This window comes from Rhinatrema bivittatum, chromosome 2 (genome assembly GCF_901001135.1).
Source record: "Rhinatrema bivittatum chromosome 2, aRhiBiv1.1, whole genome shotgun sequence".
Taxonomy (NCBI): domain Eukaryota; kingdom Metazoa; phylum Chordata; class Amphibia; order Gymnophiona; family Rhinatrematidae; genus Rhinatrema; species Rhinatrema bivittatum.
This window is the reverse complement of record NC_042616.1, coordinates 324,620,196-324,692,284: the sequence shown is the minus strand read 5'-3', so window position 1 is coordinate 324,692,284 and position 72,089 is coordinate 324,620,196.

Here is a 72,089-nt window from a genome sequence, read left to right as displayed (position 1 = left end):
CTTACTTTTCCAGTGTCCCTCTGTTCCTTCATCTGTCCATCTGTCTCCCAGGTAGTACCTGCGGACTGTCTCTCTGGTACTGACCTCAGCCTCTTCCTTGACCTCTCTGTCTGATGCATGCCTCCTGACCTCTGACTGCCTTGTGACCTTGTCTGACCTCCGGAACCTGACCTCTACCTCATTGACTACTCCTCGGATTGACTCCCGGATTCTGACCTCTGTCTCATTGCCATGCCTCCTGATTCTGGCTCTGTCCCTTGCCTTGTCATCGCCTGCGCTGTTCTGGTTGAAACTTGTGAACAAATTGCAAACTTTTTCCAAAAAAAAAATTGAAACCATAACCCAGGAATTCTCTACTCCACCTTATCCTAACTACAAATAGAAAGCAGTGAACTCTGAATGGACGGAGTTTCACTCAACTACACCTGCAGCTATTCAAAAGATCATAAGTAAACAAAAGGTATCAAACTCCCCTATCAACCCTTGTGCGGGCACTTTATTTAAAAATATCGCTGAAAGTTGCCCCGATCATTTATGTCAGATAATTAATCAATCACTAAAATCTGGGAAATTCCCAGCCTTACTAAAACAAACTTCAGTATTGCCCAACTTAAAGAAAAATACTTCTTCATCTATGGATTTTTCTAATCTGAGACCCATCGCTTCACTATCCTCTTTAGCAAAAACTCTGGAATCAGTCGTCTTATTCCAACTAAAAGATTACCTAACTGAGTACTACATATTAAATCCAAACCAACACGGATTCAGAAAGGGGCACTCTATGGAGACCCTCCTTCTATCCTCTTTTGATACTTTTCTTAGAGGTTTTGATTCTTACACTGAATACATTGTGATTTTTCTAGTCATTTCAGCGGCGTTTGATATGCTGGACCATAAAAGTTTGGCATCTGTTCTGCAACACAAAGGAATACATTCTACAGTATTAAGTTGGTTCGAAAGTTTTCTTAGCAATGACTCCTGCCAAATTAATATTGGTTTCTATTTCTCTCAGTTCCACTCTCAATCAACAGGTGTACCCCAAGGTTCTTCACTGTCACCTATATTATTCAATATCTATCTTTTACCGTTCTGTCATCTTCTATCTTCTTTAAATGTACAATACAAAATCTAATCAGATAACATTCAACTATTTGTCCCCTATAAATCATCATAGCCAGAGACTTTCTCTTTGATCCAATTATATATCAATACCATTGATCAATAGATGGCCCATAATCGTTTAAAACTGAACAAGAAAAAAACAGAAATTCTATTTTTCAGTTTTATAGCAAATTCTTGCAATGCTCCCCCTGCTAGTATAACTCTGAGTAAAGATGTTATCCAAATTACTAAAATAGCATGAAATTTGGGAGTTTGGATTGACTCCAATTTATCACTATCTCAGCACATATCCAAAATAGTAAAACATTCATTTTTTAAACTACATGTATTAAAACGACTACGCCCTCTATTGTTTTTTCATGATTATAGATCAGTATTGCAAGCCTTGATTTTTTTCAGGAATAGATTACTGTAATGGATTATATTTGGGTCTACCTGAATCAGCTATTAAACCCCTTCAGCTAATCCAGAATTCAGCAGCGAGACTTCTTATAGCTACTCCCATTAAACAGCACATTTCTCCTGTCTTACAAAAATTACATTGGTTAGCAGTTAAATTCATAATTCGGTATAAAATTATCACAATAATACAATCTCTGTTAAATAACACAGACTCTATCTGGTTATGCTCCACACTACGAGTCTACAAACCCTCAAGGGAACTTAGATCAACCGGAAAAAAACTATTAGAAGTTCGCACAGTTAAAATGGCTGCTCTGAATGTAACAAGGCAAAGAGCCTTTTCAGAAGCCGGCCCCATTCTGTGGAATGCTTCACCAGACCCTTTAAGACAAATACATAACAGAAAGGAATTCAAGAAAGCACTAAAAACTAGGGATGTGAATCGGGTGATCGATCATCTTAACGATTGATTTTGGCTGGGGGGGAGGGAAATCTGATCGTCATGGTTTTTGTTTTTTTTAAATCGTAAAAAATTGTAAATCGGGGAAGGGTGGGATAACCGGCACCCTAAAACCCACCCTGATGCTTTAAAATAAATGCCCCACCCTCCCAAAGCCCCCCAAAATGTTTTAAATTACCTGGGGTCCAGTGGGGGGGTTCCGGGGCAATCTCCCGCTATCGGGACACGGCTGCATTAAAAGAAATGGCGCTGGTGGCCCTTTGCCCTTACCATATGTCAGGGCAAAGGTAGCGCCGGTGCCATTTTGGTTCCTGTCACCCGACGTCATGAGTGCAGGAGATCGCTCCCGGACCCCCGCTGGACCCCCAGGGACTTTTGGCCAGCTTGGGGGGGGCCTCCTGACCCCCACAAGACTTGCCAAAAGTCCAGCGGGGGTCCGGTAGTGACCTCCTACACTCGGGCCATATTGCCAATATTCAAAATGACGCTGGCGCTACTTTTGCCCTCACTATGTCGACATAGTGAGGGCAAAGTAGCGCCGGCGCCATTTTGAATATTGGCAATACAGCCGGTGCTACTTTTGCCCTCACTATGTCGACATAGTGAGGGCAAAAGTAGCGCCGGCGCCATTTTGAATATTGGCAATATGGCCCGCGTGCAGCAGGTCACTCCCGGACACCCGCTGGACTTTTGGCAAGTCTTGTGGGGGTCAGGAGCCCCCCCCCCAAGCTGGCCAAAAGTCCCTGGGGGTCCAGCGAGGGTCAGGGAGCGATCTCCTGCACTCGTGACGTTGGGTGACAGGAACCAAAATGGAGCCGGCGCTACCTTTGCCCTGTCATATGGTAAGGGCAAAGGGCCACCGGCGCCATTTCTTTTAACACAGCCATGGCGCGAGAGCGGGCGATCACGCCGGGACACCCCCCCCCCCACTGGACCCCAGGTAATTTAAAACATTTTGGGGGGCTTCGGGAGGGTGGGGGATTTATTTTAAAGGGTTGGGGTGGGTTTTAGGGTGCTGGTTTTTCCGCCCTCCCCCGATTTACGATTTTTTGATGATAAATCTGGGGAATTATTATTTTATTGAGGCTCTAATAATTTTTGACAATTTAAAATATATCTGACGATTGTTTTAAATCGTCAAAAAACGATTCACATCCCTATTAAAAACATACCTCTTTAAGGAAGCGTTTGGGAACTCTGAGATACTCAGCAGTAGCTAATTTCTGTGAGATAAAGATTGCCAAACTTTGCACCCTAACATTTGGAGGTTTAACTCCTTTTATTTTACTTGTTAGTGTAGATGCTTATTTCCTTCTTTTGCTTTTTGTAATATGATAGTTAATTATGCTATAATATTTTAGATTTATTGTAAATTTAGTTTTATTGATCAAAATGATGATTGTATTTTTATTCCAACCTTATTTTATTTGTTTTATTATTTTCTATTCTATTTAATCAAATTTTTGTTTTTTGATTCATGATTTATTATCACTGTAAACCACTTTGGTCAATTTTGTATTGGTAAAACAGTATATAAATATGTTAAATAAATAAAATTAAATTAAAAGCCCTTGTACGGACATAAGGCCTGGACGGTCAGGCAGGCACAGAATTCGAGGATAGAGGTCAGGCCCTCATAGGGATGTAAAGCCTGGATGAACAGGCACAACATTAGAAGATACAGGTCAAGCCATTGTAGGGACATAAGGCCTGACGAACAGGCACAGCATTAGCGGTCAAACCATTGTAGAGATGTAAATCCCGGACGAACAGGCACAGCATTAATGGTCAATCCCTTGTAGAGACGCAAGACCTGGATGGACAGGCATAGCATTCGAGGATAGAGGTCAAGCCCTCATAGGGATATAAGGCCTGCACGGACATGCACAGCATTTGAGGTCAAACCCTTGTAGAGACGTAAAGCCTTGACAGACAGGCACAGCGTTAATGGTCAAACCCTTATAGAGACATAAGGCCTGGACGTACAATCACAGCATTCGAGGATAGAGGTAAAGCCCTCAAAGGGACATAAGGCCTGGATGGACAGAGACAGCATTTGAGGATAGAGGATAAGCCTTTGTAGGGACATAAGGCCTGGATGGAGAATCACAGCATTCGAGGATAGAGGTCAAGCTCTTGTAGGGATATAAGGCCTGGATGGACAGGCACAGTGTTATTGGTTAAACACTTGTAGAGACGTAAGGCCTGGACGGACAGGCATAGCTTTCACTGATTGAGGTCAAGCCCTTGTAGGGACATAAGGCCTGGTTGGACAGGCAGGCACAACATTCAAGGATAGAGGTCAGGTCTTGTATAGACTAAGACTAATGAAATAATTAAAACTCTTCAAAAAATGCTTAAAAACTTGGCTTTTCGAAAACGCATTTCACAGTAAAGTCACTGAATAACAACAAATAAATACAGCTGAAAGTCACCTATATATATATATAAAAAAGTAGAATTGATTATTTTATTTACTCATAATTAAATACTAAATTAAAAACAGTAAACACATATGATTATCCCAACAATCATATAAATGGTAACCCCAACCCACTTCTCATTTAGAGTATATTATTGAACTATGAAACCATAAATATTGGCACACTATGGATAACTTAGAAACCAAACCTATTTCGTGCCTAAATGTAAACTGTTGTGATGGTACATTACTAAACGACGGTATAGAAAAGTTTTTAAATAAAATATATAACAAAAATAAATAAATAAATCCTGGATGTACAGGCACAGCATTCAAGGTCAAACTCTTGTAGAGATGTAAGGCCTGGATGGACAGGCACAATGTTATTGGTCAAACACTTGTAGAGACGTAAGGCCTGGACGGACAGGCATAGCTTTCGCTGATTGAGGTCAAGCCCTTGTAGGAACATAAGGCCTGGTTGGACAGGCAGGCACAACATTCAAGGATAGAGGTCAGGTCTTCATAAGGACGTAAATCCTGGGCAAACAGGCACGGCATTCAAGGATAGATGTCAAGCCCGCATAGGGACATAAGGCCTGGACGGACATGCACAGCAATTGAGTATAGACGTCAAACCCTCATAGGGACATAAGGCCTGCATGGACAGGCAAAGCATTCGAGGATTTCCTTTGTGCAGGTATGTTGTGGTTTGATCTGTCACTTCTTCCTGAACTGGTTCACTGCCAGAAGAACATGTCATCTTTTTCATTTCTGAAAGATAATTCAACAGAGGACGCTTTTAAAGCAATAGAGACGCCATTTGTGAAGCAAGAACTGAAATCAGCTTTTTATGTTCTTACATTCCAAATGTGGATGGACAGGCACAGCATTAGAGGTCAAGCCTTTTAGGGACATAAGGCCTAGATGGACAGGCACAGCATTAGAGGTCAAGCCATGGTAAATACCCCGAAGCTATTAACTGTACATATGCACTTCAGCTGATGACAAAGGAACATGAAGAGCTCTCAGAAATAAGAAAACCGCTACTCAAGTCCAAAATGTAAAATATCAACCTATGTTGTCTTTGTAGTTTACACAGTGCCTCTGTAAACTATGGGAACACAGAGGATGAACTAGAGTGCAACTACCACCAGTTTTCTATAGTACTAGAAATATTACTGTTGGCACCTAAGAAAGATTTCGGGAACATGGCCCATATTATGAAGGTCAGGAAAACTAGTCATCTAGTCATCTAGTCATCAACAAAGACAAGACGGAATTCCTAATCATCTCTCATGATGCAAATCTCTTTATTAGTGAAACAACCTCTCTCCCAAATGCTCAACCTCAGATTGATAACCACTCTCTTCCTACCTTCCCTTCAACAATACCTGATTATTTCAAAAATTCTTCGTACGTAAGAGATTTAGGCACCCTCTTAGACAACCAGTTCAACTTTAAAACATTTGTTAACAATACAACTAAAGAATGCTTTTTCAAATTACAAGTCCTTAAAAAACTTAAACCCCTTCTACACTTCTATGATTTCCGTTTGGTTCTTCAATCAATCTTACTCACTAAAATCGATTACTGTAACTCTTTGTTGCTCGGACTCCCTGCTGTAACTATAAAGCCACTACAGATGTTACAGAACTCAGCTGCCAGGATTTTGACAAATACAAAAAAGAGGGATCACATCACTCCAATCCTGTACCACCTCCACTGGCTCCCCATCAAATATAGAATTATATACAAAGTACTAACCATCATACACAAAAACTTACATAATCTAGCCCCACTCGATCTCACTTTCCAGATTTGCCCTAAATACTCCACCAGACCTTTGAGAAGAGCTTACCTTGGTACCCTCTTCGTCCCTCAAGCTAAAACATCTCTAAGAAAAAGGGCCTTTTCTACCGCTGGTCCTTCTAACTGGAACACTCTCCCTCCTGACCTCCAACAAGAGATTTGCCCTATCTCCTTTAAGAAAAAACTTAAAACTTGGTTATTCAAGCTTGCCTTTCCAGAACCATCTTGTTAGCTTAAAGCCTTCTCTACATCTCTTACTACACTTCTCTGTTTATTTCTCTCCCTTATATGGTTTGATCTGTTATTAATCTTAGTCTTTTTCATTTAATCTGGTTCCCTCTGAAGAGACCCTTAGTCAGTCTTTTGACTTTCCCTTTTATTTTATTTATTTATTTATTTATTTATTTATTTATTTATTTTATTTTATTTTATTTTATGTTATTATTTTATTATTTTATTCTATTTCATTCCATTTATGTCTTCCGCTTTTCCCCACTCCTTTTTATACATACCTGCTCCCTAACTAAGCTTAGTACTAGAACAACAAATTTTGAATTATACATTTACTGGACTTTTATCACTTATGACCTTCATTACTATGTAATCCAATCCAATTCAATTCTTAGCTACCTTGATTACTATGAAATTTAAATTGTATATTTAGTTTTTCTTCTCATTGACTATTACTTAAAGTTGCTTAAATGTTCATTGTTCCATGTAAGGCCGCCTGGCAAGTTTTTGTTCTTTGTAAACTGGTTTGATTTGCATCTAATGTAGGAAGATCGGTATAAAAAAAACAATAAATAAATAAATAAATAAATAAAAACTAATAGGCATATGAAATATGCAAGCTCCAAACATCTGAAGTCAGCCTTTTATGTTCTTACATTCCAAATGTGGACGGACAGGCACAGCATTAGAGGTCAAGCCCTTTTAGGGACATAATACCTGATGGAAAAGCACAGCAGTGGAGATAAAACCCTTATATGGACGTACGTCCTGGACAGTGAACAGACTAGCACAGTGTTTCTGGTCAGGTACATGTGCTGATATTATCTGGAGCATAGGAGGCAGTTGGAGCTGCTGTAAGGCTTTCAATTGCTTTTATTCATCTTGCCATTCACAGGGAAAATTTGGAAACCCAAGCAAAGGCAAGTTTATTTTCAAAAGCACTAGAATTTCCATGAACTCTGGTGCCAGCCTTTTGCGGTATTGACCAAATATAGCTTAGACCCCTAGTCAATTAGCCCACTCATCTTCCCCTCCTCCCCTTCACAGTTGACCAATCTCAGCTTAGACCACTATTCACCTAGCCCACTCTCTCTCTCCTCCTCCCCTCAGCTACCCTGTCTCTAATTCTCACCTTCTCCTCCTCCCCTCATCTTCCCTGCCTCCTTTCCTTCCCCCCCCCCCAGCTACCCTGCCCTCTTTCCTCCTCCCCTCAGCTACCCCTGCCTCCATCTTTTCCCACCCCTCCATCAATGGTTTTGTACTCCTCCAGTTAACCTGCATATTTATTGTTTTCTAGTTTTTAATATGCATGCTTTACAGTTCCTATCATTTTCTCTCTTTCCCTATCCTTCCTTCTGCTGTCCTCTCTCTTCCTTTCGCCACTGCTCCCCATTCCCCCTCCCTGTTATAATGTATTTTCACTCTTTTTGTTTAAACAGTTGTAATGTGAACCGGCATGATGTTCTGACAAATATTGGTATATAAAATCCACCAATAAATAAATAAAAATAAATAAATAAATGATAACCCCTGTCATTGAAAATACACGTTCACTGGGCACACTGGTTGGTGGACATGACAGATATCGCTGAACCACTTTGGCTAGGTGTGGCCAGACAATGGACTTGTGTGCCCAATATACCAGCGGATCTGTCTGCATGTCCTCTGTGGGCTCTGAGAGATACTGTGTCACTGATGTGCTGATGTCTCCTTTGCTTGGGTGGGCTGAGAGTCATTCATGCCAGCTGCTTTCTCTCTAGTCCATAGCAGAAAGATGATTCTTTATGGGCAACATGCCTTTGGCATAGTGAAGTGGAGGAGGATGAGGAGGTAATAGCTGTCACTGCCAGAGTGCTGCTCCTACTTGGACTAGCACAACTCTCTGAAGTACCTGCTGTTTTCTCCTCTGCTTCATGCCTAATCTGTCTCTGCCTATGGTGCTCCTATTCACAGACTTTTAGTAACAGAAGGTCCTTCACAAATGACTGTAGGGCGAGTTTCCCTTTCACTCGGGGATCACAGAATGTGGCGAGCATGTATGTGTGGTCTTCTGTTAAAAGGCGTTAATCTCTCTTGCACCTACTGCTGCAAAACATTCAGACAATGCAGCACCTCAGTTGTCATTCCTTCTTCTTGTTTAAAGCCCTCCAAATGTTCATCCAGGAAATTAACTAAAGGGATGTCAGCCAAGGTGGCACTTCTGGAACTCAGCTCCTCCGTGACATCCTTGAAGGGCTGCAGGATTTTTACCAGCTGACTCATGACTAACCAATAATGATGCCCTAGGGGATTCTGCACACCTATGTCAATTGAACCAGAAAGTTCATGAAGGGGTATCTGCAGCTCCACTAACCTCTGCAGCATCATAAAGGTGGAATTACACCGGGTGGCAATGTCTTCAATGAGACGCTTGTGAGGTATCTCCAAATCAGTCTGCTTTTGTCTGAGAACCTGCCCTGCCTTCACACTTCTGTGGAAGTGCACTGCTATGTTCCTGCACTTGTATATTAACGTATACAGGTATTCATTCTCTTGGTGATTGGACTCCAACCCCAAAGATGACTTCACTACCAGGTGCAGAGTCTGTGCAAAACATCGGATGTTCTGAAAGCGCCCATCGGTTATTGCCTTTACCATGTTTGCACCATTTTCTGTGACAAAGAACCCTGCCTGAGGATTCCTGTCTCGCTGGTGTAGTTCCCAGCCCACCAGCATATGTCTGATGCATGCTAGAATATTGGCTGAGGTATGGGCCTCGTCCATCAGGTGGGTATGCAGTAAATCCCACCTCCACCCTGATACTTGTTCACTAATAGAGCTGCTGCCTGCCCCTGCCTCAGCCAGGTCCCACCAGTGTGCAGTCAGGGAGAGGTAAGAGTGTGCAGCATTCATGGGGGGTCCATATATCGCAGGTGAAATGCACACTCCCCTCTGCCTTAGCTAGCAGCACTTGGATGCGACTGCGACACTGCTTGTACAGGCTGGGGATGACCTTTCTGCTAAATGTGGTTCTGGAGTGGACTTTGTAATTTGGAACTACTAACTTCAGAAAATGCTTGAAACCCACATTCTCCACTATCTGCAAGGGCAGGTCATCAAGGGCAATCATTTCCCCAAATGCCGTTGGTTACAACTTTTGAGGCTGCCTACCCCATGATAGCTTTACCGCACACTACCCCATTTCCTCCATGGTGGGTTGTCGCTTATGGCACATGGCAGGGGGCTGCTGGCCTGCCACCTGACTGCTAGAAGGGGCTGAGGATGTGGGGTGACTCTTCTCCTTTTCATCCACTTTACGCTGCCTGGAAAAAGGCGTTCTCTGACTGGTACTGCCACCATCCCCAGATGGCAGTACTGTTGTTGGGTGTTGCCTCTTCATATGATGCGTCATGCCAAAATTAGATGTCCCATTTGCTTGCCTCTGCTAATAGCCCTGCCACAGTAATTACACTGAGCAAAACGTGGGTCCTCCATCACTTTAAAGTGGCATTCCCTTTTGAGGTGCCTCCTCTCCCAGTCCCAATCACTCGACTATGTCTAGCTTTCACTGACATTGTGGATTTAATGTCACTGCCTAATAGGGATTTCAATTAAAATAATTATTTCCAAAAGAGGCCCACTGGGGATATAGCTTCAGAGAGAACCACTGTCCTAATATACGTGAGTCTGGAAAACTGGCTGCCCACAGGCACAGTGCCTTGATGTGCACTAATATAATGTATGTGCACACAACAAAGTTGTAACTACAAAAAAGGCCCACTGGGGATTTTGCTTCAGAGACCACCACTGTCCCAATATACATGAGTCTGCAAAACTGGCTGCCCACAGGCACAGTGCCTTGATGTGCACTAATGTAATATATATGCACACAACAAAGTGGTAACTACAAAAGAGGCCCACTGGGGATTTGGATTCAGAGCACTGCTGTCCCAATAATATATATGTGAATCTGCAAAACTGCCCAATACCCACTGACACCCAGTGGGTGCACAGCATGTTTTCTTGGCTTAAAAGAGCTCAAAGAGACAGCCTGAGTTCAATAAAAAAAAAAGCTGCAGTTAAATAAAAAGGATGGCTTGCGTGGCACAGCAGCAAAAAGGAAGAAATATATTTTTCAATGGAAAATTCTATCAAAGTAGCTAGCAATTTAATTATATCTACCACCCACAATACCCAAATCCTGCTTGCAACCTACCCCAAGGGGTAAAATAAGCAGAAAAATACCACTGCTAGCAGTTTCTCTCAGTGGCACAGAGAGACTGTCTCAGATCAATAAAAAAAAGTGCGGTCAAAAAAAGCATGGCATTGGATATGCTAGCTGGCTGGTGGCAGCACTGCAGCCAAATCAAACAAATATGTTTTTCAATGGAAAATTTTATCAAAGTAGCTAGCAACTGAATACAGATTTCAGACACTCAGACTAGCTCTGAGTGCAGCCACCTCCCCGGACCACCTCCCCAGACCATCCCCGCCAAGAAAGTGTGTGGCATGCCGCATGCTTAATGTATCAATAGCGCTGCATCATCAGGAATAGCGTCACAGAGCACTGAGTGAGCGTGGCGATTGGCCGCATTAGAAAAATGCTTAGCTCTGATAGGTTGCATTCTGGTCTCCTTGCCAACCTGTCTGACCAACTCTATGACAGGGCTGTGAGGTCACTTATAACTCACAGGAAAGGGCTGGTTTTTGCTATCTCCTATTTCAAATGGCCGCTAAGAAATCACTGCGAGCCAAAATAATGAAACTAATGATATGTTTGTATTCATGAGGGATCGCGATACGTTTTGGGAACCCATGAATACAACGAATAGGGATGTATACGTTGCGGATTGCCAATGCAATGAAAACAAATGCACATCCCTAATAATTCTAGGCATTACTTAGCTAGATTAGTCTTAATAAGCACTACTTAGTCGGATAAGTAGCTGTTTTTAAGACTTAGACAAATAAGTCAAAACGTATCCGGCTATGTGTCTCTTAAATATGTGTGTAAGTTGTAGGGTAGATTTATGCATATTTTACATCATGCAAGCACATTTGCATAAAAAATATATAGTATAAGAGCATGAGTGTGCATGGCCCAATACACTTGTATTTGAGCATGCGAACACGTGTTTTAAAGTTATCCTCATTATGTTTAATAAAATATCTTGCATTCTAATTTCAAAGTAATTTTGCCATTAAGCAACGAACATTTCTTGCATAAGTACAGATTATGAATTCTTTTAAATAAATAAATAGAAGAAAAAGTTTTACAATAGCAGCAGCCATATATTGTTCTTGTTTCCATAATAAAAAGCTTTTAAATATACCCTTCACTTTTCTCAGATGACTTTTTCCCTGAGTTACGGTTTAATTTTTTCTCAACCACAAATATGATTTCTGTTGACTAGAAAATGAGTCTGGACAAGATCCAGAATCAATTCTTTCACTCCTCTTCATGCTAGAGTATAATATAAGATAAATGACTAGAATCAATTATTGAATAGTAGACTTCACTTGTAAAACTCATGATTAATATAAATATATTTGTGTTCTCTCTACTCAAAGATAGTGAAAAGTCATCTGTACCGCACTCCATCAACATGATTTCCCACATTATATGAACTACATTTTCCCTGTAGTTAATAAATGATTTGTGCCTTGAATTTATCCCAGTGCATGAACACTACAGAAATCCCATGTTCGAAAAGAGATAGGGGATACATTTATCCTCACCACCCCTCAAGGTTTAGAGCTTGGGAAGGTGAATTTGCAACTGAAAATAGTTTTTCACAAACATTCTGTATGATAAAAGAAGTATTTGACTACTATTTTGACATTTCTATAAAGATACTTGTCCTATGTAGGAGCTGGGACCAGTCAATACCTTCACTATAGGGCTTGATTGCAACCTCCCCCCACCCCCTCCACCTCAGGGCCAGTGTAAAGGTATTGGGCACCACAGGCAAACTTACAGCTTTGTGCCTCCAACCTCCCCATCCACAATTAAAAATGATGCATTCATAACAGGTTTTATATGATAAAGCACATTTCATGTTCAGTCTCCTGAGCCAAAAATATTACTTATGTACATTATATTTATATGCACTAATATGTGCCTAATAGAAAACCCTGCAAAAAGCAAGTTGGAAGCCAAATGGTTTTATATCTTTTTTTAGTACTGTCCAAAAATCACTTTGTATATATTCTAAAGCTTAACAGTTTATGGGTAACTCATATGCACATAAAAAGCTTATAAAAAATTATATAAATCAATACCCTTCTTGCGCAGGAGCAAGAGTTGTGCTGGACAAATTTATAATAGCTGTGTTCTTCTGGCTTTTTGATGAATAAATGGATGATGGCCAGACATAGCAACCTGGTTGATTAGCATCTGATGCTATCTGAAAAACTTCTCTAATCGCCTCCCACTGGGGTAGATTTTAAAAAAAAGAACGTTTGCGTACTTTTGTTGGCACACCAGGCGCAAACAAAAGTACGCTAGATTTTATAAGATACACGCGTTGCCACGCGTATCTTATAAAATCCTGGATCGGCGCGCGCAAGGCTGTCGATTTTGGGCAGCCAGCGCGCGCCGTGCCGCACAGCCTGCCTCCGTTCCCTCCGAGGCCGCTCGGAGGGAACGGAGGCCATATTAGAAAATGTCACAGGCCATATTAGAAAATGTCACAGGCCATCCATTGCTCCTTCCATGTGACAGGGGCTGACCAATGGCACCGGTAGCCCCTGTCACATGGTAATGGCAAAGGGTCACCGGCGCCATTTTGATTAGTGGCAGTTAATGGCCCAAGAGGGAGAGATCGCTCCCAGACCCCCGCTGGACCACCAGGGCTTTCAGTAAGTCTTGGGGGGGGGGGGGTGTGTAATTAAGTAAATTTGAAGGGTTGGGGTGGGAGGGGTTTCCAGTTTGCTTCGCCGAAAAAAATAAAAACGACCCGTTGGAAAACGAAGTTTTCCATGAAGCGCCCGATTCGAACACTAAAAACAATGCACATCTCTACAAACTACTATAATCCTGATCTCCAATTAACTTGTATCTGATGTTATGTTGACCTAGAACATGTGTTTGTTGTTGTTGAGATCTATATTATGAATATTGACCTAGAATATGAATATTGTTTTTTGTAAACCATAGTGATCTTCTTTTGGAACAACGGTAGATAAAATGCCTAAATAAAATAAATATTTGCATAAATGCTACTTTATAAACCTCAAACATACATGTGCCAGTAATGATGTGCAAATAAATTTACTTGTATAAAAAAAAAAAGCGGGCAGGGGCATTCCAGGGTAGTGCCAAAATGTATGCTTATATATTGCTATTTTATAACCTACAAAAGTGACTCACTGACAGCTCTTACCTGTGCACATTTATACCTGTTAATTATTTGGTGTAAGTCAGAACAAAATTCTTTATAGCCAAACATTGGGTGAGGAATCTGGGTAAACTGGGGAGAGTTCAGGCTGAAGAACCAAGCAGGTCTTAAAGACCTAGTGATAGACTGGACAAACTGGTGGACTAATTAGTAAAATTGGTAAGTTCCTTCATATGCACTTGTTGCAAATTTTCATGATTTACACATGTAAAAGCTGACAAGTGCTAAGGAAAATATGCAAGTTAAATTTCCTTTTGTAAATGATTACAATTAGGAGCACAAATATACACTCATAGCAGATGTGTGGCTCTTATCCAGATAAATTTTGACTTATCTGGCTAAGTGGTGGCATTACTACCAGTTATCTGGATACTTCTTAGAAAAGCCCTACTTCACCGATAAGTAAGATAGCCAGATAAGGCTTCAAATGCTAGTTATCAGGCTATTTTACTTATTCAGCTCAGTATTGTTTATCTTTTAATTATCTGGTTATCTTAGGGCTAGATTCATTGAGGCTTTTCTCCCATTTTGTGTCCAGGGGAAAAACCCTTAGGGCCAGATTTTAAAATCTACGCCTGATTTTATAACATGCACGTGTAGCCACGCGCATGTTATAAAATCCTGGGTCAGCGCATGCAAGGGGGTGCACAATTGTGCAACTTGCGTGCACCGAGCCGCACAGCCTTCCTCTGTTCTCTCCGAGGTCGCTCTGAAATTGGAGCGGCCACGGAGGGAACTTTTCTTCTGCCCCCCCCCCCCACCTTCCCCTCCCTTCCCCTCCCTAACCCGCCCCTAGCCCTACCTAAAAAAACCCTTACCTTTAATTTTTCAGTTGCACCTGTCTCCGGGCAGGCGTAGGATGTGCGCGCCGGTGACGGCTGGCCCACGATCCGAAGCACAGGGGCAAATGGCAATTGTGCCTGGAGGCTCTGGCCCCGCGCCTGCCCTGCCCCTGGACTTCCACGCCTCGCCCACGCCCTGCCCCCTTTTTCAAGCCCCGGGACATACACGCATCCAGGGGCTTGCGCGCGTCGGTGCGCACAGGGACAGGTTTTCGGGGTTACACGATTATGTTACGCCCGTAACCCTTTGAAAATCTGCCCCTTAGTGAAACAGGTACTTAATTAGCCAGATAAGTCTTAAACAGCGCTACTTAGCCAGATAAGTCAAAACATCCACCTATAGCTGCGTATTTTGGGTGTCCATGCTCTTGTTGTAAAGTTATCCTCATAATTTTTATAAAATGATTAATAATTGAAGAAAATTAAATGTTGTTAATTAAAGCTGGGTAAAGCAATAGAAAGATACAGGTAAGGGCATTTTGTTTTTGAAGATCAATACTATTAATTGACCTTTTTTTTTGCAGGTTTTTCCATTAAAATCAATTACATCTTCTTAATGTTCTCCTTTCTCCTTTCATTTTTCCTTAGTTTTCTGGATATTCATATTTACATTCAGAAAAAAGATATTTGTAAATTTTCTTTATAACGTTTACTACAAATCAACCTAATAAATGAAGCTTGACCGACGTGCCGCAAATGCGCAGTAGAGAGCAGCTCTACTGCGCATGTGCGGGCAAGCACGTCAGTCACAGCAGAGCGTCAGCTGCTTGAAAACATGGCGGCTGCAGCGAGGAGCTGTAGCGGCGGCGGCATCGGCGAGGAGCTGTAGTGGCGGCATCGGCGAGGAGCTGTAGTGGCGGCGGCGGCATCGGTGAGGAGCTGTAGCGGCAGTGGCGAGCAGTAGTGGCGTTGGCGAGAAGCTGCGAACCCGGTGGTGAGGGAGGAGAGAGTGAGAGGGAGGGGAGGTGGCAGAGGGTGAGAGTGAGGGGAGGGGTGAGAGAGGGAGGGAGGGTGAGTGAGGGTAGGGATGAGAGAGGGAGGGAGGGAGAGAGGGAGGGTAGGGATGAGAGAGGAGGGAGGGAGAGAGTGAGGGGAGGAGTGAAAGAGAGTGAGGGGAGGGGTGAGAGAGGGAGGGAGGGTGAGAGGGAGGGGTAAGAGAGGGAGGGAGGGTGAGAGTGAGGGGAGGGAGGGTGAGAGTGAGGGGAGGGGTGAGAGTGGGAGGGGAGGGTGAGAGTGAGGGGAGGGCGGGTGAAGAGTGGGGGAGGAGGTGGAGTGGGAGAGTGGGAGGGAGGGTTGAGAGTGAGGGGTGAGAGAGGGAGGGAGGGGTGAGAGTGAGGGGAGGGGTGAGAGAGGGAGGGAAAGGGTGAGAGAGGGAGGGAGGCGGGAGAGGGAGTGGGTGGTGGGAGGAGGAGGGAGGAGGGAGAGTGAGTGGGGGGTGGGAGAGAGAGGGAGGGGGAGTGAGGGGGGAGAGTGAGGGGGAGTGAGGGGGAGGAAGGGGGAGAGGGTGAGAGTGAGGGAGAGGGAGGAGGAGGGGGAGAGGGTGAGAGGGAGGGGTGAGAGTGAGAGGGAGGGTTGGGAGGGGGAGAGGGTGAGAGTGAGAGTGAGAGGGAGGGGGGAGGGTCAGAGTAGCCCATTGTTACGGGTTGCGAGCGTTAGCTGATATCAACATGGCGGCGACGAGGAGCAGCGGCCAGTAGCGTCAGTGAGGAGCAGTGAACTCGGTGGGGAGGGAGGAGAGAGTGAGAGGAGGGAGGTGAGAGGAGGAGAGAGAGAGGAAGGAGGAGAGAGTGGGAGGGAGGGAGGTGAGTGAGGGGAGAGAGGGGAGGGAGGAGAATGGTGGGAGAGAGAGGAGGGAGGTAGGGGGTGGGAGAGAGGGGAGAGGTGGGGAGGAGTGAGGGGAGAGGGAGAATGAGGGGGGAGAATGAGGGGGAGGTGAGAGACAGAGGGATGTGAGTAAGTGGAAGGGTAAGAAGTTGTGGAGCAGAGAAAAAGAGTGGAGAGGAGGGCTGAGGGAGGGGATGGGATGAGAGAGGGTGGGAGTAACTGAGGGAAGGGGAGGGAGGTGAGAGTGAGGGGGAGGAGGCAGTGGGAGACAGAGGGTGAGTAAGACTAAGTGGAGGGAAGGGGGAGAGTGAGTGACAAGGGGAAGGGTGGGAGTGAGGGAGAAAAAAGTGTAGAAGGGTGCTGTGTTCGAAAATGGACTGAAAAAAAAATTTAATGTAGCCCGTTTTAACAGGCTTAACGGCTTGTATAGCTATAATAGAACACAACTCTTTACTTAAATCTTCTCATGTTTTCTTTACATCAGTTAACTACTATTACATGAAATGGATCCACCAGCTATCTTATTCTACTTTTGTATTTCTTAACTTCTTTGTGTCATCAAATAAAGTAAGAGAACATTTATCTATGATAAAGTTAAGATATCTATAGGAATGTGCATAGAAAAAAATGTTTGGTTCCTTTATTTGGTTGTCTTGATTCATTGATTTGTTTTGTTCAGTTCAGGTCCCCAAAATGTTGTTTGTTCTTCAGTCAATAATTTTTCCTTAAAATCAATGGGGGAAGCAAGTTATGCTACTTTGGCTCAAAATGGTGGTTTTTATCCAATTAAAAAACAAACAAAAAACTTGCAAGATGCAATAAGCAGCAAAGGGAAGGGCACTCCAAGACCCCAACAGTAGTATGAATAGCCCAGGGCACATGACAGGGTCAAAGCAATCAAAACAGACTCATAAACAACCCAAGGCACCATTTATATAAGTATATATATATTTTAAAATTTACACACATACCTCTCTACTATCTCTGGGGAAACCACTTGGTTTGTACAATTAATATACTGCAGAAAGTGTGATTTGTTTGTAGCTGCACTATAGAGATGGATATTTGTTCAAAGGGAAAGAAGCTTAAATATTACAAGATGTTACATTTTAGTATGGAAACATTGAGATAAAAGGGGAACCTTAAAAATATTTTGCCTTTATCAGTGATGGGCCTACATTAGGCTCCTAACATATGTTCCTAAATGTAAGTACTCTGATTTTTTTGAATATCAGCCTCCAAATTTATACTGACTCATAATCTAAAACCTTTTTTAGCTCAAGTATTCATATTGATATAGTCAAATGATTTCAGTAGAATGTCAGAACAAAAGCTGTCACTAGATAGATCATAGGTAAAAGTTTAAATGATATAAGGTAATTATGTTAATTCAGCTGTATTTCTTTTATAATTATTTCTCTATTGTGCAGGACATTAATTAATTTAGGGAATTGTGAAGAGAAGATTACTGGATGAATTTAATTTAGCTATTAGATGTGATTCTCCTGGTACTCATTAATTCCAATGCAAGAAAGTTGTCTTTAGAGGATTCTCTTTTATATCCACTAATCTAACTCATTAATGTAATTGACAAACACTTGATAGAGAGTCATTAGTTAAAGATCATTTGCTTATCCATATTCAGTTTCAATGATGTTAAAGTACCTAATACCTATGCATAAATAATGCCCCTTCTTCCAATCTTTCAGGAGTTAGTTATCATACTCTTATTCTATAAATACAGTTCTTTTATTTTATGGCAAACACTCTGTAATGTTTTATGTGCAGTATTCTGGGGAACAATCAAATACATAACAACAAAATAACATACATACAGCAATGCTCCCTCTAAGGACTGGGTTGCTGTGAGCAAACATGTTTCTTCATGTGGAAATATTTGATGTTACATTACCCTGTGAACTCTTTGGGCTAAAGTGGGTTGGGGTCTGCCATGGCCCTACTAGGCTTCCTCTCTCTTTGGACCAAGAATCCTTGTACAAAAATTATTGAAGGTGACCCTCTCTCAACTGAATCTTGCTGCTTGGGGTCAAAGGGTAAGGAAGTTAGATTAGGAGGATGAAGAATAAGGATGAAAAATAAGGGTTAACAATTCCCCCCACCCAAAAAAAGTCATTTTCTTCTATCAATCGTGTATCTCTATATCACACATAGCCAGACGAATTGAGCCAAAAAATCTCCAACACACATTTCAAATTTTGTTTAAATAACCAAGAAATAGAGCATACTTCTATACTATGCATACCTTGGCCTTTTATTAACTATACCTGGCAACTTAGTTATAAGGCATCACAAGAAAAACTCCTAAGGGCTCTATATGCAATAAAGAAAGCTTTGATCAGTTTTAGCCACCAAGGAAAACTATTTTTAAAATAATTTGACAATATTGCATCAACAAATTAAGAAAATGGTTGCAAGATCTTATTCAGATGGCATTTAACACCTTACAAATAACACAAAAATACCCACAGTTGTCAGTTAACTATTGGAGAGAAATACAGAATACACAACATAATGTAGGTGCCCGGCGCGCGCACGGGCCTGCTCACCTTGCTAGCTCCTCTGCAGGTCATGGTTCAGACTCCCCAGTTGCAGCTGCGAGCTCCTCCAGGCCTCACTTCCCGCGGTGGCAGTCTCCGGGCCTTCCACTGCGCATCAGGCCTCACGCCGGAGTTCGGCGTCTCCAGTGGCATTAGCCACACCCCTTCGCACAAACGCGGGGACCGTCCAGCCTCTTGTAGGGCCAGGGGCGGGTCCTAGCTCAGTGGCGCATCTTGATTGAATGTTCAATATAAGGAAGTCCCTGCCTGTACTTCCTTGCCTTGACAACCGGGTCGGCACTGCATGAGTACTTGTTTGCCTCCGCGTTCACAGTCTTGTTCCAGCCTTGTTCCAGCGTCTGTCTGTCCTGTCTCCCCAGGTAGTACCCTCGGACTGTCTCTCTGGTACTGACCTCGGCCTGCTCCTTGACCATTCTGTCCGCTGCCTGGATCCTGATTTCTGCCTGCTTTGTGACCTTGTCTGACCTCCAGAACCTGACCCCTGCCTCGTTGACTACTCCTCGGACTGATCCTCGGATTCTGACCTCGGCTACCATTGACCACGCTTCCGATTCTGTCTCTGTTCCTTGCCATGTCATTGCCTACGCTGTTCTGGTCTTCCTTGCCCCACCAGACCTACAGCCTAGAGTCCAATCATGCTCCCTTGTTGTTTGTGGGTAGGCTTCTCTGTTACCTTTCCGGGAGACCATGAGAGGCCCACCTAAGTCAGAGCGGCCAGGGTCCCTACGGGCTTCCAGTGGTGAAGCTCATCCTAGCCTCCAACAGGGAGCCATTCTCCATTGCTCCAAGACAAGGGTCCACCTCCAAGTGTAACAGGTTGCCAAGGCCATGGACTCGGTGGAGCCTCCCGCCTCCAGGGCCCTACCGGGTTTGGCCGCCATAGTCAAAGAACATCACCAAGCTTTGGAATCGCTAGTCTCTTCGGTGTAAGAGCTCCATTCACAGCTGCGAGATACGGCTCTGGCCAATCCCGTGGGCCTATCGGCCTCTATGCTACCCAAAGTATCGTTGGTGCTCCCTGCACCTCCTCAATACAACGGGGACCCACGCGCCTGTCATGGCTTCCTCAATCATTGCTTCATGCAATTTGCACTGCAACCCTCCTTGTTCCTGAAGGAAATCACTAAAAGTGACCTTCATCCTTTCCCGTCTGGAAGGGAAGGCTCTTGCATGGGCCTCTCCCTTATGGGAATTCTCTGATCCCATGCTTTCCAAGCTATCTGAGTTTCTTGCTCTCTTCAAGCAGACCCTCAGAGACCCAGGCCGCCAAGCTGTAGCCATCCATAATCTACTCCACCTCCGACAAGGGTCACGGACCCTCTCTGAGTATACGGTGGAGTTCAGGACCCTGGCTACTGAGCTCGGGTGGCAAGAAGATTGTCTGAAAGCCATCTTTCTAGATGGACTCATACTTATTTGTTACTCTTGGATCTTAGTAACCTTTTGGTTCTATTTCCCTTCCACCCCCACCATTAATGTAAAGTGCAGTGTTGGAGCTGCATCTAAGTGAAATAGCTAGCTTAATTAGTTAGGGGTAATAACCGATGCAATAAGCAAGCTACACCCATGCTTATTTGTTTACCCAGACTATGTAATTCAGTCCTTGTTGGTTGTTGTCTGTATATAGATCCACTTTTCTTCATTCCCCCTGCCGTTGAAGCACAGGCTTGCTCACCTCGCTAGCTCCTCTGCAGGTCACGGGTCAGCCCCCCCCCCCCAGTGGCAGCTGTGATCTCCTCCTGACCTCGGTGTCCCGTAGCAGTGGTCGCTGGGCCTTCCACTGTACACCAGGCCTGACGCCAGAGTTTGGCATCTCCGGTGGAGTTGGCCATGCCCCTACGCACACGCGCGCGGACCGCCCGGCCTCTTGCAGGGCCAGGGGAGGGTCCTAGCTCCGCAGAACATCCTGATAGAGGGCCAGATTTTCAAAGGGGTATGCGCATACCCCCCAAAAAACCTGCCCGAAGTTCCCCCTGCACATGCCGAGCTATGTTGAGTAGGCTCGGTGGCACGCGCAAGCCCTGGGACGCACATATGTCCTGGGGCTTTCCTTGTGGGGGGTGTGTTGTGGCGGTGCGTCATTTAGGGGCGGGGCCTCGGGCATGGTTTCGTCCCAGGGGCGTTTCGCGGGCGTGGCTGAGGCCTCCGGAATGGCTCCTGGGCCTGGGAATCGCGTGCCAGTGGCCGGCCAGGCGTGCACAAGTTACACCTGCCTCGTGCAGGCATAACTTGTGCAACTAAGGTGGGGGGGGTTTAGGTAGGGCTGGGGGGGTGGGTTAGGTAGGGGAAGGGAGGAGAAGGTGCGGGGGGGTGGAAGGAAAGTTCCCTCCGAGGCCGCTCCGATTTCGGAGCGGCCTCGGAGGGAACAGAGGCAGGCTGCGCGGCTCGGCACGCTCAGGCTGCCGATTTTGCACAGCCTTGTGCGTGCCGATCCCGGATTTTAACAGATATGCGCGGCTACGCATGTATTTATTAAAATCCCGCATACTCTTGTTTACGCCTGGTGCGTGAACAAAAGTACGCATGTGCGCAAATTTTTAAAATCTACCCCAGAATGTTCAATATAAGGAAGTCACTGCCTGTAATTCCTTGCCTTGGCAATCGGGTCGGCACTGCATGTGTACTAGTTTGTCTACACATTCACAGTCTTGTTCCAGCCTTGTTCCTGCTTCCTACTGTTCCAGCCTTGTTCCAGCATCCTACTGTTCCAGCGTCCTACTGTTCCAGCCTTGTTCCAGCATCTGTCTGCCCTGTCTCCCCAGGTAGTACCCTCGTACTGTCTCTCTGGTACTGACCTCGGCCTGCACAGCAATTAATAGAACAATACTAGAGTGTGAGTGATTGTGATCCTTAATATTGATGAACATTGAAAAATTCAGAGTGGCAAAATGGCGCCGGCTGAAGACACCACGATTTAGTGTGCCGGATTTCCTGCTCTCCCCCTTCCCCCGATTTAGCTACGGACCCGCGGGGTTCCGGAACCCTCGCTGAACGACCTCCTGCAGTCGATCTCCTGCCGGCGCCATTTTCCGTACGGAAACGATTCGCGGCAGGAGATCGCTCCAGGGCCCCCGCTGGACCCCCAGGAACTTTTGGCCAGCTTGGGGGGGCCTCCTGACCCCCACAAGACTTGCCAAATGTCCAGCGGGGGTCCGGAACGACCTCCTGTGTCGAATCGTATTGGTCTATGGCCGCCGCCATTTTGCGGCGGCCATTTTGCAAAATGGCGCCGGCTGAAGACACCACGATTTAGTGTGCCGGATTTCCTGCTCTCCCCCTTCCCCCGATTTAGCTACGGACCCGGGGGTAATTTAAGCTACGGACCGCCGCTATGGACCCCCAGGTAATTTAAGGCATTTGGGGTGGGGGATTTAATTTAAAGGGTCGGGGTGGGTTTTAGGGGGTTTTAGTGTGCCGCTGGACCCCCAGGTAATTTAAGGCATTGGGGGGGGTGGGTTCGGGAGGGTGGGGGATTTAATTTAAAGGGTCGGGGGTGGGTTTTAGGGGGTTTTAGTGTGCCGGTTTTCCTGCCCTCACCCTTCCCCCGATTTACGATTTTTTGACGATAAATCGGGGGAATTGGTATTGTATCGTGGCCCTAACGATTTTTGATGATTTAAAATATATCGGACGATATTTTAAATCGTCAAAAAACGATTCACATCCCTAGTAATAATATGTGTTCTGCTAAGTACTGAATATGCTATCCATAAGAATAAGTTCCATCCATCTAGCCTAAGTCAATTAGGGATGTGAATCGGGCTTCGGATGATTGAAAATATCGTATGATATTTTCAAAATCATCAGAAATCGGGGGCTCCCCCAAAACGATAGGAAAACCCCACGACATTGCTCATAGGGGTTCTCTTATCATTTTGGGGGAGGGCTGGAAAAACAGCACACAAAAATAACTCCTAAACCCACCCCAACCCTTTAAAACTAATCCCTTAGCTTTCACCACCCCAAAAAACATTTTACAGGTACCTGGTGGTCCAGTGAGCAATCTTCTGCTCCCACTTACCATGTGATGGGTATCCATGCTATTGGCTGACCCTGTCACATGGTAGGAGCACTGGATGGTCTGGGGAGAGAGAGAGAGAGAGAGAGAGAGAGAGAGAGAGAGAGAGAGAGAGAGAGAGAGAGAGAGAGACTAGGCATAATAGTATCACCCTAGATAGGTATTTATATCTCTACAAGAGGCCCACCTACTAACTCAAGGTGAGGTTTAGGTATTAGTGTAGGGGGTTAGGGGCCACTTTGACATTCAAAGTGAGACATACGAACAGAACAGTGCTCTCTTGTGAAGATTTGATGACCTTCGGAGTGAGGAAACGCACTCAAAGATAACATTTGTGCAATGTTCTCTCAACCTAGCTTGATGGACTCTCTACCTGGGTAACCCCCTACACTAATACCTAAACCTCACCTTGAGTTAGTAGGTGGGCCTCTTGTAGAGATATAAATACCTATCTAGGGTGATACTATTATGCCTAGTCTCTCTCTCTCTCTCTCTCTCTCTCTCTCTCTCTCTCTCTCTCTCTCTCTCTCTCTCTTTTTCCCCCACACAAACATCACATGCAAAACACCTTATAGCATTTTGATAAATGACCCTATCTGTTTGCAAATTCAAGTGTACTTCTTGAAATGGAATTTGAAAATTCATAAAGAAAAGAAACAGAAATGACCAAATGGCCCATCCAGTCTGCCCAGCAAGCTTTCACACTTTTTTTTCTTTCACATACTTATCTGTTTCTCTTGGCTCTTAGTAACCTTTTTTTTTTTTATTCTATTTCCCTTCCACCCCCACCATTAATGTAGAGAGCAGTGTTGGACCTGCATCTAAGTGAAATAGCTTAATTTAGTTAGGGGTATTAACCACCGCAATAAGCAAACTACACCCATGCTTATCTGTTTATTCAGACTATATAATCCGAGGTGATCTGTAACTTGTTTACAAGAATATCGGTATAGAAAAATGCGAGGTGATCTGTAACTTGTTTACAAGAATATCGGTATAGAAAAATGCCAAATAAATAAATAATCCAGTCCTTGTTGATTGTTGCCTGAATATAGATCTACCTTTCTTCATTCCCCCCTGCCGTTGAAGCAGAGAGCCATGCTGGCTATGCATTGAAAGTGAAGTATCAGTCTTGCTCCCCTGCCGTTGAAGCAGAGAGCTTTGCTGGCTTTGCTTTGAAAGTGAAATATCAGACTTGCTCCCTTGCCGTTGAAGCAGAGGGCTATGCTGGATATGCATGAATTGACAAAATTTGCTCCCCTGCCATTGAAGCAGAGAAAAAAAAAAGAAAGTTTGGCTTTCTCAATAGTATTGCTCTTTCCAAAAATGGGGAAAGTAGAAAGCATACACTGGGAATAACTTCTTTTTGCTCATGTATATGTATAAATTGCATGTATTTGCATGTATAAAGAGGTGGAACTCAAGTAAATATTCCTACATTTATATCATTAAAATAGGAAGTCTACACATTTTTGTTATTACTTACATGTAACTTTTCTATGTATATTCTTTTTAATGGCTAATGGCACTCAAGTGGTCAAGGACTTGGATACAGCCAGAGGAATTACACTTAGACTCTGCTGTAACATCAGTGTGTTTATTTACAGTGCCTCATTCAACAGTAGAGATGTGAATCGTGTCCTCGATCGTCTTAACGATCGATTTCAGCTGGGAGGGGGAGGGAATCGTATTGTTGCCGTTTGGGTGTGTAAACTATCGTGAAAAATCGTTTAAAATCGTGAGCCGGCACACTAAACCCCCCTAAAACCCACCCCGACCCTTTAAATTAAATCCCCCACCCTCCCGAACCCCCCCCAAATGCTTTAAATTACCTGGGGATCCGGCGGTGGTCCAGAACGGCGGCGGTCCGGAACGGCCCCCTCAATAGGATCGTGTTGTCTTCAGCCGGCGCCATTTTTCAAAATGGCCACCGCAAAATGGCGGTGGCCATAGACCAAAACGATTCGACGGAGGAGGTTGTTCTGGACCCCCGCTGGACTTTTGGCAAGTCTTGTGGGGGTCAGGAGGCCCCCCCAAGCTGGCCAAAATTTTTCTGGGAGTCCAGCGGGGTTCCGGGAGCGATTTCTTGCCACGAATCGTTTTTGTACGGAAAATGGCGCCGGCAGGAGATCGACTGCAGGAGGTCGTTCAGCGGCGGTCCGGAACCCCCGCTGAACGACCTCCTGCAGTCGATCTCCTGCCGGTGCCATTTTCCGTACGAAAACGATTCGCGGCAAGAAATCGCTCCTGGAACCCCGCTGGACTCCCAGGAAAATTTTGGCCAGCTTGGGGGGGCCTCCTGACCCCCACAAGACTTGCCAAAAGTCCAGCGGGGGTCCGGAACAACCTCCTCCGTCGAATCGTTTTGGTCTATGGCCGCTGCCATTTTGCGGCGGCCATTTTGAAAAATGGCGCCGGCTGAAGACAACACGATCCTATTGAGGGGGCCGTTCCGGACCGCCGCCGTTCTGGACCACCGCCGGATCCCCAGGTAATTTAAAGCATTTGGGGGGGGTTCGGGAGGGTGGGGGATTTAATTTAAAGGGTCGGGGGTGGGTTTTAGGGGGTTTTAGTGTGCTGGTTTTCCTGCCCTCCCCCTTCCCCCTTCCCCCGATTTTCGATTTTTTAACGATAAATCGGGGGAATTGGTATTGTATCGTGGCCCTAACGATTTTTTGACGATTTAAAATATATCGGACGATATTTTAAATCGTCAAAAAACGATTCACATCCCTATTCAACAGTCAGGATTGGCAAACACAGGTGCAAACACAAAGACTACTCTCTAGTCTTGGCTAACCAGACACTTCTCAGAAGTCTGCCTGTTTTCCACTCTCAGTAAGCTACACACTAGACATTTCCCAGAAGTTTGCCTACCTTCACAGATCCTTAGGCACTTTCAGAAGTCTGCCTACCCTCTCCTAGAGAGAGGTCTGGAGCTCTCACTCTCAGAAAGGACCTGGAGCGCCCAGTCCCAGAACCACAGTGCCCATCCTTTCTCTACTGGCTCTGCAACTTATCCTCCACTATACTGGGCATGCCCTCCAAGCATCTTCTACCTGGCTGGGGCCCACCCATAGACATTCTTCCTCTAGCTGATTTAAAGGGGACCAGGCTCCTAACCTGGTCCTGCACATGCTCATAAGGGGACAATAGAGGCACTGCCTCACATGCCTATTTATTTATTTAATTGATTTATGCCACCTTTCAGCATTTCAAAGTGGATTACGTTCAGATGTTGTAGGTATGCCATGGTATAAGCTTATAATTTCCACTTGTGAGTGCAGAATTGGTCTATACAATGTATAATATCTAGATCCATCTTCTCTGGGATTTTTGCATCTGGTCCAGTGTTTCTCCCTATAGTTTGCAATGTGGGTACATTCTGGACCAGACTTACCTCTCCCTGATGCTATGAAGCCTGCTGCTGTTCCATATCTAGGACAGGGGTAGCCAACTCCAGTCTATGAGATCTACAAACAGGCCAGGTTTATAGGATATCTACAATGAATGTGCATGAGATAAATTTGCATGCACTGCCTCCATTGTATGTAAATCTATCCCATGAATATTAAGTGTGGATATGCTATAAACCTGGCCTGTTTTTGTCTCTTGAGGTCTGGAGTTGGCCATCCTTAATCTAGAATGTTTAGTAAGCATGGCATGTGTGGATGAATAACTCTTCAGCCTGAATGATTTTGTATTTAGTTTTGGTCTTTTTTTCCCGTGAACTCATATTTCTTTCTATATGGAACAAAAACTTATTTTTGCCACTATCTACCTCATAGTAATTTATACATGTTCTGGGACTCTGTCACTTCTTCTACCTTATACTGTGTCCTGTTAAATATGTCTAGATGGGAAACAGCTTATGAAATAAACACTTCAGCCCCTGCTTAAGATGATAGATAAGCTGTGATGAAGGACAAAAATCACAGTTTAATGTGAGAGTCCTTATGGAATACTAGAGGTCAAGGTGGGTGAGGGAGCTAGGTCATGGAAACAGCAAGAAATGCATGATTACTCATAGCTGGGAGCTTAGATCTGAGCGTCCTCAAATAGCAAACAATCTTAAATTCATTTTAGAACATACAGATACATGTTCTAAAAGCCATCTTCTAGCTTGCAGATATCCATTGAAAGGTAGGTTATGGAGAGATAAATCTGTGGTAAAGTCCATGAAGGGACTTGCAGATGAGAGTTGGAAGTCTTTAGAAAAGAAGCAGGATAGCCAATGTGAGCATAGACAAGGTGCTATAGACAAGGTGCTATACATCTATCAGACACCCATATTAATACTTGAAGGTCTTATCTATGTAGGGTAAAAAAGATAGCAGTTCTTTTCAGTGACATCTGAAGCTTGTAGGACATCAAGGTGACTTAGAGGATCTTGCAGCAGTTGCCAGCTTCAAGTGAATGCTGCTCCTATTGGACCATCTATATGATACATCTTTTTTCTTAAGTGTGCTGAATCTGAAAGAGTCATTTCATGTGTGCTCCTTGTTTCCCTATGCAGTGTTTTTATTAAAAGGGGCACATAAAAGATTGTTTTCCTGTATGCACTAAATCCCTGCTTGTGGTTTTGCTGCACTCACATCTGTAACACTTTGGGAAAGAAATTTTAAATGAATGCATACTTATAACTGGTTTGTTGGCTCCGTTACTGGTTGGTTTTTCAGAGGAACAAGGTATAGACAGCAGAATCAAATACAAATCCTACTTTAAGAGTAAATAATAGGATGTAATAATTAATGACAAAATCTGCATGGCAAGAAATATACAGGCCTATATGTAGGTCAGAGAATTATGGCTAAAGGATGTCCTTAAAGGAACTTTACTGCTGTAGGAAACAACCCATAGCATGCAGCAAATAATACAGAGACATGTCCAAATCTATATAAATAAAAATGTTAAATAGTTTGTACGTCGTCGCTAATCTCGCCAACCGCTTAACGAATGCGTTCAAATTTGCACACAACATTCACTTCCCATACGGGAAGGATCTTATACACTTACATTACATATAGGTCACACCTGTGACAGGTAATACAAGTTTAAAAATTGCTTACACAAAACAGTGACATCTGGTGGCCGTCAGCGCAAGCGCAACCTCTTACACCTTTCACACACACACACACTCACACACCACACCCCACCCCCACACAGGGCTATTGTCTTTCATTCACACTCCCTCATAACACACAGAAATCCACACTCATCACACTACACACCCCCACCCACACGCCTGCCAATGTCACTTACTTCACCCACCTTCCCAAAACACACCAAAACACGGATTCCTGGCTGCTACATTGGGAAGCCACGCATTTCACACACCCTCCGATTTTAAATTAAAGTACCCTCTTCCACCCACCCACGCACTGCACTCCGATCACACACTACACCTGAAAAAAGTCCGTGCTTCTCCACCGGCACCACAGGAACGGTCCGGGACACATCGCATTCAGTAGGGCCGTCAGATGCCAGCAACAAAAATGGCGCCGGCGGACCTTGCCCTTACTATGCTATACGGAGACAACAATGATGTCGGTACACCATGTGACATAGTAAGGGCAAGAGCCCGTCGGCGCCATATCCTCAGCGGACATTTGCCCTTACTAGGTCAGGAATCCTGACGCACCACTTTCACTGGTGAAGTTTTGCGACATGGCAGCCGGCGGAACAAACCCTAGCGCACACCCTCGCCACTGGCTGGGAGTTTACACAGGTAGCCGGGGAGGAGCACGGTGGGGGACCGTTCTTATTTTCCGCCGTGCGTTTTTCACAGGGGGGGCACTCATTCTCCACATCTCCCGAGAGGGGGGCTGTAGCGTGGGTTGCTCTATTTCGCCGGGTTAAGGGGGGGGGCCCAGGAAGGTGTGCTTGCATATTTAAACTATTCTTTGCTGGTGCTGTTCATTTGGGGTAAAAAAAAAAACAAAACACACAAACTGTAACCTTTACTGCTCTGTTCTGTTTTTTCAACTTAACCAGGCTCAGCCACAGCTGAACCGATTGCTTTCAAATTTGGACACAAGCTTCACCTCACATACGGCAAGGTTCTTCTACACTTACATTACATATATGTCACACCGGGGGCTGGTAAAAAAGTTTTAAAATTTGGTTCCACAAAACAGCGACATCTGCTGGACGTAAGCGCAAGCTCTTACACCTTGCACAAATGCTCACACCCCACACACACACGTGACCAATGTTTGGGATTCACAAACCCTCTGACCAGACACAAATCCACCCTCCTCACACTCCCCCCCCCCCCCCCCGCACACATGCCAATTGTACTTACTTCACACACCTTCCCAAAACACACAAAAACCCACAAAATTCCAGCATGCTACACTGGGAGGCCACTAACATGCCACATGTTTGCAATTCCCACACCCTATGAGATCACACAAAAACACCCTCCTCACACCCCCCATGCACATTACTTTTCTACTTACTGCCCACACACTCCGAACACACGCAAAACGGCAGAATAGTTCGGGCTGCTCCAGTAGGGGGGGCAACACCGCTCCGTGACACATCGCATACACTACGGCCGACGCCATTTTCTGGACTGGCAACGGCGCACCTTCGCCCTTACTATCTGAGCGAGACGACCGCTCCCATTGCTCCACCCCACTGACAGAGTAAGTTCTAACAGCCGTCGCAGACAGTTTCAGTGCTGGCTGCCAAGGGCCCGGCGCCAATACTTCCATGCCGGAACGAACGCCCGCTCCACCGACTACCATTTTTGACAGATATCGGCGGGCCTGCAGGGGGGGGGGGGCGTGGGGATGTTCTTGCATCCATGTTCAGGGGGGGGGGCAGGGGGCGGTTATCCCCATTCTCTTTTCTTTCTTTTCCATTTAACCTGGCTCTGCCACTGCAACGCGTGGCCGGGTACAGCTAGTTGATCAATAAAAATAAAAACTGTTGTCTAAAAATGAAAAAAAAAAAAAATGAAACTATTTACAAATTTATAAATAATGGATATCAGTTGAACAAACCAGGGGTTAAACTAAGTAAATAAGAATAAAAATGCCCCTTGGGACCTTGTGAGGCCAGGTCCTGAAGGCCTAGAGTGTGGATGGTGGTGGTAGGGGCTTCATGTCCATCAGCTCAATATCAGCCAATCAGCTAAAATTAGACACTTCACTATTGTGACCAGTCTCCTGAGGTCAGCAATGACCTCTCACAACTCCACTACCATCATCTGCATCCCCAGTTCAAATGCCTCCTGCAAGGCTGGCTCCTGACCTTAAGCGAGTGTTCTGGCCACTGTGGCATGCGCAGCAGTTATTGCAGCTCATCTGAAGATGGCAGAAGGGGTCGAGGGGGTCTTGGCATCTCTTGGCCAGCAATGTCTGCCCAACCTGAGGACCTGCATCTAAGGTCCAGGGGCAGAATGGGGAAGAGGTCCTACTGAGAAGGGGAGAGGGATGATACCTCTGTTCCCCCAGATGTGAACTTGTCCACTGCAGCATCAGGAGGGGCCAGGCCCTCATCATCATTTTCTCCCTCTTTCTTTTTACATGATGAGATGGAGTCATCTGTGAAGAGAATAAAAATTGTGTTTCATTTTGTCTTCTCATATGCTTCAGGGTGTGATGTGCTTGATCATACTAGCAGTTAGCGGGCATTCCTTTTCTGGAAAAGGTGTAGGAAAAGGAAGACTTCTAACTGTTGGACACCCATGTCCTATAGATGGTAGCATTGCCATATATTAGATCCTTGAAATATGGAAGCTTCAATAAAGCAGTATTTTATTCCATGGTGCTTAGCTAGTGATAAGAGCTCAGAGATAGATTTTGTCTCAGGGTACTTGGCGTTGGAGTGTGGTCTACATAGCAAAAAAATCAAAGATCAGGATGCAGTACCTATTGTATGGGTGTTTCTAGGATAGGGACATAGACTTTCCTTGTTTATATTTTTAGGAATGGACTATAACACCCTCAAGAGTTTCATACCATGTTTGAGGGTGCATTACAAGACATACTTCATGAGAATGCTGCCTGAGACAAATAGAAATGCCAAGTACAAAGTTTATTTGCATGAGGGTTTGTTGAAGCACAGGACAGAGACAGGATCTTGCAGAGTGGATGGCCAATAGAGGGGCTTGTGATGGAAGAAGAACACAGATGCACCATGTTCAATTCTCACTGATGGCCATTTCAAGAATTTACTTCCTGCCTCATCCCACCTCACATGCAGCTGATCAAACTTCCCCTGATGTTTCCATCTCAGCTCATGGGTCTTCTTCTTGCAGTCCTCAATCTAAACAGATAAATAGGAATACAAACTTTAGTGTGCATTGTTACTGCTACTGTGACTACCATATTTCTATGCTTGTATGTTTTCCACTGAAGTATTGAGTTAGTAGTATGGCTCTTTGCATTTTCTTAAGCACCTAGAAGTGGTGTCCTGCCACTAGACAATTCATGAAATGCAATGATACCATTTTCATAAGGAAACTAGTAGGAAAGTCCAGTCAGTTAGAATACCCCTTTCAGATAAATGATCATTTAAAAACAGATAACTTTGGAACTATAGTGAGCACACAGCTTTGGGGAGAAATTGGAACTGTATAACATGGCCAAATGTTTCCCTTCAGTAAAGGAAAGTGGTTTACTGTGCTATAGGGGCCACCATTAAATCTGGACCATGTTCCTAAAGATATTCTATATCATATATTGACTTTTACTATAATTGTGACTATTGGTTAAAGTTATTCTTTGTTATCATTATCTAAGATTTCACTCTTGCATTATATAACTTTAGCTACAGATATACATTGTGCATGCCACTGAATATAATTATGTTATAGTATCCATACATACATATTGCTACTTGCCCTTCCTATAGGCCACATTCCCTGCCCCACCCTAGTGACATACCTATAAGCCCTTATCAGTCCCCACCCTATCCCCACAACCCTATTGCCCCCTATTGCTCTCACTTACACATTCCAAGTAATGCTACCCCTACTTCCCACAATCTACTTACCCTATGTGAGTAGAATACTCCATGGTTAAACTTTTTTGCAGCCCTTTCCAAGCCTGCTTCCTCATCCTGGCATTTCTGTAGACTCCACAATCAAACACAAAACAAGCCCCAATACCTCAGTAATCTGGGGAAAATCACAAATCACCAAAACACACCACAGTAATAGTTTTCTTCTATTTGCAATCAGGATCACTATAACGTTTGTTGAACCTCCATGGATACAACTTGATAAAATGAACATGCTGTGTTGTCCCTTTGGTCCACTTTTTATTTTATTAATGTGTTCAAATCTTCATTTTTTTTATTTTTTATAATTTCTTTAAAATTAAGTCCCCCCACCATGAAGGTCCCATAGCGGGCTGTTACCACACAACTTTAATTTCAAACCCCGTCAAGAGAGGCAGAAAACTTGCACAACTTATCTCGAGTGTCGTGATTAATATGAACACTACTAGAGAGGCCACTGTGACCATTTTGGCCCAGAAGCAGGCAAGGAAAAGAGCTCACAAAGAGCAAGAGGCACAGTGAAAATGTAAAAAATGTTGAGAGATGAGTTAAAATGGTGGCCATGCTGGAGATTTGCATTAGCATTCTTTTAAATTAATTGATTTCTTTAAGTTTGTTTATCTACCTCCCTTTCCCAAAAGCTTCTCTCCCAGCTCCCCCTCCCCCCTTGACAGATTGTACTTGGTCCTCCTTCACTTCCATTGCTACTTCTGCATTAACATTTATTCTTCAAAAACGGAAAACTTAGGGGTAGATTTTATAATTTTGTACGAGCGCGTACTTTTGTTCGCGCACCAGGCGCAAACAAGAGTACGTGGGATTTCAATAGATATGCGTGCAGCCGCGCGTATCCATTAAAATCCGGGATCGGCGAGCGCAAGGCTGCCGATTTTGGGCAGCCTGCGCGTGCCGAGCCGCGCAGCCTGCCTCCGTTCCCTCCGAGGCCGCTCCGAAATCCATTCAAAATCGGAGCGGCCTCAGAGGGAACTTTCTTTCGCCCTCCCTTCACCTTCCCCTCCCTTCCCCTACCTAAACCCCCCCCCCCCCCCCGGCCCTATCTAAACTCCCCCCTACCTTTATCGCCGGATTTATGCCTGCTGGAGGCAGACGTAAATCTGCTCGCGCCAGCGGGCTGCTGGCGCGCCATCACCCGACCCGGGGACTGTTCCGGAGGACGCGGCCATGTCACCGGAATGCCCCCGGGCCGAAACCACGCCCGTGGCGCCGCCCCCGAAACGTCGCATCACCCGCGCCCCCGAAATGCCGTGTCACGACTGCCGCGCCCCCGGCACGCCCCCCGGCATGCCTCTCCATGCAAGCCCCAGGACTTACTCGCATCCCGGGGCTTGCGCACGCCGCCGAGCCTATGAAAAATAGGCTCAGTGCGCGCAGGGGGCGTTTGGGGTAGGTTTTTGGGGGGTATGCGCGTATCCTATGCTCATACCCCTTTGAAAATCTACCCCTTAATGTCCTTTAAACTTCGTCTCTCAAAACCATCTAAAATGACCTTGGAATCAGTATGGGATGCTCTGGTTATTCTATTACATCATTACCTAAAGTTATTCTGGATACAAATAATCAAACACAAATAAATACAGCTTCTATAAATAATAGGGTCATTTATCAACTCACATTATGGCATTTTTGCATGCGTTAAGACATTTTTTGCATGTGAAAACACTTTACCGCATACAAAAATGCCTTAACACATGCGAAAAGCACCATAACGCATGATGCAATGCTAATTTTTAAAAGGGGAGGGACTGGAGCAGAGTCGGGGGTGGGGGTGGGGATTTTGTAAAAATGGCCTGGCTTCACACTTTGCAAAGCCATAACACACGATATCGCACAGTTTTAATGCCAAAAATATCTACACCGTTTTCATTAGTGTTAAGCTGTGCGATGTTATGTGATATGCCCATAACGCAAATTGTGATTTTTTCGCAAATTCCGTTTTGGGCATTTTTAAGTTGTGGAAAAGCCTGAGATGGGGGAGAGAGGGAGAAAGAGAGAGAGAGAGAGAGAGCCTCTGGAAGTGGCACCATAGTAAGCAGCTATTTATGTTACTCAGGTAGAGAGTCCATCAAACTTAGTTGAGAGAACATTGTATAAATCTTAGAAACATCACAATCTTTCAAAATAATGCAAAGAGGATCTCTTTTGGTGAATTTCACCTTCTATTCAGACAGAAATAATGTCTTAAAATGTTTTTTTTTCGTAACCGTTTATCTTTATTCTATGGTCAAAAGATATAGATCTACCCAGATCTTATCAGAGCCATCCAATTACGCCATAAAAAGTGTCTGATATGTGTCTTGAGGTGGTTTCTAAGGGGGCTCATTTTCAACTTTGTTATCTTTGCAAATGTCTTTTGAAATATCAAAATGTGAATTACATTTTCTTTGAGCCATCTCAGCTCCATTCGTTTTTAGACTCGCACACTTAAGTGATTTATTTGGTTCCCGGCAAAATGAATAACTGGCTATATCTCAGTTTTTCTTTCTTATTTTCTTAAATTGTCCTTGGTATTTTCACTTTATTTTCCCTTGTCCCCCCTATTTCTTTCTAAATGTGAGGGAGTGTAATATCTTGGGGTTTAAGAACCAGATTTTCAGAATGTAACCTTTTTGCTGTACCTCCTATTTCTATAACAATAATTCTTTTTGATGTTTGTAAATGCATGAAAAAAGAAAATAAAAAGAAACCAAAAAACTGAAAACTCCCTTTTTCTCTTTCAACCCATGCCCAGGATATGTTCTAAAAGTTCTGTCCAATGTTGCTAGCCCTTTCCTCTGTCAACTTGTGAACCAATCTCTCGATTCAGGTATTTTTCTCCACATTCTCAACAAACCTCTGTTCACCCCATACAAAAGAAAAAGTGACATGATCCCTTATACCTCAATAACTTAAGACCCATTGCTTCACTCACTTCCCTTGCAAAATTAATTGAATACATTGTTCTGCATCAACTTACTGACTTCCTAACTGATAATGACATTCTTCATCCCAACCAACAGATAAGGCCATCGCGGAAAGATTAATTGATTTTTTTGCTTCAGTGTTTATTAAGAGGATGTTGGGGAGGTACCCATACTGGAGAAGGTTTTCATGGGTAATGATTCAGATGGACTGAACCAAATCATGGTGAACCTAGAGGATGTGGTAGGCCTGATTGACAAACTGAAGAGTAGTAAATCACCTGGACCAGATGGTATACACCCCAGAGTTCTGAAGGAACTAAAAAATGAAATTTCAGACCTATTAGTAAAAATTTGTAACCTATCATTAAAATCATCCATTGTACCTGAAGACTGGAGGATAGCTAATGTAACCCCAATATTTAAAAAGGGCTGTAGGGGCGATCCAGGAAACTATAGACTGGTTAGCCTGACTTCAGTGCCAGGGAAAATAGTGGAAAGTGTTCTAAAGATCAAAATCACAGAACATATAGAAAGATATCTTTTAATGGGAAAAAGTCAGCATGGCTTTACCCAAAGCAAGTCTTACCTCATAAATCTGCTTCACTTTTTTGAAGGAGTTAATAAACATGTGGATAAAGGTGTAGTGTACTTGGATTTTCAGAAGGCATTTGACAAAGTTCCTCACAAGAGGCTTCTAGGAAAATCAAAAAGACATGGGATAGGTGGCAATGTCCTTTCGTGGATTACAAACTGGCTAAAAGACAGGAAACAGAGAGTAGGATTAAATAGATAATTTTCTCAGTGGAAGAGAGTGGGCAGTGGAGTGCCTAAGGGATCTTTACTGGGACTCTTACTTTTCAATATATTTATAAATGATCTGGAAAGAAATAAGACGAGTTAGGTAATCAAATTTGCAGATGATACAAAATTGTTCAGAGTAGTTAAATCACAAGCAGATTGTGATAAATTGCAGGAAGACCTTGTGAGACTGGAAAATTGGGCATCAAAATGGCAGATGAAATTTAATGTGCATAAGTTCAAGGTGATGCATATTGGGAAAAATAACCCATGCTATACTAACACAATGTTAGGTTCCATATTAGGTGCTACCACCCGAGAAAGAGATCTAGGCATCATAGTGGATAAAACATTGAAATTGTCGGTTCAGTTTGCTGCTGCAGTCAAAAAAACAGAATGTAGGGAATTATTAGAAAGGGAATGGTGAATAAAACGGAAAATGTCTTAATGCCTCTGTATCACTCCATGTTGAGACTGCATCTTGAATACTGTGTACAATTCTGGTCGCCACATCTCAAAAAAGATATAATTGCGATGGAGAAGGTACAGAGAAGGGCGACCAAAATGATAAGGGGAATGGAACAGCTCCCCTATGAGGAAAGACTAAAGAGGTTAGGACTTTTCAGCTTGGAGAATAGACGGCTGAGGGGGGATATGATAGAGGTATTTAAAATCATGAGAGGTCTAGAACAGGTAGATGTGAATCGGTTATTTACTCTTTCAGATCATAGAAGGACTAGGGGGCATTCCATGAAGTTAGCCTGTGGCAAATTTAAAACTAATTGGAGAAAGTTCTTTTTCACTCAACACACAATTAAACTCTGGAATTTTTTGGCAGAGGATGTGGTTAGTGCAGTTAGTTTAGCTTTGTTTAAAAAAGTATTGGATAAGTTATTGGAGGAGAAGTCCATTACCTGCTGTTAATTAAGTTGACTTAGAAAATAGCCACTGCTATTACTAGCAACGGTAACATGGAATAGACTTATTTTTTGGGTACTTGCCAGGTTCTTATGACCTGGATTGGCCACTGTTGTAAACAGCATGCTGGGCTTGATGGACCCTTGGTCTGATCCAGTATGGCTGTTCTAATGTTCATTGTTGCAAGCTCTTCACTGACTTCCAATAGAGCAAAGAATACATGTCAAGGTTTTTTTTAGTTTTTCAAATGAGAGCCCTACTTATTTGAAAGACATGCTTATTTGGTATCATCCAGCTTGTTCATTGCGATCAGCAAGCTCACATCTGTTGACCTTCCCTAGTGTATGAGTTATGTGACTAATGGATACTTGACATTGGGTCATCTCTGAATTGGTCTTGTCTTGTGGAATCACCTCTCTCTAGAGTTCTCCGAAATGCAGGATTATAAATATTCTAGGAATCATTAAAGTCTTATCTGTTTTACGAGGCTTTAGACCAATATGCAAGCCCAAATACACTTGACTTTTCTACAAGGACAGACTTTCTTGAATTTGGTGGAGCAAAGACCAAAGTGGGGTGGATGTAGCACATGAGGAATATGGGCTGAAAACAGAACAAACTTATAGGTCCTTGCTTTTACTGCAAATCCTTACTGTAAGCTGCTCAAGTAAATTCTCTTTTAGTATGCTGGAGTGAGGGTGCAGGTAGGGTTAGGGTAAGGAGCAGAAAATTGATTGGAAGGACAGTTATACTGTTGTAAATGCATGCAGTTGTTTGGAAATCTGGATCTTGTTTGTTTTTCATGAACACTGTGTTATATCTGTACATAATAAATTTGATAATATGTACTCTGCCTAATGACTTGTGCAGACTCTATTTGGTGGGAGTGAAATTCAATAAGGTATTCCATTCAGGAAGACAGTCTTAGTTAACTCAGTTTCCTGGTGTGCTACTTTAGATTTAGGAAAGTATATGAGTCATTAAATTAGGCCAATTGATGAGCTATGCAATCCAACACTCACTTTCTTGCTCTAACTGTTATGTGTTGGTAAGGACTGATTTGGGAACAATAACCTTGAAAATGCTAACTTTAATGTACACCTTCGATTGCTGATTAGATCTTGTCTTTACAGTGATCTTTCTTTGTATATGTGTGTATAGTGGTAATTTGTTTTATAAAGGGAAGTGCTTGGTCTGACACATTGACAATTTCCACTTTCTGCTTTTTCCCAATGAAGAAAAGCAAGCACATTCTAAATGGTTCTGGATTGGTGAAAATCATGGCTTTGCTGAAAATCACCACTGTATATGTGTGTGTGTGTGTGCATGTGTGTGTGTGTGTGAGTGTACAATAGTGGGCCTGTGTGAGGGAGTATATAAGAAACTCCCTCATAATACCTTAAGAGACTGGCCACAGCTATCTGGCCTGTACTCCTTAAGTGCCACCCTATAAAGGGATTCTGAACCCAGGGAGGATTCCTTCAGCCTAGAATAAGAAGGCAGGACCCAGAAGGGTGGAGGAGGCTGCAGGTAAAAGGCAGAAATCCAGCTTATGCCAGAACTATATACATTTGATTGTCTGTTAACACAGGTGACTGCTGAAGTAAGCGGCTTTTACATTGTACTTTTGTTTTTGCTTGTAAATAAATCCTGTTTAGAACCAGCTAGAATTTGGCTTTACTGTGTACTCCTGGCTGTTTCCCAACTCGTGGCTGCTCCCAAGTGACCACATATGGTGTCAGCAGTGGGACCTCCTGGACTAAAGCAGGAAGTATAGTCAGGAGACTCACTGCACAGCAGAAGAATTTTTTTTTCCTGGGGACTGGCTGCAGGGACAGACCAGAACTTCTATAGATCAGGTTGGGGGGGGGGGGGAGGGGGTAGGTAGCCCCACCTGAGGCAGTTAGGACCTGTTAAACATCATGACAGTGAGTTTGGAGATCCTTAGAGAAGACAAGGATGTCATCGAGATAGACCACTATGCTGGTGTTTAGTAGATCCATGAAGATCTCATTCATCAGGAATTGGAATACCACAGGGGCATTACACAATCCTAATGGAATAACCAGGTATTCATAGTGTCTGTCCCATGTATTAAAAGCAGTTTTCCATTCATCACCAAGTTTGATTCAAACCAGGTTGTACGCCCTCCAGAGATCTAGTTTGGTAAACACCCTGGCTCCCTGTAGGCAGTCCAGCAACTCAGAGATGAGAGGCAAGAGGGTACTGATCCTTTTTTGTTATAGCATTGAGCCCACGGTAATCAATATAGGGCTGGAGGGTGACATCCTTTTTGGCCACAAAGAAGAATCCTGCACCTGCAGGTGATGCTGAGGGCCAAATGAATCCTCTTTTCAGGTTCTATTGTACATAGCAAGCCATGGTCTCAGTCTCAGGATGGGACAAAGGATACACCCTTCCTTGTGGGGGAATCAAGTTGATGGCACAATCATAAGGGTGATGCTCTAGCAGGATCTCTGCTCTCTCTTTTGAGAAGATGTCTGAGTAATCAGCTTACTGTGGTGGTGACTCCAAGGAGGCTGTGGCAAGGAGCATTGAGGGAGGGTGCCTGACAGAGAGAAGGCAATCCTAATGGCAGCGGGGACCCTACCTTATTAATTGGAGAGTCTCCCAGTCAATAATGGGAGAATGTAGTTGCAACCACGCGAGGACAATAGGATGGACTGCCTTCTCAATGACATGGAACATTATTTCCTCAAGATGCAACATACCATTCTGGAGACACAAAGGGAGTGTGGTCTTGGTGACTTGACCCAGGAAGAAATCCTCAGAGATTGAGGAGATCATGAGTGGTGTGTTCCACAACATTGTTGGTAATTTCAAGTGATCTACCAAGCTCTTCATGATAAGAACATAAGAACAACATAAGAAATTGCCATGCTGGGTCAGACCAAGGGTCCATCAAGCCCAGCATCCTGTTTCCAACAGAGGCCAAACCAGGCCACAAGAACCTGGCAAGTACCCAAACACCAAGAAGATCCCATGCTACTGATGCTAGTAATAGCAGAGGTCATTCCTTATGTCAATTTGATTAATAGCAGGTAATGGACTTCTCCTCCAAATTATTATCATAATTCCAAATTACCATGTCATCTTAAGGAGCTTCTTGAGTATGAGAATCCAGGAAAAATCTAAGTCGAGAAGGCTCAAAATACACATAATTGACTAAGATATTTCACCTAGCATTTACATGGATATTTTAATATAAATTGAACATCTAGTGCTAAAACCTCAGATCACATATAAAGAATTTTTTTTCCTGCAATCTTGGGTTATCCTGGTTATATCAGGAAATATCCATATCTTCTGACCATAGAAAAGCTGTAGCCTATTATGTAGGAAAAATTGAAAGACTAAATTCCTATCATTAAGAAAGGCAGAGGAAACCATTAAAGTTACTCTTTTGGATATGCAACATCTTGTGAAGATTCAAGGAGATCTGTTAAATTCAATGAAGAATCTTGAAGTTGGCCTTCAGGAATAGTAATAAAATGCTGAGGCAAGTAATAAGCCTTGGTAATAACTGACATTGCCTCCTTAGAGATCTTAAACTTGTGAAATGTAGTTTTTAAACAGTTCCTGTGGTGATATCAATTTAGTAAATGGAAAATTGAGAACTTGCAGATTCAAATTTCTCATAACATTTTCAATGTTCTCAAGCTTCTTAGAGTGAATTAAATCAGATTGAACCAAACAATTGTGACTCCAGAATTTCCCCCTTGTAAGGAAACCAATTTATCAATAGCTGAAACTTGCTGATTAGTATCCAAGGAAATGTTTATTAAAGATGAAATAGCAGCTTCCAAAGAAGCTAAGGCTATTTCATTAAAGTTACCTTAGGAGCCAAACTGATCCTGGAATTCTTGCAATTATCACTTTGTAGAACGTTGTTAACAACCAAATCCCCTCCAGGAGAAGAACAAGGTGATTGCATCGAGGTCTGTCCCATGAGAAGGGATAGAATAAAGTTCTCTTTCCAAAGCCAAGAAGAAAAATCAGCAATAGCCATAATAGCAGTGCCCCCAGGCACTGAGATCTCCCATTCAATTGCGGAACTCACTGGTCTCGACCCTGTCATCTCAGGCATCCTGCAGAAAGGAGGGGACGGCATGGAGAGCACACCAGGACTCAAGGAGATCTCATCGGCCCGCGGGTCACTGTCGGCATCTGCAAGGGCAGTCGGTGTCGATAAAGATGTCTGGGCGAGAAAGCCCGAGGCTGGAAAAATCCCAATGAAGGAGAAGCCTGGACTGGCTCCTTCAGTTTGGTTTTTCCTCTTAGTATGCAGCATCAAGAGGGGACATAAAGCAGGTAAACAAGGAGAGAGCTCCAGCCCATCTTCTCAGTAGGCAGCCATCTTGTATCCTCCCAGATCAATGGATTTTGAATGACTTTTTTCAGCTGCTGGGAATAGCCAGCAATTGGCTCAGAAGAGACAGAGGTCAAAGTTCTGCTCCATGTATCTGAGCAACTACATGTTAGAGCCTGGCACTCTTTTGGTAGACTGGAGCAAATTCCCTCCTGCACCTGAATCTATGAGGGCTAAGGTAGATAATTCTTGGTGGTCCGTGAGGAGGGCCACTGGGGGCATGAGTTGGGGAGTGGGATCAGTAAAGCCTAGGACCACCTCCCTGGCTGGTCCTAGTCCCAAGAGTTTCCCGGTTTCTCTGGGCATTGGGCCAGGAAGTGTCCCTTCCCTGCTCAGTACAAGCACAGGTCCATTGCTCAGTGACGCTGTCTTTCCTCAGGCATCAATGGGCTTTCCCAAGCTGCATGTGCTCTTCTTGCCATGCTGCATTAGGTACAGGAGTGGTGGTAGTAAGTGGTCAGGAAAAAGACAGAGCCAGTTAACAAGCCTACACAGTGTTCGCAGTTCTTGGGCTCATTGCTGGAGGCGGCGGTTCACTCTCCCGGCTAGGTCTATCAAAGCATCCAAAGAGTCTGGGAGTTCCCTGATCCTAGTTTCTACTATATGTGTGGGGATAGAACTTTAAAAAAGATGTTCCTCAGACTGTCCTCCCTCCAGTTTAATGCCATGGCCATAGTGCGGAATTCAATGGTATAGTCTACCAACGGACATACTCCCTAGTGGAGATGCAGGATGTCTAACCTATAGCGGCCAAGCAGCCAGGCTCATAAAAAATGTATTTAAACACCTGCATGAACCATTGCAGGTCCTGGAGAAGTGGGTCCCCTTGTTTCCATGGAGGGGAGGCTCATGTCAATGCCCTTCCATCAAGGAGGGAGAGAATAAAAGTAGTCTTAATGACATCACTGGAGAATTGCACAGACTGTAGAGTGAAATACATGAAACACTGGTTGAGAAATCCCTGGCACTGCTTGGGGTCTCTAGAATATTGGGAGGAGTAGGTAGTCATAGGATGGATGTCACAGGTGCCGTCTGAGCTGGAGGTGTGTCAGTGGGAGCCATGAAGGCATCGAGGCGGGCACTCAGACATTCCATAGATGTCTCTCCAGAAATTGCTGCTGCTGTTGAATCCTCTGGGCTAGGCCCGAGAAGTCCACCGGGTCCATGGCCTCAACGAGCTGTTGGAAAGTGGACCCTTGGGCTGAGACAAGATTGACACTACCTGCAGAAGGATTCCCCCCTGTAGTTCCTCATTGTTGGCAGGCAGAACTGAGCGGTGCGGCGACCCAACAAGTACTTCACCAACATCAGCCCTCGTTCCTCACAGGTTGAGCACTTGGGTACCACGGCTAGCTGGACTTAGGTGCAGGTCTCTGGGCAATGAATCTGATGAAGATGACAGGCAAGGTGGAGTCCAGGAGGCAGGCAGAAGGTTGGGGCAGGCAGCAAGCAGACAAGTCTGCTTGCTGCCTGCCCCAAGATGCAGGTCTCTGGACAATGAATGTGATGAAGATGACAGGCAAGGTGGAGTCCAGGAGGCAGGCAGAAGGTTGGGGCAGGCAGCAAGCAGACAAGTCTGCTTGCTGCCTGCCCCAAGAGGAGGCCAGATGTCAGGGCAGGCGGCAAGGTGAATGAAGTCAAAGAGCAGCCAGATGTTCGGGGCAGGAAGCAACAAGCAGAAATCAGGATAACGTAAGAGGTCAAGCCAGAGAGTCAATTCAAGGGAACAGGAGCGTGGAGCCAGAAACAGGAACAGGGAATCAGGAGCAGGAACATGGAGAAGCAACTCATAACATGCCATGCCAGGAAGAAGCTGTGGTAGCGGCTCCCCAATGCCACGAACAAAACAGGGATGCGGCTGGCTCAGTGGAGGGTGAGTGAGGCTGGCCATGTGCCTCAGCGGCCAGCCATTGCAACATAGCCTTTGGGGATCCATAGTGTTTATCTCATACTTTTTAAAATTCATTTACTGCTTTTGCCTTCACCACCTCTTCTGGAAGGGCATTTCAGATATCCACCACCCTCTGCATAAAGAAACATTTCCTGATGTTTTTTTCTAAGTCATCCCCCCTGAAGTTTCACATTGTGATGTCTAGCTCTATTGTTTGCTTTCCTTCTGGAAAAGATTTGAGGAGCATGCATCATTGAAACCATTCAGGTATCTGAAAGTCTGTATCATATCTCCCTGCCCTCCTCTTTTCCAGGGTATACAGATTCAGATCCTTCAGTCTCTCCTCATAAGTCTTCCAGTACAGACCCCACACCATTTTGTCTGCCCTTCTCTAGAACACCTTCATCCTATCAGAGGAAGGGCAGCCACCTGTCCATAAAAGCATATCTAACTCTGAGGAAAAAGGCTGTGACCTAGGAAATTTCAGATGGGCTCAATGCGAGGATGAGACCTTTAAATATTCACATGAGCATATCCAGAGGTTGGATTAGAAGCTAATCCCTGGGGTAGAATTAAGGATCCCACTCCCCCTTATTTTGTAATGAAAGGAGACCTACTTTACCGAGTAACAAAAAGGAATCTGGAGGGAGAAGTAATAAAATAACTCCTAGTTCCCAAATCATTTCACCAGCAGGTCCTGCAATTAACACATAGCCACATTTTAGGGGGGGCACCTGGGTGAGGGAAAAAAACAGAGAGAGAATAATAGTGCAGTTCTTTTGGTTGGAATATAGTAACAGATACAATTCTTTTGCTAGTATTGCCCAATATGCCAATTAACTAAGCCTAACAGGGTGTGGCCAACACCTATTATATAAATGCCAATTATAGAAACCCCATTTCAAAGGTTGGGCATGGTCTTAGTGGGGCTTTTAGAGAGATCTGCGTGGGGAAATAAGTACATCTTAGTTATTCTTGTCTATGCTACCCAATATCTGTAAGCAGTACCTTTATGGAACATAAAGATCCAGATGGTGGAGTCTGCCTTAATGGAGGTTTTTTCTCAACTTGACCTACCTAAGGAAACCTTAACTGATCATGGAACCCCATTTGTTTTCAAGGTAATGAAACAGTTCTGCACCTTGCTCAAAGTAAAGATCCTGTGTACCTTGGTGGAACAATAAAACGCTGAAACAAATAATGAGAAAGTTTGTGGCGGAAGACGGTAAGAATTGGGACTCATTACTACTCTACATGCAGTTTGTAATCCCCAAAATAACCTGGAGCTTGATGGGGTTTTCACCTTTTGAGTTACTATATGGGATGAGACCGAGGGGAATCTTGCACATAGCTCCAAGACTTGGGAAGAGGAGCCGAACCTGGGGCAGAACCTAGTTTACATTATCCAGCTGCAAGAATGACTGAAGAAGGCTAGGGAGATTGCCTGCCTATGCCTAGAAAAAGCACAAACAACCCAAGACAAGGATATAATTGCACAATGGTTTAAAGAGGATTCCAACCATGGGACTGAGTCCATGTCCTTCTTCCATATTTAGAAAGCAAGTTGTTAGCCTGCTGCAAGGCCCTTTTCAAGTCTTAGAAAAAACTGAGCCTGAGGATTAGAAAATAGCCAAGCCATATAAATGGAAGAAAACTCAGATCTACCATGTAAATCTCCTGAAGAAATGGGAGGTACCAGTATGTGGTATGGTGAAAGAAGAAGAGTTTTGTCGAGAGGTTGTACCTGAAGTGGCCCGAACCCAGATTGCTTTCAGAGAGCAACTTACCACTGCACAGGCATCTGACTTAAATCAGCTAGTGGAACAAAACAAGGAGGCCTTCTCAAACCTACCAGGTTGAACCCTTCTAGTGTAGCATGACATCATTATGCCTCCTGGATTCCCAAGGCCAGGCATCACATCATTGAGACTGAATTGAAGGAGATGGTTTGGCTCAGATTATAGACTAATCTAATAGTGCTTAGTGCTGGTGCCAAAGCCAGATGGGAGCATAATGTTTGGTATTGACTTTAAAAAAGTCAACAAAGTCTCAAAACTTGACACGTACTCAATGCCTCAAGTGGACAAACTGATTCAGTGTCAGGGATCAGAAACCAGTAGGTGAATATTGCAATCTTCCAGGACATTCCCTTTCTGACGTTCAAGTTGGCAAACTTTTAAAAAGGAACTTCAAAGGAGCATTCCAGTGTGAAACTGCTGAATTGAAATTTATCAAAAAACACCATTAGCCTAGGTCTGAAAATAGACAATGCCTTCATGGCACACTACAACTGTCTATCAACATAACTGATCTCAGATCATTCTGTCTTTTCACACTTACCTCAGTTGTCAATAGTCTGGTCTCTAATATTATCGCCTTGTTTCAACACCTTGCCTGCCTATTCACTGCCTTCTCTTTGTTCTGTATCCTCCATTCACATATATTTTGCCTACCTCTGTGCTTCACTTCATGCATCTGACAAAATAGACTAAGTCTATAAAGTCCTACACCAGACATATAGGGTCATTCATCAAATTACGTTAAGGCCGAATAGCGCGATAAACGGGGCCTAATGCACGTTAGACACGTGATAGTTAGTGCATGGCATACTAGTATGCAAATATGATAATGAGTATGCAAAAACTAAATTATGCAAATTAGGGGTTCCTACCACATTTAGTGGTGAAATAACCCACCATAACAGAGGTTTTAATGTTGGAAAGAACAACACTTTTTTTTTTTTTTTACAAAAGGCCAAAAAGTTTTTATCATGGGACAGCAGCCATTATTGTGGAACACGGCTATTATCACGCATTATAAAATAAGGCCTTCTATCAGACATACCTACCAAGGTCTCCTGGGCCAATAAAAACACATTTTCTTACCTGATATGTCTTCCTAAATCTACAATGTTGGGGGAAGTTTACTTGTAGCAGGATAGTGGATGTTTCGGGCTGTTCAGCGGTGATGACAGCAACAAGAACCACAACAAAAGGCAAGGGAGGTTCAAACCCCTCCTAGGGAAGTCCCATACACAGAGTCAGAGCCACCGAGCCTGCTGGTCAAGCATCCTAGCCCACAGCAGCGCTGGCCATACAGGAGGGCATGGCTGTGATACAGGGAGTGCATCTTTCATCCACAAGTCACATTGTTGGGCATGCCGGAGGAACACATGGTTAGTAAGTATCGCCTCAGCTCTCAGGCTATCATGAAATTATATGAAGAACTCAGAGGGGATTGGAAAGGTCCCACGCTATACCGGGCCTCACCAAACCTTTGTGCACCCTCCATTTCATGGTATCTGGCTGCTTCCAAATGACAGTCAGGGTCAGGGCCATCAGGGGAATGTCACAAATCTTGTTTTCCTGCTATCCGGGCCCGATCATAACAGTTGTACGTGCCTGCATTAATCAGTACATAGCATTCTCTCATGAAAGGCAGGACTTGCTGGACTTGAAGAAAGGTTTTTATGCCATTGGCAACTTTCCAAATGTTATGTGAGTGCAGTTGATAGCTCCCAGAACCGTCATCCCATCGCAGGGAGAAGATCTACCATAACAGAAAGCTCTTCCACTCCATCAACGTGCAAGTAGCCTGTGACGCTGGAATGCATATCCTCGATGTGGTAGCCAGATATCCGGGAGCCATGTACGATTCCTTTATACTTAGGAAATTGACCCTGTTTGAATGTTTATAAAGACAGACTCTATGGTAACATTTGGCTTGTAAGTAAGAATGATGCTTTTTTTCTGTTGTCCCTCTCTGGCAATGTTTTTTCATCAAAAGGCAATGACACGAGGGAGCTGTCAGGGTTTTGACAGCATAGGTGATATGACAAGCAGCTTCTACAGTTTGGTCAGCAAGCCAGGGCCTGGCTTTTTCTTTCCTTGCTGGAGAGGCCTGCTAATGTTGCATTCCTAAACAATACACTTGTCACAAAGCTGTGTATGTGACTATGGACTACACATTCCTTATACTGGTTAACTTTAAGCTAGTGGCTTATATGATGCTCCCATTTGGAAGTGTTGAAAGGTCACTTGTAAATCAATCTCATTTGGTGTCCACACTGGAGGGACTCCAGGTCAGGTGAGCCTTGTTAATGATCTATCAGATAGGAAATTAGCCACAGTAAGTCTTGATCATCACACAGGTTAAACAGAAGCTAGGGGTTGTGAATTTTGGCCCTATCAGAGTCACTGTGTCATGTCAGACAAATGTGTATCTCTGGAGGAAAGATTGCAGAACAGCTATGGACATACACAATCATATTATGAGGTTGCCGGCTTTCTGCTATGAAATTTGTGGCAGCTGTGATGCATGGCTTCTTTGTTAGAGGAGTGCAAGAAACGGCTTCATAGATCCTGGCTGTTAATAACATGGACACATTGTGTAGGAATCCCAGAAGCAGTTTCCCATTCAGGAAGATCTGACACACTGTAAGCAAGCACTAGAGAATTCATATTGTGTCACAGTAAAAGGTGACATGGACTTAGGACTTTCCAATAGTCTTTTAAGGCTCCTGCCAGGCCAGTCTAGCGTCTATTGTCAAATAGCATGCTGTGTGTTGGCAGCGAGATCACCAAGTCAGGGTGGAGTAAATGATGCAGATGTTCTGTTTCCTGCAGGAGATTCAGGATACGTTTGCAAAACATGGCTTTTCATGTCTATTCCCAACACGTCAGTGGAGATGAGGTACAACGAGGCCTTATGTTCTACCCGCTGTGTCATATAATGCATCTTCAGTGTTCTCAAAAGTAGATTTTGTAGTTTGGACAAATTGGGGGGAGCTTTAATGTACACTCCACCCAGAGTCGCTGAGATAGTGCTTCTCTCCGCAGAAACTGGGGAGACCAAGGGAATTGGCAGTCAGTTTCGACAAAGAATCATCCAATGCTACTTTGCCTGATAGTCCTAATTTACTCCTTTCCCTTCCATGGAAGAGAGCCCAGGAAAATGTTTTGAGCTTGTCTCATCTCTATCTATCTTGTACTCATAGGTCTTCCTCTGGATCAGTGTGTCATAGCAAATACTTAGACCAAGTTAGGCCACCTAGAACTAATGGAGCAATAGGTGCAAGAGACTGTAGTACACAATGTACACTCTAAATAAACCTAACACCACTGAGATGTGGCTGGCCTAATCTTTCCATAGTCATTGCCAGTCCAAAAGAATAATGTCTCACCATAGTCTTCGAGTAGAACTGGCAATACAGTGTACAAAGGTTGCCATAACTGGCGCCTTCTTGCTTGCCTTGGCTAAACTTTGGATCCTGTCATAGCTCTGACATGTAGGTGAGATAGTGACCTAGGTTTGATGGAAATCCAGCAGGGTCTAGGACATGGAGCCAAGTGCTCTGGAAGTCATCTAAATCACAAGTAGCTCTGCTGCTTAAAGGCATAACCTGAATCTTCAAGTTGATACTTACAATCATCAGTCATAGACTCACCATGTTACAGCCAAATTCCATAGCTAACATCCATGTACATCTGAAGATATCCACATGTACATCAGATGCATAGTGTCTCATGGGCCTGCAAAGTCACAGATGACAGCACTGCCGCAGCTGTTTCTGAGGCACTGCTGACATTTGAATGCTCATCTAGCAACCCTTCACTTACATCCTTTTGGAAAACCCATTTCAAAGATAGTGGCAATCCAAAACTTATCACAGGTCATTGGAAGCTAGCATATCTCATCAGAGTTGCACACCATCACACACAGCAAAGTCCTGCTATACCTAGCAAATCAAACAGTCAACTCTCATGTAGCATTGGTGTGTGCCTTGGGCCTTGAGCTGTCATGTTGGTTATGTTAGGTGCTGGGGGAGGTTAGACAAGGATGCATGTATGACAATCTGAAGGCTGATTGGGAATATGATGTTGTCATGTCTTCGCTTGCAGTACAAAGTCACACAGAAATTTATAGGTCAGAGTAGATTTAGTGATTACTACAATAGCACCAACATGTCTCTAACAAATGGGTCACCTCATTGTAACCAAGGCGAGGATGTCTTAGAAGCTTTTTCCTTAGCCTGATATGTCATTCATAGCCTTTGGGAAATATAGAGATGGCAGTGTGTTGCATGGCCCTTTATCTGTCCAGCTCGAAGATAGTGATATTGGCCAGCTTTTTGTCAGAACATAGGAAATTAGCAGAGTAGTTTGTTTGTTCCAGTGTCACTCCTCATCCTAGCTGTGGCCATGCTTAAAGAACTTAAGCTAAGGAGTCTCAGGGAGAGAAGCTTGCAGAATGGTCATTTTCCATGCAGAGTTGCCACCTTTCTGTAATTTACTGGTTAGAGGCCCTTGCTTGACCACATGGCTGGAAACACTTGTGGCCAATATAGCAGAGTAGCTATCCTATAGGAGAAATCTCCTATGATGTTAGAGCGTTTTGGACATTGTGGATACCAAGAGCAAGACAGGTATGTTGATAGACTCCCACGCCTCAGCTCTGTGCATAGCATTAAGGCTAGAGAAGGTGTTGTCAGCTGATTGCCTCATGAGTCATCAACCAGCCTCTATACAAAGCCTGGCACAGTGCTAAATGTATAGACCAACTGCTCCCAGAGGTATCATGTGTTATTCATGATTACTTCTGCACTTTTAGTGATTTTATGTAGAAAGACAAGCATTTCAAGCCACTTGAGGGCTAGAGGGGCCCATGTTTGAAACTCTGACAATTTACTTATCAAATATGTTTTTGACAGATGTCTGTCATGCTATCATGTGTAGATAATCTTCTGTGAGGAGTAATGACTCTGACTCCCTCATTAGCAAGTAAGGATAAGCTTCACATTGTCATCAATGACATGATGATGAACAGGCTAGGAACATACCAATTGGGCATGGGCAGGGAAACTATATGCTGGAGGTAGTCTGTACAAAACAATGTCAGAACAGATCTGTGCATCTGGGTGAGTGACATGCTGTGTTAGCATTTGTATATATCAGTGTCTGGGATGATGTATGGATAGTTGTTCCCTTTCTTACCACAATAATGCATAAACCAGAGCATGTACTGCGTGTGCATATATATTTTCACACACTGGCTTTTTGCACATTCAAGCTTTTGCTTCTACTCTTTGTGATAGATGCCTCAGGTAGGTGAATGTATATTTGTATATATTTGTTACCTAATATTCCACCTTAGCCTGACACTGTTTATTCATAGAGTACAGATAGGAGGTGTAAAAATTGGCAGCATCTGAACTCAGATATTTGATATTAGTATGCAAATGTGACATTTGCTATATAAGTGGGAGGAGTTTGGGTGGATTTAATGGAGATGAGTAGCTACTAACATCAAATATTATAGAGTAATACAGGTCTTAACATCAGAAATAACTACATCTTTTTCGTGTGCATAGTGTCCGCAATAGCTGTGTGTTATGGGGAAAAACTATTATTGGAGAGGGGAAGGGGGGGGAAGAGGGAGAGAAAGAGAGAGAGAAAGCTTTTACAGAAATAGTTCTGTCACTCTCTATTTATACTACTGAAAGAGAGTGCATTTTTAACTTGGAGTGAGTTTTTTTTTGTGGGGGGGAAGGTTTGGAGGGGCAGTTTTACATACACAGTGGGGTAGATTTTCAAAGGGTTACACGCGTAAGATACGCGCATAACCCCTGAAAATCTACCCCTGTGAGTGCAGAGCCTATTTTGCATAGGCTTGGTGGTGCACGCAAGCCCCGGGACATGCATATGTCCCGGGGCTTTCAAAAATGGGCAATCCAGGGGCGGGGCTGGGGGCATGGTGGCGGTCCGGGGGTGGGCTGGGGGCAGGATGGGGGCATGGTGGCGGTTCGGGGGGTGGGCCGGGGCGGGGCTGAATCCTCCGGCACAGCGGCCTGTGCCAGGGGATGACGAGCCGGCGCGTACAAGTTACGTATGCAGAGATAAGGTGGGGGGGGGGGATTTAGTTAGGGCTGGAGGGTGGGTTAGATAGGGGAAGGAAGGCAAAAGTGGGGGGGGAGCAAAAACCAAAGTTCCCTCCAAGGCCGCTCCAAAATCGGAGCGGCCTTGACCTAACCGTGCAAGCCACTTGTCATGTAACTGATGCAGTCATATCACCGACAGCCCCCTGTGTCACTGCTATTAGCTGTAAACAAATAGCTGGAGACAGAAGGTAAAAAGCACCACCACTCTTATCTATGAGCCAACTGTCAACATAGACGCCATCTTCAAATAATTCAAACAGGCCAGATTGCCTAAGTATAAAGGAATCATGTGTAGTTCTTGGGGACGTGGCAACCACATCGAGAATGTGCAGTTGAGCATCTCAGACCACTTGTATATTTATAGACTGGAAGATCTTTCTGTTGAGGAAGATGTCCTTCCTGCCACAGGATGGGATGAGGGCTATGTGAGTGAGTGAGTGTTAGAACCTGTCCCAGACAATGGGAAAAAGACATTTGTGGCATTCTTCCAATAACCCTGGCTATTGTCTGGAAGAAGCCAGATGCCATAAAATTCAGGGCACACAAAAGTTTGGTGAGGCCTGGTATAGCGCTGGACCTTTCTGTAACCGGATTCAGATCCCTTCTGAGTTCTTGATATAATTCCAAGCTAGCCTAAGAGCTCAGATAATTCTTCATAACCACATGTGCCTCTGGCATCCCCAGCAATGAGGTTCATGGATGAAAGATGTGCTCCCTGTACTGCCTGCATGCCCTCCTGTGCGGCAAGCCCTGACATTGGCCAGAGCACTCCAGCAGCAGGGCTTGCAGCAATGGCTTCAGTGTGGGTACTTCCCTAGGAGATGTTTAAACCTCACTTGCCTGTTGTATTAGTTGTTGTTGCTATTGTGTACCCTAAAGCAACCTGTATCCCACTATTAGTATACTTCACCCTTACATTATAGCTTTCAGAAGACAAGTCAGATAACGAAAGCTGTTTTTATTGGCCACCAGGCCTCTGTAGTATGTTAGAGAGAAGGCCTCATTTTATCGCATGTGATAATAGTCACAATCTGCAATAACAGCTGCTATGGCATGATAAAAATGTTTTTTTCCACTTTACTGCAAATCAAAAAAGTGCTGCTATTTCCCACATTAAATCCTATATTATTATGCATTATTTTTTCTTTGAAATGTGGTAGAGGCCCCTTCATTTGCATAATTTTGTAGATTTTGCATATTCATTACCTTATTTACATAGTATCACACAATGCGATAAACAATGCATATCCATCATGCATTAGATCCCATTTATTGTGTCATAAAGCCATAACATGGCTTGATGAATGACCCTATTAGCTGGATAAATAGTGATATTGAGACATATCTGTCCAAGTTATTGGATAAATTAGATCTGCTATTGAGAAGGTCTAAAGTTAGCTGGATAACTTATCCGAATAACTCCAAAGTTATCCAGCTGTATTCAGGGTATCAATCTAGCATTGCAAGAAGAGAGTATTTTCCATAGCAACTGCAAAAGCACTAAGCACAGTTCATGGTAGCCTGCTGTTGTGATCTTGGCTAAATAACTTTCAGACAGAGGGTACTGGAAGGATGGAAAGGTAATGGTAGTGGTTGGGGATGGAAGGGTGAAGGAGTGGGGAAGGAGGGGGTCCCTGGATGGAACATTTTTTAATGAAATTGCTTGGCTTGGGAGCAGGTGGGCAGGGTGGGGAGCTGCAGACACAGGAGACTGGCACTATTTTTTAAATACATTTTCAGAGATGGAGGGGGTTTGGTGGGGAGGGATTCCTGCAGGTCGGACTCCGCAGGACTGATCATTTATAGTGAGGGCAGGGGGAAAGGGCATTTAATAGGCCACAGGGCCTATAATCTTTCTATTTTAAAAACCCTGCAGCTAGCTACTTAATCGGCTATATTCTTTTGATTCAAAGTCTACAGTCTAGGGTTAGAGAGCCAGTGTTCAGTTTGTGTAATTATAAAGCATTAGGCTATGGTGATCTCATTAATGTAATATCCTCTACCTTACTACATGTTTAGCCAGCTATGGGCCTGAATCATCAAGGTATTTTCCCAAAGACACTGAATGGGAGAAAAGCCTTAGTGAATCAGGCAGTATACTTGGTAGAGATGTACATCGTGTTTTTTTTATTGTGCCAGGCTTCGTTTCGGGGCCCCCCGTGGGAAATTTCATTTTTCACACAGTTTGGGTTGGGTTTTTTCGGGGGGCCCCAATTTTCAGGTTAGTGCGTGCTAACTCCGATAGTGCACACTAATGTGTCAAAGTTAGTGCGCACTAATGGGAGCTAGTGCACACTAACCCAAAACATTATTTTTTTCAAAATTTCAGAAAAGTTCCATTCATTTTTCGGTCCCCCCAAACCATACCGAATTAGGATATTTCATTGAAATTGCCTAATTCGGGAAAAACAAATGTATATCTCGAATATTTGGTACTATCATCCTTAGTTTTTCTTTGACTATGGCTTCAGAATTTTCCTAGTTCTCCATTAGATTGGACTATATTGTGGGTGTTGAGTCATGTAATTTTTTTCCATTTAGTTTACTATTTCATTTTTTCCATAAGGTAATATTTTCTTATTATTCTAGGTCTAGTGCATAGATATTTCTTATCAGGTTGCTTTTATCATTTATATTTGAAAATGTTAGAAACAAAGTAAAAAAAAAAAGTGTCTTGCTATCATCCAGATTCCTCCTTTTAGGACATTTCATATTTGCTATAAGAATACCTGAACCTCAGGGGGTGAATCAAACCCCATTCTGAATAGTTTATAAATAACATTATCATTAGCTACTCACATTAGATGCTAATTTAACTTCAGTGATAATGGAAGTCTAGATAAAAAAGTAGTGAAAGTTGTTTTTGGAATTATTAAATAAAAATAAAACCTGGTATAGACTTGTTAACACTGGTGCTGCAGTTCAAATGAGGAAAGTATCAATATAATTTTGGCCATGTCTAAATGCAAGAAAGTCAGAGAAAAGATCATCTGTCATGAAAAATGAAATAATAAGTTCCCAGGTAATTTCTCTGAGAATCAGTTCTGAATACTCATTTTTCAGTTTAATCTTAATTGAATAGAATGGCATAAGTAGATTATTTTCTTATTCTTTGTCTGAAAAAAAAATATAGTGAAAAAGATATTCCACTTTACAGGCTGGGAGATTTGAAGTCATTCTTGAAGAGTCGTGACAGTGATTAATGGACTGATTAAATATTCCTGCTTGCCATTTAATCTCTGCTCTACAGGTAGAGTTTCATTTAGTTGTTATCTTAAATGTTTATTTTAAAAAGAGAAATCTCAGTCATAAGACATAGGATCAGAGAAAAATATAATGAAATTAATGAAAAGTATTATCATTCAAAGAAAAATGCTGTTTAGCCAAAGAACAATGTGACAAATATATCATTTGTTGTATAGTAAATGGTTTTTATAAGAGAATCAACAACATGCACAAATTGTTCTACTCAAATAAATCTAACCAGTAAAGGCTTGATTCATTCTATGTTTTTCTAGGTTCCAAAGGGTGAATATTTGGGTTTTGTTGAATAACAGCTGTTACAAAAGGGGATATTTGAGAGATACTGTGAATAAAGCAATCCAAGACTTTTCAGTTCAACTCCAGAGAAAGATAATTGGGAACCAAAGGAAGAAAAACCATTATAGATGCTCCATTAAAGCCTTTCACTCTGTCCACAGGCTGGTTCACTGAAAGTTATTCACCCATGCCATTCCACATCTTTTATTTGCCTCACAAAGCCTTCAAATGAGAATATGTTTATTACTTTCTGGAGCTAGATTACCTTCACACTGCCTCTGGCCTCATTTGTGTAGCTATTACTACTACTACTACTACCAGTGATATGCAATGGCCTAATCCTAGATGGAAATGCAGTAATATTAAGTCAGTCCCACATTTCAAATTCCATAATGTAGAGTGAATTCTTTATCTCGTTATGGTGGCATACTCCATTGCTCAAAACAGCACAAGTTTCAACAAAAGGGGTCCCCCAACAATGTCCCTTGTTTCGCCAAATGCGGCTGTGTTGGGAGGGACAATAATTTTTTGCGGTGCTCACATGCTATAAAACAAAACGTTTAGATCAAATAATAACAGGGACTGATACAAAAATGGATCGAATATATATCTAACACAAATTTAAATATAATACATATCTTCAGAGCTCAATACTTAGATATAATTTCAACACAAGGAGAACCACAAGCAGTACTGACAGACCTCAGCATTTAAATGGACAAACAAATTTTGGTGCTAAAGAACTTGGCCAGTCAAAGCGCTCTAGTGCTGTAAAGTTTTGACCAATCAGAATTAAAAACAGAAATCGTGTGCAAAGATACAGTAAGAGTAAACATAAACAATGGGGTCTGATATTAAAGGAAAAACTAACACTCTATTTCAAAGTTGAGCCCGTAAGGTGCAAAGCTAATTAATCTAGTAATCTACTATTATTCCCGATCGGGTGCACATCAAACACAACACAACACATACCTTCATAACTCAATACTTTGGTATAATTTCAGCGCAAGGAAAGCGCGTAGTGCTGACAAGACTCGGCATTTAAGGAGACAACAAATTTTGGCGCCTTAAAACTTGGCCATTCAAAACGCACCACTACTCAGATTTTTGCCCAATCAAACTCCAGACAAATAATGAGCACAGGGGTACAGCACAGTTAACAATAGTAGTATGGATATGACATTAGAGGAAAAACTGCTACTCTATTTCGTTGTTAAGTCCTTGAGGTGCGAGACTATTTAATCTAAAAATCCATTTTTGTTCCCGACGTGTTAGTATATCAGAGAAGTTCCCACCCTGGGGTGGCAATGGCACCACATCAATAACATAGAATTTTATATCAGATTCTGTATGACCTGCGGTGATCCAATGGGTCACCATGGGGGCTGTTTCCCTACCATTCTTAATATTAGAGCGGTGCTCGATGATGCGAGTTTGAATGTGGCGAGAAGTTTTTCCTACATACAATTTTGCACATGGACACACTATCACATAAACAATGCCTTTAGTCTGACAAGTGGCAGTAAATTTTAATTGAAACTCAACGTGGGACGTGGGATGTTCAAAAACAGACAGTGGGGCAGTCAAAGAGCATACCGAGCAATGCCCGCAGGGGGCATGGCCCAAAGATTGTACCGAGCCCTCTAGCACAGAGTCCTTCAAATGTGAATGTACTAAAACATCTTTCAAATTCCGACCCCGGCAGAACGAAAAATGGACAGGGACGTCAAAGGTTCTATGGATAGATAACATAGGCCAATAATGTTTAATGATTGAGGTAACGGTGTGTATGTGAGTTGAAAATGGTAAAATGCAATTTATGCACTCATCTGATGATCTAATTTGTGGTAAAAACAAGTATTCACGATTGGCATAGAGTGCACATTTAAACACTCTATGCAATATGCGTCGTGGGTACCCTCGTTCCCAAAACCTTGCTAGCATCTGCTTAGCTTTGCTGATAAAGTCTGCTCAGGAAGAGCAGAGTCATCTGAGCCTAAGTAATTGACCTGCTGGAATGTTTGATCTCAAAGCAGTGGGGTGGTGACTATCAAATCTTAATAATGTGTTGCGGTCAGTTTGTTTGCGAAAAATAGATGTATGAAACATGCCTTTATCAATTGATACAGAGACATCCAAAAAGGCTATTGTGTTTGAACTAATGACAAAATTAAATTGGAGGTGCTCAATACGGGTATTTAACCAAAGAATTGGATATCTGTCCCCGTCCATACTAAAAAGAAAAATGTCATCAATGTACCTAAAATTAACTAACCCTGAGCTAGAGGCATCATCTTTGAATCAGTGTGCTGTGGGAAGGAGCCGGGTATGGCCGGAAAACTGAAAGAGATCCCCCTGAAGAAAGCGGGAACAACCGTCGAAACATTGCCGATGTTGGGAGGTATAACAGCATGTATACAGCGGCAGACAGTACCGTAACAAAACAGCAAGTATACTTTACAGCGGCAGACAGCACTGCGACAAAACAGGGAGTGAAGCGCCAGTGAGCGCGAATGTGGTGTGTAAAAGGGCCACCGAGAGATAGTGGATGAAAAAACAAGAAAATTTGGAGCACTTTGGTGTCGGGCATTAATCAAGATAAGAAGTAAGAAGCGCAATTGTGGTTTTAAATTTGGGTAACACAAGTGGGAGAATGAAGTCTTTAAAAAATAAAATTGAAAAAAATTACAATCAATGGCCATTTGAAATAGAAGGCCATGTAAGAGTAGGGATGGAGTGGCCTATCGGGGGGATCGGGCTTCCCCCGGTGGGCCGGACTAGCTGATCATGTGGCCTCCTCTGCTCCGAGTCATTGAGGGTGCTGAGCCAAAGAAATGAAGAGAGCAGGCCGGCAGGGCTGAAGAAAACAAGATTGGCGCAGTCAGCCGCCACCCGAGACCAGGCCGAAGAAAAGAAGATGGCCGCTGCCAACTGCCGCCGGTGAAATAAAGATCAGTGTAGCCAGCCGTTGACGGAGACGAGCTGTTCAGCTGGGGGCCTTTGTGTGTATATGTATTTGAGATCGGAAGGATGCTTCTTTATATGTATATGTGAGAAAGGAATGGTGCTTCTATGTATACATATATGTGAGAAAGGAATGGTGCTTCTGTGTGTGTATGTGGTGTATATGTGAGAAAGGAATGGAGCTTCTGTAGTGTGTATGTGAGGTATATGTGAGAAAGGAATGGAGCTTCTGTGTGTGTGTATGTTCGAAAGGAATGGTGCTTCTGTGTGTGTGTATGTGGTGTGTATGTGAGAAAGGAATGGTGCTTCTGTGTGTGTATGTGGTGTATATGTGAGAAAGAAATGGAGCTTCTGTAGTGTGTATGTGAGGTATATGTGAGAAAGGAATGGAGCTTCTGTGTGTGTGTATGTTCGAAAGGAATGGTGCTTCTGTGTGTGTGTATGTGGTGTGTATGTTCGAAAGGAATGGTGCTTCTGTGTGTGTATGTGGTGTATATGTGAGAAAGGATGCTTCTTTATATGTATATGTGAGAAAGGAATGGTGCTTCTATGTATACATATATGTGAGAAAGGAATGGTGCTTCTGTGTGTGTATGTGGTGTATATGTGAGAAAGGAATGGAGCTTCTGTAGTGTGTATGTGAGGTATATGTGAGAAAGGAATGGAGCTTCTGTGTGTGTGTATGTTCGAAAGGAATGGTGCTTCTGTGTGTGTGTATGTGGTGTGTATGTGAGAAAGGAATGGAGCTTCTGTAGTGTGTATGTGAGGTATATGTGAGAAAGGAATGGAGCTTCTGTGTGTGTGTATGTTCGAAAGGAATGGTGCTTCTGTGTGTGTGTATGTGGTGTGTATGTGAGAAAGGAATGGTGCTTCTGTGTGTGTATGTGGTGTGTATGTGAGAAAGGAATGGTGCTTCTGTGTGAGTGACAGGGAAGGTGCTTCATGTATGTGAGATAGGGAGGGTGCTTCTGTATGTGTGTGGTGTACATGTGAGTCAGAGAGAGTGCTTGTGTGTGTCAAAGTGTGTGTCCGAGAGAGAGATGGAGCATGTTTTTGGCTGGCTTGTGGCTGTGAGAGTGGGCATGTGTGTGATTGAGCCTGTTTGTAAGTGAGATAGAACATGTGTGTGATTGAGAGCTTGTGTGTAAGTGAAACAGAGAGAGCATGTTTTGATTGAAAGCCTGTGTGAAAGTAAGAGAGCGTGAGAGCATTGTATGATTGAGAAAGACTGGACAGAGAGGTGACGTGTATATGTGTGAGAAAGACTGATCAGAGAGATGACTTATATGTGTGAGAAAGAGAGAGAGAAACTGGTTGGGGAGATGATTGGTGTACGAGAGACAGAAACTGGTCCTAAGGGTGTGTGTGTAAGAGACAGAAGAGACTGGTTGTGGTCCCTAAGGAAGAGGACAGTGAGGACAGCTTCAGCAGCTACTGCTGCTTCTGGTGTGGCCTGCAATGGAAAGGAGTTGGAGAACTGCTAGAGAGGGTAAGTAAAGATGGCTTTTTAAGTTCATTTTTCTTGATTGACTACCATTTTAATTATTGGGAGATATGTGATGTGTCTGCTGTTTGAAATATTTTATTGGTGTTTGGTAAAGATTTCAAAATTTTCATGAGTCTTTAATTATTGGATATTCTATTCATCAGCTGTTTTGAAATTATTTTATTAGTATGATTTTACTTTTATGATTAATGATTTATATATCTTGATTTTATTGATTGTTTCATGAGGAATGGTGACATTTTTGTTTTTCCATTGTTGCACTGTATAGAGTCTGGCATGATGCATTTTACAGTTCAGTTGTTGTCTGCACATTTCTATTTATACTTTATGTGGCTTTATTCTGTATTTGGTGAGGGTTTGTGTTCTGCATGCAAAGACTGAGATGATGCATTCTTGTAATATTTATTTATTTATTTATTTTTAATTTTTATATACCGACATTCTTACATCAAATGCAAATCATACCGGTTTACATAAAACAGAAAAAGCAGGAAATATATTTCCATAGTCAAATACAATGAACATTTATAAAAAATTGTTAACAAGCCATAAGGTAAGAACTTGGAAAAAAAGTAAATTAACAGAAAAAATAAATTAAAGAATTTTAAATGAAGCACAAGGGTTGCACGAAGGGGTGCAGAAAGGGGAGAACCCCTTTGTCGCGCCCCTTCAGCGTGCGACGCACGGCACGCAGCGCCTGGTGGTGAGGCGCTTTTCAACTGCCGACAGAGCTCTCAGTGACGTCGGGGGGGGGGGGGGGGTGGGCGTGGTCACACATCTTAGTCACACATCTCACCATTTCCCCTCACCTCCTGATGTTAGTTTCCTTTTTTTGTTTTTGTTTTCATGTTGCTGTTAACTTCTTGTGGGGGCCCGAGGATGGAGGGTGGCCTCCCCGCTCGCCGGTGCCTGGTGGTGAGGTGCTTTTCAACTGCCGATGGAGCTCTCAGTGACGTCGGGGGGGGGGGGGGGGGCGTGGTCACACATCTCAGTCACACATCTCACCATTTCCCCTCACCTCCTGATGTTAGTTTCCTTTTTTTTGCAAGGTTTCAAAATAAGCTGAACAGTTGTGTGGATACAATGAATCCGATTCCTCAGTAATCAATATAGAAGAATTCATGCTCGTTGCAGTCCCTGAAGCAGCAAAGCGAAACATACGTCGGACTGGACTTGTTGAACATTCATCTTCTGAGTGAATGGAAGCACGGTATCACCATAAAAGAAAGTGGATTCTTTGAATAACAACGAACAAGGGAAGTACCATTCTACATTTCTTTTTAGAAAAAATCTTAAAAAATGAGAAAAAAATCTATAAGTGCATACATACTTAATAATAAAGGACTTGGACCTATGATTAAATGTGACCCGCAGCGGCAATTCATAAAGCTAAATCTGCTGGTATGCCGTGGGTGTTATGATGGTCCTCAATTCAAATTGATATAAATGAAATATTGCACACTGAAGAAAAGTTTGAGTTTCACAATGTTTTATGGTGAGATAATTGAAATCTCCCATTATTATTGCACTTCCAAATTGGTTTGCTTCCCAGATTTCTCTTAGCATTTCATCATCTGTCTGACCATTTTGTCCAGGTGGACGGTAGTATACTCCTATCACTATACTCTTACCCAACATACATGAGATTTCTACCCATATAGATTCTACTGAGCATTTAGTCTCTTGTATGATCTTTATCCTGTTGGACTCTATACCCTCCCAGACATAAAGTGCCACACCCCCACCAAGTTAATCCTCCCTATTATTGCGATATAATTTGTACCCTGATATAGCACTGTCCCATTGGTTATCCTCCTTCCACCAAGTCTCTGTGATGCCAGTTATGTCAATCTCATCATTTGCTGCTATACGCTCTAACTCTCCCAACTTACGTCTTTGCTGTTTATACTCTAACTCTTCCATCTTACTTCTGGTATTGGCATACAGACATTTCAAAGTGTGTTTTTTGTTTGTTTTAACAACCTGCTTTTCAGTTGTTTGGGATAATTCGGAAATCATTAGCTTCAGTGATTTTTTACATATAGGCATATGGACTATGTTTGCTTTTAATGGGACCTCTCTGTTGGGATGCCCTAACTCTCCTGTTTCATTAGTATCCTTCAAGGATACATTTCTCCGACCATGCACTGCTGAGTGACTATCGGCTTTCTCCCTTGTTCTAGTTTAAAAGCTGCTCTATCTCCTTTTTGAAAGTTAGTGCCAGCATCTTGGTTCTACTCTGGTTAAGGTGGAGCCCATCCTTTCGGAAAAGTCTCCCCTTTCCCCAAAAGTTTCCCCAGTTCCTTACAAAGCTGAATTCCTCTTCCCTGCACCATCATCTCATCCATGCATTGAAACTCTGGAGCTCTGCCTGCCTGTGGGGACCTGCATGTGGAACAGGAAGCATTTCAGAGAATGCCACCCTGGAGGTTCTGGATTTCAGCTTCCTACCTAAAATTCTAAATTTGCCTTCCAGAACCTCTCTCCCACATTTTCCTATGTCGTTGGTGCCCACATGTACCACGACAGCCAGCTCCTCCCCAGCACTGTCTTTAATCCTATCTAGGTGATGTGTGAGGTCGGCCAACTTCGCACCAGGCACGCAAGTTACCAGGCGGTCCTCACATCCACTAGCCACTCTGCTATCTACATTTCTAATAATTGAATCACCAACTATGATGGCCGGCCTAACCCTTCCCTCCTGGGCAGTAGCCCAGGGAGACTTATCCTCAGTGCGATAGAACACTACATCTCCTGGAGAGCAGGTCCTTGCAACAGGATCACTTCCTGCTACACCAGGGTGATGTTCTCTTACTGGGAGACCTTTCTGATCCAAGGCAGCACTGGGGCTCCCAGACTGGATTTGGGACTTGGATACTATGTCCCTGAAGGTCTCATCAATGTACCTCTCTGTCTCCCTCAGCTCCTCTAAGTCTGCTACTCTAGCCTCCAGAGATCGGACTCGTTCCCTGAGAGCCAGGTGCTCTTTGCACCGAGTGCACACATACAATCTCTCACTGGTGGGTAAAAAATCATACATGTGACACTCAGTGCAAAAGACTGGAAAGCCCCCCTTTTGCTGCTGGACTGCTGCCTTCATCTTAGTTTTATTGAGTTCCTAGTTAAGTTTAAGATACTAAGGGGGTTGGAATGAGAATACTTTAAATTTACTGGTGAATTTACTAATTAATCAGCTAGTGTTCTACAAGGGGATGATTAAAATTTCAATAAGGGCTGGTACAATAGTATGATTTAGATAAGACCCCGATAGATTTTTAATGAGAAAGTGTCTCGTGCCTAAAAATCAAGGGTTGAGTGGGTGGGAAAGACAGACACTAGAATTAACTATCTCTGGCTTGCTTATTACCTCAGACACACACAAACTCTAAAGAATATATCCCTTAATTTCACCTTTCACCAAACTTTTATAAGCCCAACAATTTCTGAAAGCTATACTCATCCAAACCTTGTCCCCAAGTCTAAATTGTGGCGCTGGCTGCTAGTGAGAGTCCGTTGATTTTTTGGCTCTTTGAGCGGATTTCCAAAGCATCTTTTCTATATGAATCTAGAGTTCCTGGAGCTCCTGAATAGTTAGCTGGTTTGTGGGGAAGTAACGGACAATGGGACTGCTAACAGAAGAGAAGGCTGTCTCTTGTACATAATTTGAAATGGCAATGATCCTGTGGCAGAGCAAATATGGGAATTATGGGAGAATTTGCCCATGGAAGGAGGGCAGTCCAATTGTCCTGGTGATCTTTGGCATAGGCCCTCAGGAAGACTTTCAAGGTTTGGTTAGTTTGCTCTGACTGGCCGTTGACTTGTGGGTTATAGGCAGTAGTGTAATCCAATTCAATGTTAAATATTTGGCAAAGAGAGCGCCAGTGTATAGCAGTAAACTGGGTGCCCCGATCCAAGATTATATGCTTAGGCAAGCTGTGCAGACAAAAAATGTGGTTGGTAAACAGTTGGGCCAGTTCAGGTGCTGAGGGAAGGCCAGGAAGGGGAACAAGTGAACAATTAGAGAGGGGAAGGTCCACCACAAAATCAGTGGACAGATGGATCCAGGGTTCCCTGGGGGCCGGCAACAGCTGTAACAGCTTGCGCAAGTAGGACAAGAGTCCACATTGGCTCTGATGTCTGTCTGTATCTGGGGCCACCAGTAATACTGCTGGAGCAGTGCAAAAGTCCTAGCCCACCCAGGGTGACTTGTGACATGGGAGTTGTGGGACCATTTCAAAATTTTCTCTCAAAGCCAGCATGGAACAACTTTCTTACCTGGAGGGATGGTCACTGAAGAGGACAAGTAGATCTGGGCCAGATTGATAATGTGCCTGGAGGGGATCAGGTGTGTCTTCTGCCTCAAAAGATCTGGATAGAGCATCTGCCTGACCATTCTTGGATGCAGGCCGGTATCTCACTTCAAAGTCAAAATACACAAAGAACAAGGACCAATAGGCTTGGCATAAATTCAGATGTTGTGCATGATGAAGATGTTCCAAGTTCTTGTGGTTGGTGTATATCGTAATCCAGTGTTGCGCACCCTCCAACCATTGTCACCACTCCTCAAGCACCAGCTTGATGACCAGCAACTCTCTGTCTCCAATTCCATAATTCTGCTTGCCAGAAGAGAACTTTCATGAAAAGAATGAGCAGGGACAGAGAACTCCCGTACTGGAATGCTGGCTCAATGGCCCTTATGCTTAAGGAGGAGGCATCGACTTCCAAGATGAACGGACGTATGGGGCCCATATGATGGAGGCACAGTTCCTGTAGGAAAGCCTTCTTCAACTCTAGGAAATCAGTGACTGCTTCAGAAGGCCATGCCTTGGCATTGGCTCCCTTTTGAGTGAGCACCGAGAGTGGAGCCACAATCTGGGAATTATTGGGGATGAAGTGCCGGTAGTAGTTTGCTAAGCCTAAAAACCTCTGTAATGTGCGGAGGCCAGAAGTTTGTGACCAGTCCTGGATACACTTGACCTTCTCTGGATCCATATGGAATCAGCTACTGAAAATGATGTATCCCAGAAATGGTAGGCTCTCCCTCTTAAAGAGGCACTTTTCCAGCTTTGCATATAATTTATTTGCCCGTAGCCTCTGGAGGACCTGGTGAATGTCCTTATGATAGGACATGAGGTTTTTTGAGAAGATGAGGATATTATTGAGCTACACCACAATACAGATATACAGAAGATCCATGAATATTTCATTCATCATGTTTTGGAATACCACAGGGGTGTTACATTTATTTATTTATTTAGCATTTTTATATACCGACTTTCCAATAACAGAATTACTGATCAATTTGGTTTACATTTTAACAGAACAATAACATTGACAAGTAAATGTCTTACAAAGAACAGGTCAATATAACTTGGATAAGTATATATGGGGTTAACCAGAAAGATACATCGCCTAATGTAGGCATAAGTAAGGATACAGTGCCTAATGTAGGTTAAATAAACAGTTACTAATTATAAGACTAGGTTATGATCCTCGACTGCCATAGTTTACGTGAGTTCTATAGATGATCTAAATAGCTTTCAGGTGGGTAACCACCGAAAGGGTCATTGGCAGGGATGTTCCGTAGGATGCTGTTATGGGAAAGCTTGGTTGAATAACCAAGTCTTGAGTCTTTTTTTAAATGTAGATGAGCATTGCACTGATCTGAGTTCTGGTGGGAGAGTGTTCCAGATTTTGGGTCCCGCTGTAGAGAAGGCTCTTTTGCTTAATGCTGACTTCATCGGTATTGTATGCAGGTTGTTTTTATAGGCTTGTCTTACTGGTCTGGTGGAAGTGTGGAATTGGAGAGGGATTTTGAGCTCGAGTGGTGCCAAGTTGTGTAGTGCCTTGTGGGTTATTGAGAGCACTTTGAAAAGTATTCTGAATTTAACGGGAAGCCAGTGTAGGCTTTTTAAAATAGGTGATATGTGGTCTCTTTTGTTGGACTTGGTTAAGATCCTTGCTGCTGCGTTTTGCAGCATCTGTAGGGGTTTTATGGCTTTAGCAGGGAGGCCTAGAAGAAGTGAGTTGCAATAATCTATTTTCGTGAGAATGATTGCTTGTAGCACTAAACGGAAATCTTGGAAGTGGAGGAGAGGTCTCAGCCTTTTCAAAACTTGTAATTTGAAGAATCCATCCTTTACGATATTATTTATGAGAGATCTGTAATTCATTTGATTATCAAGGATAACCCCTAGATTTCTGACTTGTGTGGACAATGTTAATTGAGTAGACAAGATGGTACTGGGAAGTGTGTAGGTTCCGTCTTGGGAGATAAGGAGGTATTCTGTTTTGCTTTGATTTAGAATCAGATTGAGGCTAGTGAGCAAGTTGTTGATGGCTTGTTGGCAAGAGTTCCAGAAGTCCAGAGTTTTTTGGAGAGATTCAGTAATAGGAATCATTATCTGCACATCGTCTGCGTATAAGTAGTGTATGAGATTTAGGTTAATGAGGAGCTGGCAGAGTGGTAGAAGGTATATATTGAATAAGGTTGGAGAGAGTGACGAACCTTGTGGGACTCCTAAGGTGCAGGTGACTGGTTGAGATACTTCCTTGTTGACCTTGACCTTGTACTGTCTGTTCTGTAAGAATGATTTGAACCAGTTGAGGGCCTCATCTCTGATGCCAATGTCTGACAGACGATCTATTAATGTGTTATGATTGACCGTGTCAAATGCCGCCGAGAGATCTAGTAAGATGAGAAGACAAGGGTGTCGGTTTTCCAGGTTTAGTAATATGGAATCTGTTAGTGAGATAAGGAGAGTTTCCGTGCTTCGTGTTTGGTGGAAACCGAACTGTGTTGGAGAAAGAATGTTGTGGTCGTTTAGGTATTCAGTTAGTTGTTTGTTTACAACTCGTTCCATGATTTTTGCGATGAAAGGTAGATTTGCAATTGGGCGAAAATTGGCTGGGTTTTCTGGAGAAAGATTAGATTTTTTTAGAAGTGGTTTTACGATTGCCATTTTTAGAGGGTCAGGTACTAGCCCTTGGGAGAAGGAGCAGTTGATGATTTGTGCAATGGGTTTGGAGATGGTTTTAGCGCAAGCGATGAGTAGATTGGTGGGTATGGAGTCCTGAGGGTGTGAAGAAGTTTGAGCTTTTTTAGGATATTTTCGATCTCTAAGGAAGAGGTCGGTTCAAATTCCTTAAGGCTAGCCTTTTGTGATGGGACAGCAGCTCGAGGTTTAACTGGTGAAGTATTGATATTATTCTTGGACTGAGTTAGGAGTTTTGGGATCTTATTTTTAAAGTAGGTTGCCAGTTCTTCTGCTTTGCTTGCTGCTTTATCATCTGGTATGGATGTCAATGCAGGTTTAGTGAGTGATGATACCAAAGAGAAAAGCGCCCTGGGGTCGAAGATGAAGTGGTGAATTTTTTGTGAGTGGCCAAAGGGCCAGTGGCGTAGCCACGGGTGGGCCTGGGTGGGCAGTTGCCCACCCAATTTGGACCCAGGCCCACCCAACCAGAAGAGGCCTTTCGGAGCAATGCCGTCATAGGATCCGATCCCCGCTGACCCAGCTGCTCCCCGGTCCTCCTCCGCCCGGGCTTAAAATGCTGTCAGCCCGGGCAGAACACGGCAGGACAGCTGGAGTCAGCTGAGCGGCACCGGCATGGTCTCTTCTTCCCCCCCCCCCCACGGCCCGGAAGCGGAAGTGGTGAGCAGCGAGTGCATGCGCGGGAAGGAGAGACCATGCTAGTGTGGTCAGCGTCGGCCCGAAGAAAAGAAGAGAGGCGCGGCCGGAAAAATGTGCAGCATGGCTCGGAGGAAAATGAAGAAGATCGTCAACCCCCGCCGCCGATGGGACTCCTCCTCCGCGAGGGCTGAAAGTGAAGTAGGTTGCTGCTGCCTTTAAGGTTGGACGTGGAAGAGGCTGTTGCTGCCGCTAATTCGGGGGGGGGATCACAACACACATGAACAAGCATGTGTGTTGAGATCCTGTGTGTGTGTGTGAGATAGCATGCATGTGAATGATTGAGAGCTGGTTTAGGTGAGGGAGTATGAGATTGAGAGCCTGTGTGTAAATAAGAGAAAGAGAGAGAGCATGTGTGTCTGTGTGTGATTGAGAGCTGGTTTAGGTGAGAGATCATGTGAGTATGTGATTGACAGCCTGTGTGTAAATGAGAGAAATAGAGAGCATGTGTGTCTTTGTGTGATTGAGAGCTGGTTTAAGTGAGAGAGCATGTGAGTATGTGATTGACAGCCTGTGTGTAAATGAGAGAAAGAGAGAGAGCATGTTTGTAAGCATGTGAATGAGAGTCTGTGTGTGAGAGAAAGAGAGAGCATGTTTGTCTGTGTGTGATTGAAAGCTGGTTTAGGTGAGGGAGCCAGTGTGTAAATGAGAGAAAGAGAGAGAACATGTTTGTAAGCATGTGAATGAGAGTCTGTGAGCGAGAGAGAAAGGCAGCATGTATGTGTGTGATTGAAAGCCTGTGTGTGTAAGCGTGAAAAGATAGACAGCATGTGTGTAAATGTGTAATTAAGAGCCTATATAAGTGAGAGAGAAAAAGCATGTATATGTGAGCGATTGAGAGCCAGTGTGTGAGAGAAAGAAGAAAGTTGCAAGCAAACCATCCCTTCTCCTGCTAATTCAAAACATTTTCAGGGCACCTGGATATCAAACATTCTCAAGTATACAGAGCAAACAATTTTTGTATCCTTATTATTTTTCATTACTGGGTCTTTGTGTCTGCTATTTTGAAATATTTTATTGGTATCTAGACATTTTTTATATGATATTTTAATTATTGGATATTCCATTCATCAGCTGTCTGTTCTTTTTGTTAGTACGGTTTTACTGCTACTGATTTTATATTTCTTGATTTGTTTTATAAGGATGGGTGATGTTTCTTTTTTCCTTTATTGCACTGCATGTAGAGACTCTGGCTTGTTGCGGTTTCCAATTCAGTTTTTGTCTGCATGCTTCTAGTTATGCGTTTTGGTCTCTTTCTTCTTTGTTAGGTGAGGGTCAGCACATGTGATTCAGGTGAGGTTCGTTCTCTGCTGGCGTGTAGTTTCTGTGTAGGGCTCTATAGCAGCCTGACTCTGTCCGTTTTCCTAATAGGAGATGTATTGGTGTCTTAAGGCCTGGTGTAATATTTTCAGTGTTGCCTTTTCTTAGGTAAGGTGGTTACTATTTAAGTGCTGGAAATTGGTGCTGTTTTGGTGTGGGATGTTTACTATTTATGCAATTTCTGTTCAGACAGAAATTGTATCTTTCCTTGTGTCATTCTTAACAATAAAAATAATACTGGACCTTTATTTTTTATTTCCGCCTTGAATTGTAATGAGCAATGTGTCACACATGTGAGCATGGTCTGTCAGGTGTGTCACGATGGGGAAAAAGGTTGAGAACCACTGCATTAAAGAGTCTACGTGGACAGGAAGGGGCCAGATAGGTCACTGTAGGATTCCATCCCCACAGTGGCAGAAGTAGGACTTTGGCTCTAGATGTCTCTTTGCAGGAGTTTGTATTACTTCACAAAATAGCAGTGGAGGGATTATTTTGCTGAAGTGACACCAGAATTTGAATATTCTTTTTTACATGTTAACATAAGAACATGCCATACTGACTGGGTCAGACCAAGGGTCCATCAAGCCCAGCATCCTGTCTCCAACAGTGGCCAATCTAGGCCATAAGAACCTGAAAAGTTCCCAAAAACTAAGTCTATCCCATGTTACTGCTGCTAGTAATAGCAGTGACTATTTTCTAAGTCAGCTTAATTAATAGCAGGTAATGAACTTCTTCTCCAAGAACTTATCCAATTCTTTTTTAAGCCCAGCTACACTAACTGCACTAAGCACATCCCCTGGCAACAAATTCCAGAGTTTAATTGTGCGTTGAGTGAAAAAGAACTTTCTCCGATTAGTTTTAAATGTGCCACATGCTAACTTCATGGAGTGCTTCCTAGTCTTTCTATTATCCGAAAGAGTAAATAACTGATTCACTTTTACCCGTTTTAGACCTCTCATGATTTTAAACACCTCTATCATATCCTCCCTCAGCCGTCTCTTCTCCAAGCTGAACAGTCCTAACCTCTTTAGTCTTTCCTCACAGGGGAGCTGTTCCATGTGAATTGTCCTAGCTCTGCTCTGCACCTGTTCTGATGTTAAATGCTGTTTTATTGTAGTTATGATTTCTGGCTTTCTGCAAAGAGGATTCATGAAACAATACATTAATTTTTGTTTTATTACATGATTGATTGGATCTGTTTGTTTTCTTTGCTTTTTACATGATATACTTGTGCATTTATAAACTGCAAAAAATATAAAATTAATTAATACAGATTAATAAGGAATTTTTAATGCTGGTAAGTGCTGGAAATAATTGAGGTAAAATATTTTAAAGTTTCTTGCATGATGCATAATGGCTGTTGCAAACTACTTAGAAAGCCATTACAGGCTGCAGTATATGGCATTATTTATCAATACGAATACAATTAGTAGGTCTCACACCTGCATGCCTATAGCCCACCCGTGTTAACCTTGTGCCCACCCAAAAAATCAATTCTGGCTATGCCACTGCAAAGGGCATCACCAGATATTCATAGTGGCTGTCCTGCATGTTGAACGTCATTTACCACTCATTACCTTGTTTTATTTGAATCACATTGTAGTCCCCATGGAGGTCCAACTTCAAAAATACTCTAACCCCTGGAGGCAGTCAAAGAGCTTGGAAATGAGCAGCAGGGGGTTACGGTCTTTCTTTGTTATAGCGTTCAGTACCTAGTAATCTATGCAAGGGCATAAAGATCCATCTTTTTTGGACAAAAAGAAGAACCCCACCCCAGTGGAGGACGTAGAGGGCCTAATAAAACCCTGGTCAAGGTTTTATGAGATATACTTGGACACAGCTGTAGTCTCCAGACCTGACAAGGGATATATCCTTACTCTTGTGGAGTTAGTGCTGGGTAGCAGATTAATAGCATAGTCTAACATTTGGTGGGAATGCAAAATCCCTGCTTTTCTTTTGGAAAACATATCTGCGATTTCAGCATACTAAGGAGGAGATAATTAATGTTGTCTTTCAAGAAATACAGGAAGCATCAGATAGTCTCCAAAGACCTTCATAATGAAGTACCCCTCCCCCCCCCCCCCGGTGCCTGAGTTGACCAGTGCTAAAGTGGGGAACTCATGAATGCTCACTGCAATAGACACTGCGAGGGTGAGTTGGGGAGCTGGAGTGGTAAAGCCTAAAATCGCCTACCCTCTAGCTCCTAGGCTTGCTAGTATCCTGGCTTCTGAGGCAGTGTGTCAACTGGTGCCTGGACCTGGCACAGTAGTGGCAGAGCCCTATGTTATGGTGGAAGAGTCTCTCTTCCAGGGTGCCTTGGCCAGTGCAGTGGTGGGGCCATTGTTGGTACTGAAGAGAGGGGGCATGAAAAAGACAAGGCCAGCACTGCTTGCCTTTCTCGGAGGTCGCAACTCCTGGATCTACTGCTGGAGGCTGCGGTTGATTCTCCCGGCCAAGTCAATGAGCACGTCCAGGGACTCGTAAAGTTCCTATGGGGCTAGCTCATCCTTTACCTGAGAGGACAGGCCTACCAAAAAGATACTCTGGAGGCTGTCCTTCCTCCAGTTCTGCTCAGTGGCCAAAGTTCAGATTTCGATGGTGTAGTCCATCAATGGCCAATTGTCCTGCCAAAGATGTAGGAAGTCTGACTCTACTGTGGTCAGCCAGCTAGGTTCATCAAATACCAGTTTGAAGAACTTGATGAATTGTTGCAAGTCCTGTAGCAATGTGTCCCCACGTTCTAACGAACAAGAGGCTCATGCAAGGGTCTTCCCATTCAAAAGGGAGAGTATAAAGGAGTTTTTGATGGGAAATTTTATTGACTGAAGTGAAAATTGCATAAAGCACTGATTCAAGAATCTGCAGCACTGTTTCAGATCTCCTGCATAGCGGTGAGGAACCAGGAGATGTACCATGGGTGCCGCAGCTGGAAATGATGGTACAGCAGGAGGCGAAGGGACTGTGGAGGCTGTAATTGCATCGAGGTGGTCATTGAGCCACCCTATGTAACCTGCCAGGAGCTCGAGGAAATGTTGCTTCTGCTGTATTTTCTGCGTTAGACCGGGAATGGCCTGCAGGGCAGAAAGATCTGCCAGGTCCATGGCCTAGGCAATCAGTTGTGGAAGTGGACCCTTGGACCAAGGTGAAATTGATGCTACCCACAAAGAAGATCATCAGTAGGGGGAGCTGGCTGAACCAGAGACCCAACAGGAAATTCACCAATACCAGCCCTCATTCCCCTTAGGTTGAGCCCACAGAAGCCGGGGCTGGCTGAACTTAGGCACAGGCCTCTGTGAAGAGAAGAATCCATTGAAGAAGAGGTTGTGGCCAGCAGGCAGAAAGCAATGTCAGTCTAAGCAGAGATTGGGGCAGGCAGCGGACAGCAGAGATGAGAGCTGACCAAGGTCAAAGGCAGGTAGACTGGCAAGATGAGGAGGAAGCAGAAGTCACAAGGCAGGCAGAAGGCAACATGATTGAAAAGCAGTCCGAGGTCAAGCCAGGAATCCAGACAAAGACAAACCGGGACCCAAACCAAAGTCAAGCCAATAAGGTAATCCAAGGGCAAAGAGGCAAGGCAGAACAGCAGGAAGACACTGAGGAAGGACAAGGAACAACAAGACAGGATGGTAGGAACTCCAAAGACACAGAAAGGAACCAGGAACATGAAGACAAGGCACTGGAACAGGAACAGAAATACCTAGGCAATCTACTCAGGAGAGTTCGACCTATTGCTGAGGCATCTGAGGCAAGTCTGAGCCAGTCTTAAATAGTAGAAAGCCTATGATGTCATCAGCAGATGCCATCATGGTTTTCCCACTGTGGGCCCTTTAAATGGGGCTGAGTCATGTACGCACCTAGGGATGCCCCGCTCAGCTGAGCAGTGTTCCTACCACGGTGTATCCTGTTCATGAGGCAGCCTGCCGAGTTTTCATTCGGCGGCCTGCCACAGCATCAGCAGCCCCCCTCTGACTTGAGGCAGAAGGTAAGAGCGGCTGGTCATGGATTGGACCCACAACTGGTCAAACACAACATAGAGCAACCAGAAAAGATAATAGGTGAAATAGCAGGGAAAGATAATTGTGCAACATAGGAAGATGAAAGTAGTAGAAGACA